Genomic DNA, 72,089 nt, shown 5'->3' on the forward strand with positions numbered 1-72,089 from the left:
CATTTACAAAGATCTTGCCAGAGGTTTTTATAAAACCCATGAATACTTGGTTAAATGTTTCCCCAAGTATTAAAAAATCATTCTCTGAACATTGGATTGATGAAAAGACTTTATGTCTATACTTCATGGAATTTGGAATTCCTTGGATCTGGAAATGGCAACCAGAATTTGGATACAATGATGAAGGAATCCCTTGCATATGGCGTGTAAGTTCCACTAAATTTTGGGACAAATTATTACGAGATGATCCAGAAACTGGTAAACCCTATGGTTATGACACTCTGCATCAAATGGAGAAGAAAATTTCATTATATCAGAAAGGATGTGAGGCTCATTTACTCTAATGACAATTAATGATCAAACAATAATGGTTTGACTTAAAACTGCAGCGGAAAAAGGTTTAAAATATTTTAAAACGGACCTCAGGGCCTAGAAAAATTTCGGCATGACCTCCCCGTAAATAGGACATCCCGAAAAACTCAAGCAGCAATTTATATCAAAATATACTCTCACTAGAGTCATTAAAACAAAACCAAATTTAAACAACCTATAGCCGCACTGGCCAGGACTAAACAGTAAATTAAAACTTACCAAATACTCATCAGATCATAAACATCACAGAGTCGACTAAGAACATCACAAAACAACCAAATACTACTATAGATACACGGGGCATCTCCCCGGCAAATAAACTACAATACAAGACTGAAACAAACCCAAGACATACATATAGACTATCGTGCCAAGAGCAACCACAGCAGCCCCCCAGTAAACAACTGAAGTTAGGATTCTGGTATGAAACAGTCCAACATTAACAACAATAACATAAATCATGCATAATCATAAATGAAATGTGATATGCAATGCATGAAAGGCTCAACAATAACCGGGATAACAGGAGCCAACAAACGGTACGATAACAACTGGAATAATGCTCAAGCAACAACACAGGGGAGCTATATCGTCATGCAGCTAAACCGCCCTGCCAAGTATGCGAGGTATGCCAAGCTGCGCTGAATAACACCCCTGACTCGGCCTCCATACAGCTGATATGCTATAACAGGATGGCACAACAGAACGAACTAGATGACACAATCACATCGCTCACCTCAAAAGGCGCACTAACCACGGGATTGTTCAATCACATCTACGGTCTCATGTGTATAGGCTTATCAGCCACACTATGATCCCGAGATAAACAACAGTGCCAGATAACAACGAATATCAACAATGGGCTAACAAGAACGATAGGCTCAACATGAATGTCATAACTGTATGCCCGATGCTAAATGCCAATATTATGACATAATAATAAACATAGATCACAACGAAGGCATTTAACAATTTACAAAAATCAACAAGTCATAAACACGATCCATGTAACACAGAATGACAATTAAACATAATTTATGTTTTACCGTCGTATGTTACCGATACCAACTTGAAACTCGAATATCAACTTATCTTCAAGACTCTCGGCCTAAACAAAAGCACAATAAGCCGATCATGAAAAATACATTCCATACCAATGTCCGATTTGACACAAAAGAGCATATAATTCGTATCTCACTCAATATTAACTCAAATCAATATCCACTAATTGGAAATGAAAGATAACTCAATTATCTAAGTTTCTTTACTTGAAACCATCTTCAGAATCTCAGTAGATTATTCTCATAATTTTCAAGAACACACTGCCACTCAACAGATTTTCGGACAGAATCTCGTACTGAGCAGTTTCGGCAAAATGAGTATAACTTGCTCAATTCTTAATGGAATTTAACGAATCTTATATCATTACGAAGACAACACATAGCTCTACAACTCTTATTTGAATCACAAGTCAAGATTCAGAGCACATAATTGACAAAAACTCGAGTTACAGTAGGTGTCCTGCACAACACACTTGCAGAATTCGATTTGACACATTTTGGTAGATAAATCATATCAAATCCGTTTCTAATCGAAAACCCATTCTTCTAGTGGCTATGAACAGCTAAGATAAAGCAATACAAAGTTTATTGAGGTCATTTCTACAAATTCAAGTTGTAAAAATCGCAGCAACACAAAACTCTCACCCTAAAACCGGAAGAATTCGCGCAGAAACAGAGCACTGGAACAGCAGCTTTGATCTACCCGAGTCCTTGCTCAAACATCGCAATTTCTGTCATGAAATCAAAGCCTAGGATGTTAGGAAGACACCCCTTCAGACCGATTGAGATTTCGACGCCGAATGGAGGAGATATCGCGATTTTCCAGCAGCTGCTCCAAGGGTTGCGAAAATTTGGGTTCGGGAAAGTTTCTTTCTTCTCTTCCCTTTCTCGATTCTTCCTCTTATTTGGTAAGTTGTGTGTGTATGTATATGTATATATATATTGTGTATTTGGTTATTAAAATAATAACTCAAGCCCATCTGTCCCGATCTGTATTTATTTTGATCTAGTATGTTATTTAACCTCTATATGTATTTTATATCGTTAAATTCTCCTATATTCTAAAATACATATTTCGAACACACCTCTCGAATTTATTTGGCATAAATAATTATTTTAATTTACAACTCACTAATTATTCTAATTATGCCAAATTACCGGATTATTAATTACTGGGCCTTACACTTTCCCACCCCTTAAAACAAATTTCGTCCTCGAAATTTCTGTTTATACACATACATCTTACACACGATACGAAACCAACAATACATTACTAGGAATCAACCAGATATGGATAAGATGATCTCATCTTCTCTTCTGTTTTCCACGTTGATTCTTCTACACCATGCCTCGACCACTGAACACGTACGAGTGGAATAACTTTATTGCGTAAAAATTTATCTTTACGATCCAATATACAAACCGGATACTCAGTATACGATAGAGACGGATCAAGTTCAACCTCATCAGGCTGAATCACATGAGACGGATCGGGCTCATACTTATGCAACATAGAAACATGGAAAACATCATAGATGCCAGAAAAAGACTGGGGCAAATCCAAACGATAAGCGCAAGTCTCAATACGCTCAACAATCTCATAGGGACCAACGAAACGAGGAGATAACTTACCCCTCATGCCAAAACGAACAACACCTCTAAACGGAGAGATCCTCAGAAATACAAAATCTCCAACTTGAAATTCTAAAGGTCGACGATGTCTGTTAGCATAACTAGCTTGACGATCTTGGGCAGCTTTTATTCTTTGACAAATCAACTGGACTCTATCATGCATTTCCTGAACAATCTCAGGTCCAGTCAACTGCTTCTCACCAAATTCATCCCAACAAAGAGGTGATCGACATCGTTTGTCGTACAAAGCTTCAAAAGGAGCCATACCAATAGTCACCTGGAAACTGTTGTTATATGAAAATTCTACTAGTGGTAAAGCTTCCTGCCAACTGTCTTTAAATTCCATGACGACAGCTCGAAGCAGATCCTCGAGTGTCTGGATTGTACGCTCTGTCTGACCATCTGTCTGAGCATGGTACACAGTACTCATCGAAAGTCGTGTACCCATTTCTTTTTGGAAACTAGTCCAAAACTATGATGTGAATCTAGGGTCACGATCTGAGACTATTGCAACTGGAACTCCATGAAGTCTCACAACATTTTCAATATACAGACAAGCCATTTTCTTGTACGAATACGTCCTCTCATACGGAATAAAGTGTGCCGACTTAGATAATCTATCGACAATTACCCAAATGGCATCGAAATGACGAGAAAAACGTGGAAAATGCGTGAAAAAATCCATAGCCACGTGCTCCCAGTTCCACTGAGGAACCTCGAGACTATGCAGTAATCCTCCCGGTCTCATTCGTTCCGCTTTGACTTGCTGACAGATCAGACAATGAGACACAAACTCAGCCACATCCTTTTTCATATTCTTCCACAAAAACTGAGGCCGTAGAATATGATACATTTTCCTTCCTCCTGGGTGGATACTATATCGAGTTCAATGAGCTTCTTTAAGGATGGCTGTACGCAATTCAGGAATATCTGGGACAACCAATCTACCATTCAACCGAAGAGAATCATCTGAGTGAATTGAGAAACCAGATTGGTGTCCTTGAGATACTGACTCATAAGATTTCAGAACTCGATCATCAGTTTTCTGAGCTGATTTTACAATCTGAATCAACTCTGGCTCAATAGAAATCTGAGACACACAAACAGCATTACCTTGGATTTGAAAATCCAACCCAGAAGTGCAAATATCTTCTCTTAACTTAGAAACATGAATCGAGAATAAATTAACATCAACAACCTTACGACTCAATGCATCGGCAATTACATTCACTTTTCCCGGATGATACTGGATCTCACAATCATAATCTTTCAAAAGATCCATCCAACGTCTCTGTCTCATATTCAGGTCTGACTGAGAGAACAGATACTTCAAGCTTTTGTGATCAGAATAAATTACAAATTGCTCCCCAAACAAATAATGCCTCCAAATTTTTGGAGCAAAAACAATAGCAGCCAATTCTAAGTCATGAACAGGATACTTAGACTCATGCGGTTTCAACTGACGAGAATCATAGGCCACAACTTTGCCATGATGCATCAGAACACAGCCTAGACCTCGATTAGACGCGTCGGTACAAACAACAAATCCTCCAGAACCACTCGGAATGGTAAGAACTGGTGCAGAAGTCAATCTCTTCTTCAACTCGACAAAACTTGACTCACATTCATCAGACCAAATGAATCTCTAATTTTTCTGAGTTAGTTGAGTGATAGGTCTAGCAATCTTTGAGAAATTTTTGATAAATATCCGGTAATAACCAGCTAAACCCATGAAACTACGAATCTCTGGCACATTGGTCGGTCGTGTCCAATTCAGAACTGCTTCCACTTTACTTGGATCGACAGAAATACCATGTTGAGATATGACATGGCCCAGAAACACAACTCTATCTAACCAAAACTCACACTTGGATAGCTTTGCGTAAAACTGCTTCTTTTGAAGAATTCGAAAAACTATGCTCAAGTGTTTAACAAGTTCTTCCTCGGACTTGGAATAAACAAGAATATCATCGATGAATACAATCACAAAACAATCAAGATATTTACGAAATACTCGATTCATCAAGTCCATAAACACAGCAGGAGCATTGGTCAAACCAAAAGGCATAACCAAAAATTCAAAGTGTCCGTATCTCGTGCGAAAAGCTGTTTTTGGCACATCTTCTTGTCTAACTCGCCCTTGATGGTACCCAGAACGAAGATCAATCTTAGAATACACCGAAGTACCTTGCAACTGATCAAATAAGTCATCAATCCTAGGGATTGGATATTTATTCTTGACAGTAAACTTATTCAGTTGCACATAATCAATAAACATCCGCATCGTTCCATCTTTCTTCTTGACAAATAGAATCGGTGCACCCCACGGTGAAGAACTCGGACGAATATAACCTTTACTCAATAAATCTTGTAATTGCTCTTTCAGTTCTTTTAGCTCAACAGGAGCTAAACGATATGGTGCTCGAGATATGGGTTCCGTTCCTGACATTAATTTGATACTGAACTCAACTTCTCGTTCTGGTGGAAAACCAGGAATCTCTTTTGGAAACACATCAGGAAACTCACGGACTACAGGAATATCATAAATCCGTCGCTCATCTTGCGATAGATCAACAGCATAAACAAGAAAACCTTCATGATCAGAATCTAACAATTGATTCATCTCAATGGCAGAAACTAGAGGAATCTTGGCTTGAGAACCACGGCCATAGAAATTCCATTTAGGAGAAAAGCTAGGCCTGAAACGAACTATTCCTCGATAACAATCAACAGTGGCACGATTTGCAGTCAAAACATCCATACCAACGATACAATCAAAGTCATGCATAGGTAGGACTATGAGATTCAGATATAGAACATTTTCCTCATGTAACAAAACCGCATTGAACAACACATTATCAGTGATAATCATTTTGCCCATCGGAGTAGCAACAGATAGATTGGAATTCATACTAGTGGCATGAAGATCATGCGAAACAACGAATGCATGAGAAACAAAAGAATGAGATGCTCAGGTATCAAATAACACTCGTGCTATAAAACCACGTAGAGTACAGTTACTAGAAATGATACTACCTGGAGCTTCCAGAGCCTCATCCTCAATCAAGGCAAATACATGAACAGATTAATGATTTTGTCGACCACCTTGCCCTCTGCTCTGATACGAAGGGCGACTAGGCTGATGGGAAGAATGGGACGCAGCTGGAATTCTATTACTTTGAGCTCCACTACCTGCATGGGCTGATTTCCCCGTCTTACTAGGACAAACTCTAGAAAAAAGACCCGGCCGACCACAATTATTACAAACCCCTCTAACTCCAACACACTTATTACTGGAATGCTTGCCTCCACAGTAATCACAATAAGGTCCACTATAACGGTATCCCCCACGGTTCCCTGAACTCCCTGGACTCGAAGAACTAGAACCAGGCTTCTTAAATTGTTTCCCACGTGGACGAAGAGATGCAGAACCATATTGATTGAACTGTTGTCTTCCCGAATGATGATGTTGGGTAGGAGCTCGATTGCCACTCCTCTTAAGACTAGCTTCAGCCCTTTTTGCTATTTCCACCACTTCAAGGTAATTCAGTGGCTTACCGGTAGAAACAAAAGGGTGCAGATGATCGTTCAATCTTTCAATGAAACTTTCGACTACAGCAACCTGACTCGCAGCAACATGAGGAGCATATCTCAGCATAGCATAAAAAGAATCTGCATACTCCGCAACTGACATATCGCCTTGTTTCAGGTTATGAAACTCAGAACTGTAGAATGATGGAGGACAATAACTCTCCTTAAACTTCAGCTTGAATATATCCCACGATGGAACATCCCTCTGAGCATCTAAAGTCATCAATGTAGTAGACCACCAAATTTTTGCACAATCTTTCAACTGAATGCACAGCTAATCTCAATCGACACTCTAGAGGATACTCAATCAAATCAAACAATTCCTCAATCTAAGAAATCCACAATTCTGCTTTCTCATCTCCCGTCAGAACCACTGAATCGAGGTGGATGCATAGAATTGAAACGCGCAACTAATTCATCCATCCTAAGCTGGTCTAGATGATCAGCAGCTTGTTCAACAAAAGTATCATCAACAACATGGACACGGGGTCTACCACGTCCACAACCTCGACCTCGAGCTAAAGGAATCTCATCAACAGGAATTTCTCCACCTCCCTCCATTCTATATGATAAAACACCAAAACAATTAGAATGGAAGCAAACAAATCATATAATTACATAAACATGCTGTCAAGTAGCATACACAGACGCAACAACCATTTAAGTGCCAAGACTCGAGTGTCCTAGACTATAGTTCGAGCATATCCCAGTTTACGCTCTGATACCAAGATGTGAGGCCCATTTACTCTAATGACAAGTAATGATCAAACAATAATGGTTAGACTTAAAACTGCAGCGGAAAAATGTTTAAAATACTTTAAAACGGACCTCAGGGCCTAGAAAAATTTCGGCATGACCTCCCCGTAAATAGGACATCCCGAAAAACTCAAGCAGCAATTTATATCAAAATATACTCCCACTAGAGTCATTAAAACAAAACCAAAATTAAACAACCTATAGCCGCAGTGGCCAGGACTAAATAGAAATTAAAACTTACCAAATACTCATCAGATCATAAACATCACAGAGTCGACTAAGAACATCACAAAACAACCAAATACTACTACAGATACACGGGGCATCTTCCCGGCAAATAACTACAATACAAGACTGAAACAAACCCAAGACATACATATAAACTAACTGGGAGACTCCACTGAACAAAAACAAACAATCCAACCTCAATCCCGAGCTCCACTGGCGGAACCACGGCCTGATGCTGCAAAACGACTCGGGAGATCTACCATGGTGCCCAAAAGCAACCACAGCAGCCCCCCCAGTAAACAACTGAGGTTAGGATTCTGGTATGAAACAGTCCAACAATAACAACAATAACATAAATCATGCATAATCATATAATGAAATGTGATATGCAATGCATGAAAGGCTCAAGAATAACCGGGATAACAGGAGCCAACAAAAGTACGATAGCAACTGGAATAATGCTCGAGCAACAGCACAGGGGAGCTACATCGTCATGCAGCTAAACCGCCCTGCCAAGTATGCGAGGTATGTCAAGCTGCGTTGAATAACACCCCTGACTCGGCCTCCATACAGCTGATATGCTATAACAGGATGGCACAACTAAACGAACTAGATGACACAATCACATCGCTCACCTCAAAAGGCGCACTAACCACGGGATTGTTCAATCACATCTACGGTCTCATGTGTATAGGTCTATCAGCCACACTATGATCCCGGGATAAACAAGAGTGCCAGATAACAACGGATATCAACAATGAGCTAACAAGAACGATAGGCTCAACATGAATGTGATAACTGTATGCCCGATGCTAGATGCCAATAATATGACATAATAATAAACATAGATCACAACGAAGGCATTTAACAATTTACAAAAATCAACAAGTCATAAACACGATCCATGTAACACAGATTGACAATTAAACATAATTTATGTTTTACCGTCGTATGTTACCGAGCTGTAACATACCTATACCAACTTGAAACTCAAATATCAACTTCTCTTCAAGATTCTCGGCCTAAACAAAACCACAATAAGCCGATCTTGAAAACTACATTCCATACTAATGTCCGATTTGGCACAAAAGAACATAAAATTCGTATCTCGCTCAATATTAACTCAAATCAATATCCACCAATTGGAAATGAAAGATAACTCAATTATCTAAGTTTCTTTAGTTGAAACCATCTTCAGAATCTCAGTATATTATTCTCAGAGTTTTCAAGAACACACTACCACTCAACAGATTTTCGGACAGAATCTCGTACTGAGCAGTTTCGGAAAAATGAGTATAACTTGCTCAATTCTTAATGAAATTTAACGAATCTTATATCATTATGAAGACAACACATAGCTCTACAACTCTTATTGGAATCACAAGTCAAGAATCCGAGCACATAATTGACAAAAACTTGAATTACAGTATGTGTCCCGCACAGCACCCTTGCAGAATTTGATTTGAAATATTTTGTTAGAAAAATCATATCAAATCCGTTTCTAAACGAAAACCCATTCTTCTAGTGGCTATGAACAGCTAACATAAAGCACTACAAAGTTTATTCAGGTCATTTCTACAAATTCAAGTTGTAAAACTCGAAGCAACACAAAACTCTCACCCTAAAACCGGAAGAATTCGCGACAGAAACAGAGCACCGGAACAGCAGCTTTGATCTACCCAAATCCTTGCTCAAACTTCGCGATTTCTTTCTTGAAATCAAAGCCTAGGATGTTAGGAAGACACCCCTTCAGACCGATTGAGATTTCGACGCCGGACGGAGGAGATATCGCGATTTTCCCGCAGCTGCTCCAAGGGTTGCGAAAATTTGGGTTTGGGGAAGTTTCTTTCTTCTCTTCCCTTTTTCGATTCTTCCTCTTATTTGGTAAGTTGTGTGTGTATGTATATGTATATATATATTGTGTATTTGGTTATTAAAATAATAACTCAAACCCATCTATCCCGGTCGTATTTATTTTGATCTATTGTGTTATTTAAACTCTATATGTATTTTATATCGTTAAATTCTCCTATATTCTAAAATACATATTTCGAACACACCTCTCGAATTTATTTGGCATAAATAATTATTTTAATTTACAACTCAATAATTATTCTAATTATGCCAAATTACCGGATAATTAATTACTGTACCTTACATTTCTCCACCCCTTAAAACAAATTTCATCCTCGAAATTTCTGTTTATACACAAACATCTTACACACGATACGAAACCAACAATACATTGCTAGGAATTAACCAGATATGGATAAGATGATCTCATCTTCTCTTCTGTTTTCCACGTTGATTCTTCTACACCATGCCTCGACCACTGAACACGTACGAGTGGAATAACTTTATTGCGTAAAACTTTATCTTTACGATCCAATATACAAACAGGATACTCAGTATACGATAGAGACGGATCAAGTTCAACCTCATCAGGCTGAATCACATGAGACGGATCGGGCTCATACTTATGCAACATAGAAACATGGAAAACATCATAGATGCCAGAAAAAGACTGGGGCAAATCCAAACGATAAGCGCAAGTCCCAATACGCTCAACAATCTCATAGGGACCAACGAAACGAGGTGACAACTTACCCCTCATGCCAAAACGAACAACACCTCTAAACGGACAGATCCTCAGAAATACAAAATCTCCAACTTGAAATTCTAAAGGTCGACGACGTCTGTTAGCATAACTAGCTTGACAATTTTTGGCAGCTTTTATTCTCTGACGAATCAACTGGACTCTATCATGCATTTCCTGAACAATCTCAGGTCCAGTCAACTGTTTCTCACCAAATTCATCCCAACAAAGAGGTGATCGACATCGTCTGCCGTACAAAGCTTCAAAAGGAGCCATACCAATAGTCACTTGGAAAGTGTTGTTATATGAAAATTCTACTAGTGGTAAAGCTTCCTGCCAACTGTCTTTAAATTCCATGACGACAGCTCTAAGCAGATCCTCGAGTGTCTGGATTGTACGCTCTGTCTGACCATCTGTCTGAGCATAGTACGCAGTACTCATCGAAAGTCGTGTACCCATTTCTTTTTGGAAACTAGTCCAAAACTTTGATGTGAATCTAGGGTCACGATCTGAGACTATTGCAACTGGAACTCCTTGAAGTCTCACAACATTTTCAATATACAGACGAGCCATTTTCTTGTACGAATACGTCCTCTCATACGGAATAAAGTGTGCCGACTTAGATAATCTATCGACAATCACCCAAATGGCATCGAAATGACGAGAAGTACGTGGAAAATGCGTGACAAAATCCATAGCCACGTGCTCCCAGTTCCACTGAGGAACCTCGAGACTATGCAGTAATCCTCCCGGTCTCATTCGTTCCGGTTTGACTTGCTGACAGATCAGACAACGAGACACAAACTCAGCCACATCCTTTTTCATATTCTTCCACAAAAACTGAGGCCGTAGAATATGATACATTTTCCTTCCTCCTGGGTGGATATTATATCGAGTTCAATGAGCTTCTTTAAGGATGGCTGTACGCAATTCAGGAATATCTGGGACAACCAATCTACCATTCAACCGAAGAGAATCATCTGAGTGAATTGAGAAACCAGATTGGTGTCCTTGAGATACTGTCTCATAAGATTTCAGAACTCGATCATCAGTTTTCTGAGCTGATTTTACAATCTGAATCAACTCTGGCTCAATAGAAATCTAAGACACACAAACAGCATTACCTTGGATTTGAAAATCCAACCCAGAAGTGCAAATATCTTCTCTTAACTTAGAAACATGAATCGAGAATAAATTAACATCAACAACCTTACGACTCAAAGCATCAGCAATTACATTCACTTTTCCCGGATGATACTGGATCTCACAATCATAATCTTTCAAAAGATCCATCCAACGTCTCTGTCTCATATTCAGGTCTGATTGAGAGAACAGATACTTCAAGCTTTTGTGATCAGAATAAATTACAAATTGCTCCCCAAACAAATAATTCCTCAAGTTGTAAATCCTTGCTTAAGATGCTCCCCAATCAAATAATTACTTATTGAGGTCATTTCTACAAATTCAAGTTGTAAAAATCGCAGCAACACAAAACTCTCACCCTAAAACCAGAAGAATTCGCGCAGAAACAGAGCACCAGAACAGCAGCTTCGATCTACCTAAATCCTTGCTCAAACTTCGCGATTTCTATCTTGAATCGAAGCCTAGGATGTTAGAAAGACACCCATTTAGACCGATCGAGATTTCGACGCCCGACGGAGGAGATATCGCGATTTTCCCGCAGCTGCTCCAAGGGTTGCGAAAATTTGGGTTTGGAGAAGTTTCTTTCTTCTCTTCCCTTTCTCGATTCTTCCTCTCTTATTTGGTAAGTTGTGTGTGTATGTATATGTATATATATATTTTGTATTTGGTTACTAAAATAGTAACTCACGCCCATCTATCCCGGTCTGTATTTATTTTGATCTAGTGTGTTATTTCAACTCTATATGTATTTTATATAGTTAAATTCTCCGATATTCTAAAATACATATTTCTAATACACTTCTCGAATTTATTTGGCATAAATAATTATTTTAATTTACAACTCAATAATTATTCTAATTATGCCAAATTACCGGATAATTAATTACATGGCCTTACAAAAATTTCATAATCAACAAGAAAAAGAAAAGGCCTCTATAATTCCATTCAAGATTCCCACTCAGAAATATTCTGAGATTTATTCAAAAGAAAAAATGATTGAAGTTTATATTGAAGAGATGAAAAAAGATCTTTTTCAGAATATTGGATGTTCCGATTCAAAATCTGATCAATCTATGGCATCCGAAACCAGTGATAATCAATTTATTCATTTAATGAAGATGCATGATGCATAGGATCAAGAGGATGATAATCCTCAATTATCTCAAATAGATGACATTTTGAAAATTTGAAGAAATCCCTAAAAGATAATATCAAAGATGATTAAAGTCGTTAGAAGTGGAATCTCACTATTCAGAGTTGGTGGAATACCACATCATGGTATATGATGACAAAAAGTGGGTGGTATATCACTATAGACATTTTGAATTTTGTAATCATGTTACTGTTTGCTTTAATAAAGCATTTTACTATATTTTGAGATTGAATCCGGGGTTTGATTTTCGGCTCTTCTATCTATTTATAGGTTATTTCTGTGTTCTTAGAAGAACACGGTTGAGTTTGCTCCCCTCTATTCTCTCTTGTGAAAAACCCTTATGAAGTTTATCAATAAAAGCTTGAAGTTCTGATAACAACTTTGTAAGTTCTTATTGTTTTTATTTTCTGTTTCTTTTATACTGTTTTAAATTTTTATATTTCATAAGATTAGCCTGAATAACAGGCTAAAATATTCGTGCTAAATTATTACCTAACTATGACATGATCTATATTTATTTGTAACTTGGAATCAGATTGAGATAATAAAAGATTTATTTAAATTTTTTGAATTTAATGTAATATAAGAGTCTTTGGTTAGAACAAAAAGTAAAAAGATGAACCAGATAATAGTAAACACAAGGTTCGAGTTTAACCAGGAAAAATAAATTCATGTTGTAGCCCGTCAGCCTGCTTAGCAAAGAAATGGCGTTTGAGGCGTTTATGGGTGATTTTTTATGAATTTATGATTCTATGGGATCTCGGTAAAATCCTTTGCTGTTTAATTTCTTTGGAATATCTTTTATAAATCCTTCTATATTTTGTAAAAGTTCAAAATAAGAATCTTATATTCATTATTATTCGGGAATTTAAATTCTTCATTTTCTTAGCTCGGTATGAGTTGAAGATAGTATATAGGCTGGAAACCAATAATCTCCATATGTGCGAAAGCCACTAAGGAAAAATTTGGTAAAACAACGCCACGTATGATGATTCCAAGCCTCAGATGGTATCTGCTACTGCTTAAATAATAATTCACCCAAGTGTAGGTTGTCTGCAAGTAATATATATTTCGTAAGTACGAGATCGATCCTCAGAGAGGTTATTTTGAGTTTAAATTTATTAATTTATAGATTACCAAATGCAAGACTGAAGTTTACAAATTATAAATTTTTTCAAGGCTTGAGGATTTATTCTCGATTTATGTAATATTGTTTAACTAAAAGTAAAACAAAAGAAACCACCATAAATAATGGTTCCAAGAAAATTAAACACACACATAATATAATATAGTTCCCACTATAGAAAATACCGAATTAACCGATATTTTATATATGGTACCTATGATTATAATTATAACTATATAAATAAATAATTGCATAAAGTAAATGTTAAATTAAATCATTATATTTCATTTAGAACAACCGGCAGAGCCACGCTATTGCCTAAATGAAATATATTGATTTAATAAGTTAGTTGCGGTAAAGTAAAAGTTAGTTGCGATAAAGTAAATGTTAGTTGCGGAAAAGTAAAAGTTAGTTGCGAGAAAGTAAAAGTTAGATGCGAAAAATAAAAGTTAGTTGCGATAAAGTAAATGTTAGATTGTTAGATGTTAGTATTAAATCATAATATTTCATTTAGAACAACCGGCAGAGCCACGCTATCGTCTAAATGAAATATTATGATATTATTATATAAATATATATATCTATATATATATAATAATAAGTGATGAAAATATTTATTGCATCAAAATTAAACAACAAATCAAGATAACCACTTTAATGGTATAAAGGATATGATGTAAATTGATAACAACAAATAATTCATTTTTATACCTACAATAAAAATAAGTTAGCTAAATGAAAAGAAATAAAAAAGAATATACAAAATATAAACAATCTTACTTCACCAAGAATGCATACTCTTCACCCTGACATAATAGATTTAGCTTGCCATAAGCTTACTTTTGATCAACACTAAAATATCACTCATAGTTGAGAACATGAAAGAAAATATATTGGAACTTAGAACTTTGATACACACTCACACTTTATTTTACAATGAGATAGAATGATTCTCAAGCTAGCACAAGGCCTCTATTTATAGGCCAAATGAGAGAAAGGGTCAAAATTTTTATTAATGCCATGTAGTTGCAATAATATTCTTTGTCTCCTCCAAGTTCAATTCCATGTCCCTTCTTTCAATGCTTTGTTTAACAACTTTAATCACCGAATTTGACTCTGCTCAAAACGTCAAACATGTGGGGAATTGTCTGTAGATGAATTTGGCCACTTGGTTCACCTCATTTGGTTAAATATTGTAATAGTTATAATTTTTTTACTATATGCTTGTCATAGTAAAAGTAAATTTGTCCTCCTTTTGATATTTGCAAAATTTGATCATCTTAATGAACTTTTTATGCAACCATGTCTTCTGCAAAGTTGTAGATAATTTCTCAAGGATTCCAAATATGTTTGAGTCACCTCCATTTGAATTTTATAGCTTGAGTTATCATTATTTTACCAACATGTAGAAAACCTGAAAATAAAACATATTTAGTAAGACAATTAAATATAAACAAACAATATAAAATAACATAATTTTATAATTTTAATGAAACTTAAATTTTAAAATACAAGTTTTAACATATAATAAATTATTAATTTTAAGTTTCATCACACCCCACACTATTTATTACTAGTCCCTTAGTAATAAACTTTATCGGAAAATCACAACCTAGATTCTTTATTTCTTTTATATATTCAAATACAAACATATTTATTAAAAACAAAATCATATACCGATTTATATATATATATATATATATATATATTCGTTCAATATAATAATATATAATTAAATGTGTTTTTATTATTATTCTTATTTTCACATAATATATAAAGTAACAATATATATACAAGATGGAGCCAACCCTTGAGGAGTTGGTGAATATGCTTGTTACGTTTGAATCAACCATCAAGAACGAGAAGTTGGTTCTTTATGTGGGTTCTTCATCTGGTACGAAGATTGATCCACATGGGAAGGGAAAGAAGCGTTCTTTCCAACGTCCCAAGAAGAACGTGCCCTTGATGAGGCAATCTCCGAATCCCGTTGAGGCAACCACACCAGTTAAGGCTGACAAGACTGCTGATGTATGTAATCACTGCAAGAAGCCTGGACATTGGAGGCGTAACTGCAGGGAATATCTTGCCCAGAAAAGTTCTGGAAACGGTATGTTCTAAATTGAAGTAAACATTTCAATTAACTCTACTTCTTTGGTATTAGATACCGGTTGTGGCTCACATCTCTGTAATGATTTACAGGTGATGGGAAGAAGTAGAAAGCTTAGGGAAGGTGTGACCTTCTTGAGGATGCGCAATGGAGCAAGAGTTGCTGCCAAGGCTGTTGAAGATGTTTACTTATTGTTGAACAATAGTTTTAAGTTAATTTTATGAGATGTTTTGTTTGTACCTAATTTTGTGAAAAACATTGTTTCCATTTTTATGTTGATAAAGATGGATATTCTTGTTTATTTAGCAAAGGTGTTTGCAACATTTACAAGAATGAATGTTTAATTGGTACTGGAGAACTTGAAAACGATCTCTACAACTTAAAATTGAAAGATATTCCACTAAATGTCCATTCAAAGGCAGACACCATATGAGATATGGATGGGTAAGCCTCCCAAATATTCTTGTCTTAGAATATGGGGGTGCCCTACTTATGTGAAGCAGATAGTGGGAGATAAATTGGATAGTCGATCCATTTTATTCTACTTTGTGGGATATCCAAAGAATTCGGTTGGATACTACTTCTATCATTCCAAAGAAACAAAGGTGTTTGTTTCAAGGAATGCAACCTTTTTGGAAAAGAAATTTCTATTGGATAGAAAATGGTGAGATGATAGAACTCGAAGAGGTTCGAGAGACACCCACAATTATAGAACCCACACTAGAGGAGCCAAGAGAGGAGATACAAGCTCCTAGAAGATCCGAGAGAGTCTCGAGACCACCTATGAGGTATGGTCTGCTTCTTGAAGAGGGCCATGATGAGCCTAACCTTGAATGTGATCCAAGGACCTTCAAGGAAGCGTTATCTGATGCCGATTCATCCAAATGGCTTGAAGCTATGGAATCTGAGATGAATTCAATGCATTCGAACCAAGTGTGGAATCTCGTGGATCCACCATGAGGGAATTGTTCCCATAGGGTGTAAATGGATTTACAAGATGAAACTTGGGGCGGATGGGAAGGTATTGACCTTCAAGGCGCGATAGGTGGCAAAAGGAAAAACTCAAAGACAAGGAGTTGACTTTGAGGAAACCTTTTCTCAAGTTGCAATGTTCAAGTCCATAAGGATTTTGCTAGCCATAGCTGCATGGTATGACTATGAGATATGGCAGATGGATGTTAAGACAGCCTTTCTTAATGGGGATATTAAGGAAGAGATTTACATGTCTCAACCCGAAGGGTTCACATCTATCGGAAGTGAGCATATGGTATGCAAACTTCAAAGATCTATTTATGGTCTAAAGCAGGCGTCTAGGAGTTGGAACCTCAGATTCGATAGTACAATCAAAGAGTTTGGTTTTGCTAAGAATCCTGAGGAACCCTGTGTGTATAAGAAGGTCAGTGGGAGTGTTGTGACATTCCTGGTGTTTTATGTTTTTGACAATCTAATAATTGGGAATGATGTAGGAATGTTGCAATCAACTAAAATATGGTTAGCAAGTAAGTCCTCGATACAGGACTTGGGTGAAGCATCTTTTGTATTGGGAATACAGATCTATAGAGATAGATCAAGAAGATTGCTTGGTCTCACCCAGTCCACATACATTGATACCATCGTGAAGCGGTTCTCGATGGATGAGTCCAAGAGAGGACATCTACCAATGTGTCATGGTTTGTCCCTATCCAAGTCTGTCTCCCTAGCCTAATTCAGAAATAGCGGCGATGACAAGCATTCCTTATGCATCTATGATTGGTAGCATCATGTATGGGATGATATCTGCACGTCCTGACGTGGCTTTTGCACTATGTGTAGTGAGTAGATATCAATCGAACCCTGGTCTTCCACACTTGAAAGCTGTGAAAGGCATCCTCAAGTATTTGAGAAGGACCAATAAATTGTTCTTGGTCTATGGGGTGGAGAACTGAAATTGGAAGGCTATACCGACTCTAGCTTCCAAAGCGATATCGATGACTCGAAGTCAACCTCTGGGTTCGTATTCATGCTCAATGGTGTTGCTGTCTCTTGGAAGAGTTCTAAGCAAGACAGTACTGCGGATTCAACCACTGAGGCCGAATACATTGCTGCATCAGATGCAGCAAAGGAGGCTGTTTGGATAAGGAATTTCGTCCAAGAGTTGGACGTCATTCCTAATAGAGTTGCTCCTGTCCTGGTGTTGTGTGACAACACGGGAGCTATAGCTCAAGCAAAGGAGCCAATGTCTCATCAGAAATCCAAACATGTATTGAGAAAGTACCACATCCTTCGAGAGATTGTGGAAAGATGAGAAGTGTCGATCGACAAAGTCGGCTCCGCAGATAATGTTGCTGATCCACTAGCTAAGCCTTTACCTGGACCATTATTCATGAAGCATCGCGAATCGATGGGTTTGAAGCATATGGGTAGTTGGCTCTAGTGCAAGTGGGAGATTGTTAGAGTAGGTGCCCGTCGAGCCAAGTGTTGGCCGAGTGTTCACAATAAAACTCTATGTATAAACAGTATTTATTTTAATAATATTTGAATTTATCAATTTTGGCACTTCTTTATCTGTATACCCATGCTACTTGCATAGATAAAGCCATTGAATATACAAAAAGTAGAAAGAATATGAGATGCTCATATGATGAGTATCATGAAACTCATATTTGTAATATTGTATATTCTAAACGGTTCCTAGTCGATTCAGCCGCCACTAAGAAGGATATAGGCCGCTCGAGTTCGAGACTAATATCTGCGATGTGAGTACCATGTTTCATTGGTAGGGGACATTGTGATGTCCGATCATGCAGATAGGTGCTCCTTGTAGAGTGCACTGAACAACCCTCCATAAAAGGACTTTCCAAGTGGTTCTCACTTATCGAGTGGAAAAGTCCTAGTTTATGGTTGTACACCATTAGTCCTTATGACCCGAGACAACATTGAGACTCTATGTGCTAGCATTACATTTGACTTGTTTACCGACTCTCAAGGGATCATCAGGTGGCAAGGTTGGGTGTTTTGTCGAAACATATAGGAGTCGATGCATTGTTGTCGGGGATTCACCGCTTACCTTCGGGTATGGATATCCTATGTGCATGTAGTATGAAATCTCTGATCAGAGTATGGTGGTAATTATGAAAGGGGTTTCATAGATTACACCATCGATGCAACTACAACATGACACATAGTATCGCTTCATTGACAACTCTCGATATACCAATGGTTGTCGAATCGGTCGGTATATATGAGTTGAAGGGACCGTACTGTACGCTAACCATAATTGAATGGTTCTTGCAGACACTATCATTTGATACCTAGGGAATCATGTAAGCGATGCTGCTAGACGTTTAACATGATTGGTTGGGTAATATCAGACTTGAGTTCTGACATTCTTGTTATCAAGGAGTTGATAAGTAAGAATGGAGCAATTGAGGTATGCTCGTATAAGGACATGTTTAGTCCGAATCACATGGAGAAGTGAACCCACGGCTAGTTGTATCAATGAACCATTGAGGGCCACACAAGTGCTAGCTTTCTAGATCCCGTTGAGAAGTTATATTAGTTCAATGTGTTGAACGGCTTATAAAGGAGTTTATAAGCGTAAATAAAATAGAAGTATGACTTCTACAAGGAGAATGTAACTTTTAATTTGAGGAAGTGTTCCTAAATTAAAAGTTGGCCAAACGAGTAATGTATTTGAAAATTGTGATTTTCGTGAACATTATTATGGACTAAATTAAATTAATTCAAGTGTTGAATTAATTAAACACTAGTGGACCTAGTAGAGTCCAAATAATTAAATTGATTTAAGTGTTGGATTAATTAAACAACATTGGACCTTGTAGAGCCCAATTAAAAATAATTTTTAAATTAGTGGGCTTGAGTAAAATCAAGTAAAGTTTTAAATGGACTCAAATGTGTTTGAGACATTAAATAAAGTCTATGGGCTTTGTAATTGTTACAAGCATAAATAGAATGTGCATGGGGAGGTGAAGAGTTGGGAGACAACATTTTCAATATCCAAGGCATGGCATGCAACTTTTTGACTCAACTTTTTTCACAACCAAGAAAAATACTCCTCCTTCTCTCCTAACCTCACCATGAACGAAATTTGCATGATATTCTCTCCCTTTTTTGCTTCTTCAATTGTTGAGGAAACAATACACTTCTCAAAGAAAAATGCTCTAATTTTTCTAGTGCAAAATTAGAGTGGTTCTAGCTAGTTGGTGGTGGGCTTAATATTTGAGCAAGGTGGGCTCAAAGGGAAGCTTGAAGATTATCTTGCCATTCAAGAGCTAAGGTGTTTACACCTTATTTGGAGCCATCATCAATCTTTTAAGATTGATAGGTACATTTCTATAAACACCCTATGTATGATATTTTGGTGTTTTTGTATATGCTACATGCTAGTACTAGTGGTGCTCGAATTTTCTTGTAAAAATCGAAAATTTTGAGCTTCCGTTGCGCATTCGGGCACCCTAAAATCGATCCCTTTCATAGTGAACAGAATAGAACTTCGGTTACAGAAATATAATGTGCAGACAGATTTGTTAGTGCTACCATTGCTGGATTTTGACATTATTCTGGGTATGGACTGGCTTTTGTTGAACCAAGTTGTCATAGACTTTCGACATAGGTCAGTGTCTTTTCGACAGCCCAGTGGGGAGCCGTTTGTTTTTTAGGCAGGAAGACATCAGTAGATGCCTCACATCATTTCCTGCAAGTATGCGAGGAAGCTTATGAAGAGAGGCTGTAGGCGTTTTTGGCCAGTATCGTATCAGTGATTGAACCAGCCAATCAGAGGGCAGAGGACGATGTTGTGATCAGATAGTTCTCCAGTTTTTTTTCGAAGATGTTTCAGGCATTCCACCAGACAGGGAGATGGACTTTTCTATTGAGCTCATGCCTGGTACAATGCTAATTTCTAAGGCACCCTAATGTCTTGCACCAGCCGAGATGAAAGAACTGAAAGATCAGATACATGATTTGCTAGATAAGGGATTCATTCGCCCTATATTTTCTTCATGGGGCGTGCTGGTATTATTTTTTAAAAAGAAGGATGGTAGCATGAGGCTTTGCATTGACTATTGAGAGCATAACAGGATCACAGTCAAGAACAAGTATCCGATGCCAAGGATCGAGGATTTGTTTGATCAGCATCAGGGAGCATTGATGTTCTCAAAGATAGATCTTCGATCTAAATACCATCAGCTGAAGGTGAGAGAGTCTAACGTGCATAAGACAGCCTTCCGGATGCGTTATAGGCACTATGAATTTTTGGTAATGCCCTTCGTTTGATGAATGCGCCAACGATATTCATGGATCTCATGAATCGCGTGTTTCAGCCTTATTTATATCAGCTCGTCATAGTTTTCATTGACGATATATTGATCTATTCGAATAGTAGGGAGGAGTACAGTCAGCATCTGAGAAACGTACAGAAGACTCTAAGGGACAGATGGCTGTATCCCAAGTTCAGCAAGTGCGAGTTCTGGCTTGACAGAGTATCATTCTTGGGTCACATTGTATCACGTGATGGTATTGAGGTCGACCCCAGTAAGGTCGAGGCATTTAGAGATTGGCCAATGCCGAAGATTGTGACAGAGATCCGTAGCTTCTTGGGATTGGCTGGTTATTACAGGAAGTTTATTCAAGGCTTCTCTTCCATTGCGGTGCATTTGACCGCCTTGACTAAGAAGAATGCCAATTTTATTTGTGTATCTGAGTGCCAGGAGAGCTTTGGCAGATTGAAGCTGTAGCGTTTCGCTCATTTTAAAAGTGCGGAAATATTTTTTTTAAAAAAAGCTCGCATTTTAAAAATATCATTTAAACGCTTCGCATGCATGCGCTGCACAGAAAAATAAAACATTTAAAAAAATGATCTTAAATATTTGTCAATAAAAATAGCAAATTTTAAAATAACCAAACATGTCTAAAATCATACGTAAACATAAACGAGTAAAAATCTTAAATTCATCATCGCAAGAAAATGTTCATCTCCTCTCAATTTCATAAATCATAATGCGGAAAACATGTGTTCCTCGGGTCATGTCACCACACCAGATTTGCCTACTCAGAGTTCGGCACCTCAAGTCTCCTCATCATGAAGCTCACCTGCATCACACACGGCTAGTGAGTCTAAAGACTCAACACACCTGCACCGTTAATAGCAAATACATATACATAGCACACAGAAGTGAAAAATAGCATACTCAACATACATTTCATGAACTTTAAAAATGTAACATAAATATGTCGTGTAAAATCATGACGTGTCAAAATAGCTCATCGTTAATCATCATTCATCATTCATCGTTCATCATTTATCGTTCATCGTTCATCATTCATCATTCATTTATCATTCATCATTCATCTTTCATCATTTATCATTGGTGAATTCAGTTCATTAGAGGTGACTATCGTACAGCATTTACGATGGATCCATCATACATAGAACCACGGTACCCAGCGGCTGTCGGACATCAGTGACAGGATCACCCATCCACTGTGCCTAGGCCTCATCATCAGTATTTACATATATGTCTTAAGCATTTACATATACTTCGATAGCCACAACTAATTCCCATCATTCAAAACATTATCATTTTCATCACTTATAAAAATTTTGAATAAATGCAATTTTTCTTAAATCCAAGCATGCGACATATATCTTCATAAAATCTTAAAATCGTGATCATGATACATGAATATTTAAAATATCATAAATTTGTGCTTAGGGCGCTGCCAGGACCAACATCTAACCCCAGATGCAAAATGATCATTTTGCCCCTGGAAATCCAAAAATTTCCATTTTGCCCATAGACGTAAAATTTCATTTCTTTGACATTTTCTCAATTCCATTGATTCTAACATGTCCCAAATAATTATTTAAGCCTACAAAAATTTTCTCATATTTTTATTTGGCCTAAATCGATGAATTTTAAATTAATCTTTAAACATAACATATTGACGCGCTTTAATCCCGAATTAAACCAAACCTTATGATAAAATTCCCAAATTAAAAACTTAGACTTCTAATAATTATTTGAGCTTAAATATAATTTTCCATAATTTTATTAAGCTTAAATCTAAGCGTTTCAATTAATTCTTTAATTAATCTTTCGTGAGGCGATTAAATCCCGGATAAATCCAAAACTCATTATTTTGATCCGAAACTTACCAAACTCCTTAAAATGTCTCAAAACATTTTTAAAAGCATTCCTAACGTAAACTCGAGCCAAATTCAAAACTTAACCAATTCGTATTAAAACTTGGACCGGAGTCCCGGTTTTAATTCGAATCGACTCGATAAATAACCGAAATTTTCCCAAATATTTACCACGCCTTATCAACACTTTAAAGGCCCTAAAAACCTCAAAACTAATCCCCCAAACCCCTCGGCAGGACCTGCAAGTTGCTGGACTCAACTTCCTACCCACACCCGTAATCCCCATGCAGCATCCAAGTCACGTTTTTTCCTTCCTACCCCAAAACCATTCGGTCCAGCCCTTGCTCAGCTTATCATAGACCACCCTATAACTCCTCTGAACTCAAAGAAAACATGACTCCAGGCCCCAAGCAGCCTACGCACTAAGCAATCTCGCTAGGACCCGAAGCACTCCACTCGCGACTCCTTTGCACTCGATTCGTGTGAGCTGCTCGAGGGTTCACCAGCAATGTTAGGCCCCTCCCAGGCCATGGTTTGGACACTACAGAAGCAGGTTCACAGCTTGGAAGTATCCGAACGCCGATGGGTTTTCTCCCTCCCTTTTTACTCTCGATCACCCTAAAGCCGAGCTCCACTACGAAACCCTCTCGATCTACAACCTAGCAATGTCCTCCATCAGTTCCAGCTTAGTGACAACATCCCTCACAGCCCTCACACATTACAGTAACACCTCATGTCAGCCCCTTTGCAAACACAACAAGAAAATCGTGAGTAGGGGACAAATGATGCATGTATTTGAACAAAAACCGAAAAGCTTCCTTGTACATAGCTGGATCGGAATTTACACACACATAAAACAAACAACAGCATGTATATAACGTAAATGATGCAGAAATAAGCGAACGGGCGTGCCTTAGATGTTATAGAAGTGAAGAGATCGAAGAACGAGTGCTGGAGACTATTTTTCCTTCAAGAAGTGAGCTTGGCCGAGATTTTCTTTGCAAGAATGGAGGTGACCGAAGCTTTCTAATGGTTGGCTGCTGGGAAACCCACGGAAATGATGAATGGAAAGAGGGGTTGTCGGTTGATTCTATTATTGGTGTAGGGTAGGTTTAGTTTAAATGATGTTTAGGTGTTTAATTAAATAGTAAACAAATACGTAATGGTCCTTAAATTGTTAATTAAGAGTTTAAAAATAATTTTAAGTCCAATAAGCTTAAATATAGGCCCATTAAATCCGAACATACTCCTGAAAAATATTTCGTATTGGAAAGATTTTGAAAATATTAGCTGAACCCTCAAAAAGTCCTCCGATTCCATAAAATTTACGTATCGTTAAAAATTAAAATCTTGCGATTAAAAATACACAATAAATCCCAATTCTTGAAAAATACCTTTAAAACATCTTAAATTAATATTTAAAAACAAATCATGTAATTAAAATAATTTTCCTGAAGATTCTCCGGTCTCCGATCCCCGTTCGAGCGTGAAATGAAACTTAAAAATCTTTAATGCATATACTTTTAAAATTTCGTGAAATAAATTCTATCATGCAATAGTAATGCATAAAATGCATAAAAATAATTAAACACAAATTAATAAAATAAATATGCATTTTATGCTTTAAAAGAATTTAATAAAATATCAAAGAAATTTAATAACTTCCATGCATGTGGTTTACGTGACCCTTCAAATTTTCGGGATGTTACAGAAGCAATCATTGACCACTGCACCAGTTCTTGCTATGCCATCAGGGTAGGGAGAGTTCGTGGTTTACAAAGATGCTTCGAATTTGGGTTTGGGTGCGGTTCTAATACAGCATGATAGAGTTATAGCCTACGCGTCCAGACATCCGAAGGTCCATAAGAAGAATTATTCGACTCATGAGCTCGAGTTAGCGGCAGTGGCATTTGCCCCGAAGATTTGGAGACTGTATCTGTATAGGGAAAGGTCCAGGATTTTCGCTGATCACAAGAGCCTGAAGTACTTCCTCACACAGAAAGTGCTGAACATGAGGCAGAGGAGATGGCTAGAGCTAGTGAAGGACTATGACTGTGACATTAGCTACCATCCGGGTAAGGCTAATGTGGTTACGGACGTTTGAGCAAGAAGCACGCAGTGATCGCTCATTTTTCAGTGCAGAGACCGTTACAGGCAGAGACTCAGAGGTTCCTGATAGTGATTCCCCTAGAGCAGATATCTTGATTGAGGCCAACAGCTCCCCATACTCTATCCATCCAGGGAGTACGAAGATGTATAAAGACCTTAAGACTCTTTATTGGTTGTCGGGCATGAAGTGGGATATTGTGCATTTCGTCTCCGAGTGTTTGACATGTCAGTAGGTCCAAGACGAGTATCAGAGAGCTGCAGGGAAGCTGAGACTCCTCCCTATTCCCGAGTTGAAATGGGAGAACATCATTATGGACTTCGTGACAGGGCTTACAAGGACTGCTGGAGGATTTAATTTCATCTGGATGATAGTTGATCGACTCAATAAATAAGCTCATTTCGTACCGATCAAGAAGACTTTCACCATTATTCAATACCCAGATCTGTACATCAGAGAGATAGTCAGATTGCATAGGATCCTAGTGTTCATCGTATCATATAGGGATCCGAGGTTCACGTCTGTGTTCTGGAAGAGTCTACACCAGTAATTGTGTACTAAAACTGCTATTCAGCACTGCCTTCCATCCTCAGGCAGACGGACAGTCAAAGAGAGTGATTCAGATTTTGGAGGACCTACTTCAAGCTTGCATTATCAACTTCCAGGACAGCTGAGAGCCAAAGTTACCTCTTCTGGAGTTCTCATACAACAACAGTTATCAAGCATCGATCGGTATGGGTCCATATGAGGCACTGTACAGTGGGAAGTGTAGGTCGCCAGTGGATTGGGATGAGGTATGAGAGAGAGCAGAGTTGGGTCCAGAAATTCTCAGGCAGACAGCAGAGTTAGTGGTCAGAATTTGAGACAGGATGAGGACCGCTCAGAGCCGTCGAAAAAGTTATGCAAATAAAAGGCGCAAGGATCTCGAGTTTGCAGTATGGGATTGTGTTTGTGAAGGTTGCACCGTTGAAGGGGGTGATGAGGTTCGGGAAGAAGGGCAAGCTTAGCCCTAGATTCATCGGATCATTCGAGATCCTATAGAGAGTCGGGACACTTGCTTACAGAGTTGCATTACCGTCGATTCTGGCGGGAGTTCATAATGTGTTCCACGTCTCTATGCTGCTGAAGTACGAGACGAATCCTTCGCATTTGCTGAACTATAATCCACTTCAGATGACACCGCACCTGTCATTCGAGTTCAGATTTACTCAAATTATAGACAAAAAGGAGAGGAGTCTCCGGAAGAAAGTGATCCACATGGTCAAATTCAAGTGGCTAGATCATTCCGAGGAGGAGGCTACTTGGGAGAATGAGGTCGAGATGAGGAGTCGCTACTCGGAGTTATTCGGTATGTTCTAAATTTCAAGGACGAAATTTAGAACAAGGGGGGAGAGTTGTAATGTCCATGAAATTTAATTTACGTAACCTGAATGCATGCAATCTAGAGTTTTATTTAAATTATTTGTTTATTTATTTTTACGCATTTAATGCATAATTATTGCATGAATATGATTTATTTCATGATTATTTTAAAAGTTCACGCATTGGTTTCTAGATGCAATTCGCGCTCGATCGAGGAATTGAGACCGGGAAATTATCAGGAATATTATTTTTATTAGAGTTTTAATTTTTATTAAATAATATGAGGTGTTTTAAATGTATTTTCTAATAAATGGGCTTGGTTGGATATTTTTACCCACCATAGAATATTTTTAATCGGTACGCAAATTTTATCGAACGGAGGACTTTTGAGGGCACAATGCAACTTTTTTAAAAACTTACCAAAACTGAAATATTTTTTAGGAGCGTGTTTGGGCTTCATGGGTTTATTTTATTGCTAAATTGGCTCAAAATCATTCTTACCCTTTAAAATTAATTAAGGGCCCTTCATAAAATTGTTATATTACCTTAACCTAGTGTTATCTACCCTAATCCCATCCAAAAGTGTTCAGCCGTCCCTCCCCTCAACCAGCAGCCTCATTCACGTGAGAAACTAGCAGCCGCTCTCGGCCATTGCTGGGTGTTTTAAAGAAATCATTTCCCCCGCTCCTCTGGCGCCTCCCCGAAGTGAAATCCTTCTAGTTTTTCGTTCTTATATGTGGGGACCTGAACCTTATTCGTCTTTTTAATCATCATTAGGATCAATTAATTATTCCGGGTTTAATTTTTTTTTAAATACATAAGTGCGGAACATAATGAAATCAATCTGATCTACATATCAAGAATAAAGTACAAGTCATGTACAACATAAGTTTATCTCAAACTAAAGTTCAGTCACTACATCAAGTACTGAAAATCAATCTACTCTAAGTCCGGATCTCCACGCTAATCTTGAATCTCTTATCATCTTCGTGACCCTGATCATGTCCCACCTGTTGTCATGCACACATACAAACACAACAACAGTCGGATAACTCCGGTGAGAATATAATCCAAGTATAAACAATGTATACATGCAATCATATAAACAGATTTAAAAGCATGAACCAAATATCAATAACATGTATCATAATCTGAAAGATATGAATCGATATAAAGCTGTAAATAAACTTTGAACTCGTCATCTCAGACTCGACTCATCTCTAATTAGGGATCACGGTTCCTGGACATTGACACAATATACCGAATCTCCACAATAGAAGCCTATTCGCTCCTACGCAACATCGATATAAACCAAACATCCAGTATCTTGGCCTATCCGCCAAAGAATTGGCACCTCCGCCAATGACTAGGCACCTCCGCCCATGATTCGACACATGCTTTGCTATAAACCAATAGACTAAGCATATCAATCTCATAAATTGCAAATATCAATGCAATAAAGTAAATTATGTGATTTTGGGAAAACTCAAGTAAAATCAAACTTGAGTTGTATCCTCCCGGTTTGACATTGATTTATACCTTTCTTTTCATAGTACAAAATCTTGGCAACTCTAATCTATCTTCTATCGATTCTGAAGCTGTCAATATCAAATCTGAAATGACATTCCAATAGGCACAATATCAATATACAAGCTCAAATCAATACCGAATCTGATCAATATCAATCTACTGATGTTTCGACAGCATAACAGCACAATATAGATATCCCCGTCAACTCAACAACACGAGATATCAACAAATACCAATCTCAATAACTCATAATAGATAACAAACTCAATCTGATATCAAATCTGTATAATCTCAATCAAATTCAATCTGAAAATAATAACAAATTCATACGGTATCCGTTCTTCAATACGGTTTCGATTATACAATTACAATAATCTCAGGAACAGATAATAACAGTCATATCATGATTCCTCTGATATCAGCTTTTTAATTCATATCAAAACATAATAAAACTTACGTCAGTCGAAGCTCTTGTCGATAAGAACACGGTACCAAAGTCGGATTGAAAATCGGACAGATGGATTTCACAAAATCACAATTCTAGTATCAAGAATTGAAACTTTTCCCTTGGGCCTGGATTTCTTTTCCCTTGTTTCCTCTGAAGGAATATGAAGAATATGATATATATATCATGCATGTACGGGGCAAGTGGCTTATTATCTCTTGTGCAACAAGTCTCGCGCATATGCGCGACTCTCCTCGGCGCATATGCGCGTGACATTCTGTCTCGGCGTTTGTCTTCTTGGCAACTCGCGCATATGCGCGCCCTCTCCCCCATACTCGCGCATATGCGCGGAACCTGTCGTGCATATGCACGAGGTTCTCTGCCTACCTCGTGCATATGCGCCCGGCTGGGTCGCGCATATGCGCGAGGCTCATTCCTCGCACATACTTCAATTCTTCTTTCGACTTTCCCAGTCCGATCCGTTCCGTCTATAATCACATCAATTATCAACATATCATTTCCGATTACAATAATCAAAATCTCAGGCATTACATTTCTCCCCCCCTAAAATCTGTATTTCGTCCCAAAAATTACAGGCAATCAAATCAGATATCAAATTAGATACAATAAGGAATGGAGAGTAGAAGCTAAATAAAGAGACTCACATCAGTGAAATAACTCTGGAAATTTCTGTCTCATATCTGATTCAGTCTCCCAAGTAGCTTCTTCAATGCCATGACGACGCCACTGAACTTTTACAAGCAGAATAGTCTTCGTTCTGAGTAGCTTTTCTTTAGGATCGAGAATCTGGATCGGCTTTTAAAAATAACTCAGTGTCTCATAAGTTCGGCCTCGTTTGGCTGAATAATATGAGATGCTTTAGATAGATATTTTTGCAATAAAGATACATAAAAGACATCATGTATTCCAGATAAAGAAGGCGGTAAGGCGAGTCGATAGGCACGATCTCTTATTTTCTCGAGAATCTCATACGGCCCAATATATTGTGGAGACAACTTCTCTTTCTTGCCAAATCTGACAACACCTCTGAGAGGAGAAATCTTCAAAAATATTCGGTCTCCTGCCTCAAATACCAACGGTCTGCGTCGAACATTGGCATATTTGGCCTGTCTGTCTTGCGCTGTCCTCATTCTCTGACGAATCAGCTTAACTTTCTCAGTCATATCTCTAATCATGTCAAGCGCAATCTCAGGTACCTCAGAGATATCATCCCAATATGGAGGGGATCTGCACTTCTTTCCGTACAATGCTTCAAACTGTGTCATCTCTATACTCGTCTAATAGCTGTTGTTGTACGAAAACTCACAAAGTGGCAAAGAATCTTGCCAACTAATGCTAAAATCTATCACTACAGCTCTAAGCATATCTTCCAGTGTCTGGATAGTCCGCTCTGGCTGTCCGTCTGTATGTGGATGATATGCGGTACACAGATGTAACTTCGTACCTAGAGCTTGCTGCAAACTGTGCCAAAAGCGTGAAGTAAACCGATGATCACAGTCTGATACAATCAACTTCGGAACTCCATGCAATCTGACCACCTCTCTGACATAGATTTCTGCCATCTGGTCATGTCTGTACATCATCTTGTACGGAATAAAACATGCTGATTTGGTCAATCTGTCAATTACAACCCAAATCGCATTACAACCTCGGGAGGAACGTGGTAGCTTTGTCACAAAATCCATAGAGATGTGATTTCATTTCCATTCAGGAATAGACAAGCTCTGTAACAAACCTCCTGGTTTCTTTCTTTCTGCTTTTCACTTGTTGGCAATTCAGACAATTGGATACAAATTCAGCAATATCTGCCTTCATCTGTTTCCACCAAAATTGTCTTTTCAAATCATTATACATTTTTCTGCCACCAGGATGAATACTGAATCGACTGCTATGCGCTTCTGACAATATCTGTCGTTTCAACTCTGAAACATCTGGCACAACAAGACGATTTTTCACATACAGTACACTGTTATGTACCTGATACTCGGATCGATGCCCTGCTCTGACCATCGATATCGAATTCTGAACATTCTGATCAACTTTCTGAGCTGATTTAATTCTCAACATCAGCTCTGGTTTGACTTGAATAGCATACAATCTCAACGGTCTACAATCTGTTTCTAATGCGAATCCAGACAAATAACAGTCTTCAATAAAATTCGAAACACCAATCGTCGATAAGGATAAAGAACATATTTTTTGACTCAGTGCATCAGCTGCTGCATTAGATTTCCCCGGATAGTATTTGATTTCACAATCAAAATTATTCAATAAATCAAGCCATCTTCTTTGTCTCATATTCAATTCTAACTGTGAAAACAGATATTTCAGACTCTTGTGATCAGAATAAATTTCAAACTTCTCACTATATAGGTAATGTTGCCATATCTTTAGTGCAAACACAATGGCTGCCAATTCAAGATCATGAATTGGGTAGCGAGACTCATGTGGCTTCAGTTGTCTCGAGACATAAGCAATAACATGTCCTCGCTGCATGAAAACACAACCCAATCATTTGTGAGAAGCATCACAATAAACAACAAAATCACCAGTACCTGACGCGATAGTCAACACCGGAGCACTGGTCAATCTCATCTTCAATTCAAGGAAACTGGACTCACACTCCTCTGACCAAACAAATGGAGCATTCTTCTGAGTCAGCTGCGTAATAGGTTTAGCAATAATGGAAAAATCTTTAATGAATCGTCGGTAATATCCTGCTAAACCCATAAAACTGCGTATCTTTGGCACTGATGTCGGTCTCGGCCAACTGATGACGGCCTCAACTTTGCTAGGATCAACAGAAATCCCTCTCCAGATATAATGTGACCCAGAAATACAACATGTCTCAGCCAAAACTCGCATTTCGACAGCTTTGTATACAATTTCTCTGCCCTCAGAATTCCCAACACAGTTCTTAAATGCTCAGCATGATCAATCACATTCTTCGAATAAATCAAGATATCATCGATAAAAATAATCACAAAATCATTGAGATATTTATGAAATATGCGGTTCATCAATTCCATAAATACAGCTGGAGCATTGGTTAAACCAAACGGCATGACAATAAACTCATAATGGCCATACCTGGTTCTAAAAACTGTCTTCGAGATGTCGGAATCTCTGACCCTCAGCTAATGATATTTTTATCTCAGATCGATCTTGGAATAAACAGAAGAACCCTACAACTGATCAAATATATCATCGATACGAGGCAAAGGATATTTGTTCTTTACTGTAGCCTTTTTCAGTTGCCGGTAGTCAATGCAAAGTCTCATTGAACCGTCCTTCTTTCTGACAAACAATACTGGAGCACCCCGAGGAGAAACATTCGGTCTGATATATCCCTTGGCCAGTAAATCTTCCAATTGATCTTTCAATTCTATCAACTCAATCGGTGCCATTCTGTACGGAGCTCTAGAAATCGAAACTGTACCTGGTATCACTTCAATGCTGAAGTCAATCTCTCGAATTAGAGGCAAACCCGGAATCTCGTCAGGGAAGACATCAGCAAACTCACAGACCACTGGCAAATCAGCCAATGATGGACTCGATTTTAGTACGTCAACTGAATACACAAGGAAACCCTCTGCTCCTTTCTGTAATAATCAAGTCATAGACATAGCAAATATCAAAGGAATTCTCGATCTAGAACCCTTACCGTAAAATTTCCATTCTTCAGCCATCTCAGGTCTGAATCTCACAATCTTATGGAAACAATCAAAGGTAGCTCTGTACTTGGTCAGCATATCAATACCGATAATACAGTCAAAATCAGACAACCCAAGTACGATATAATCTAACTCAATCTCATGCACGTCATACTGTAGCATACAATGTTTAACAGAATTCACTTATATCAAACCTTTCCCCAAAGGTGAAGAGACAGATACTACAGCTGATAAAGACTCAACAGGCAATGCCTGACTATATGCAAATCGCTCAGAAATAAATGTATGCGACGCACCCGTATCAATCAATACGTAAGCAGGATAACCACATAAAGAACAGTTACCTGCAACAACATCATCTGGTGCTTCCTGGGCCTATTCTTCAGTCAAAACAAATACTCTGTCTGCTGTCTCGGAGGCTAGCTAACAGTCTGGCTTCCTCCTGGCCTCTACTGTGACTGAAGAGTAGTCGGTGGTGGCTGGAAAGAATGAACAGTTGATGATCGTCTATCAGTCTGAGCCACTGATCCAGCTGATTCTGCTCCCTGGGATCCCTGGGAACCTCTCTGTGGACATACTCTACCAAAATTTCCACTACTGTCTGCAAATACGGCAACTACCAAGTACTCATTGGCATTGCTCTGTGGGATGTCTCCATCTACAAGTCTTGCAAAAAATCCCTTTACTACTCTGGCTCTGTCGAGAACCACCGGAGCTAGATGAACTGCTCCCTGATTTCTTGAATTGCTTTCCTTGGGCTTTCAAGAAATCTTTCTTTCCACCACTTCTACTGCCACTCTCAAATCTTTTAGGAGGTTGGTGAGACGAAGTCGAGGGTTGTTGCTGTGCTCTCGGTGCTGGTGCGACATATGAAGCTCCTTTCTGTCTAATCAGACCCGCTTCTGCTCCTTTGGATCTGTTCAGGGCATCATCAAAATTATTTGGTCGTCCGGTATTCACCAATGTAAAAATCTCGGGATTCAACCCATTGATGAATTGATCAGCAACAGCTTCGTCATTCTCAGCCACGTGTGGAGCAAATCATAACAAAGTAGAGAACTTGGCCACATATTCTTCAATGTTCAAATGAACCTTGTCTGAAATTTGAAAACTCTGCACCCTTGTCTTTCCTGTACAATACTGGAAAAAATCTTTGATAGAATTAAGTCTTAAAGATGTTCTAGGTAATAGTAGTACCTCGATGCTCCAACGCTCTCTTAGTTGTGAGCCACCAATTCTTCGCAACATCATGCAACTGGTCCCAATCAGTCGGACTCTACGCTCATCAGTATAGTCCAGTGAATTAAAAATCATTTCAATGTCGTCTAGCCAACTTTTGCACTCAACAAAATTCTCTGTACCCTTCAAAGTCGGCGATTTAAACGACTTGAATCTCTTCAGTAAGGTTTCCATCGGAGTTGCTGTAACATCCATCGGATTAGTCAAGATACTACCATGTTCCGGGATTCTTCGAGGAGGCATATCAGATTATCAAAAAGATTAGTAACCAAGTACAAAAAACTTGTTTCAGTCATCCTCTGATCATCTTACTCCTGATCAAGAATCGGTTCTGATTCATTCTCAATAACACATGTTTTCAATCAAATCAGATAATCAGGTAAACATGCATTTCAAAGCAGTAAACATGCTTGCACAGCAAAAGCAGGAAAGAAAACTCGATCTACCCCGCTCACTAGTCTCTATCTCAGTCTAAAGAACCTACTGCTCTGATACCACGTGCTGTAGGGACCCGAACCTAATTCGTCTTTTTAATCATCATTATGATCAATTAATTATTCCAGGTCTAAATTTTTTTTAATACATAAGTGCGGAACATAATGAAATCAATCTGATCTACATATCAACAATAAAGTACAAGTCTTGTACAACATATGTTTATCTCAAACTAAAGTTCAATCACTACATCAAGTACTGAAAATCAATCTACTCTAAGTCCGGATTGTTAGAGTAGGTGCCCGTCGAGCCAAGTGTTGGCCGAGTGTTCACAATGAAACTCTATGTATAAACAATCTTTATTTTAATAATATTTGAAATTATTGTTTTGGCACATCTTTATCTGTATACCCATGCTAGTTGCATAGATAAAGCCCTTGAATATACAAATAGAAGAAAGAATATGAGATGCTCATATGATGAGTATCATGAAACTCATATTTGGAATACTGTATATTCTAAACAGTTCCTAGTCGATTGAGCCGCCGCTAAGAAGGATATAGGCCGCACGAGTTCGAGACTAGTATCTGCGATGTGAGTACCATGTTTCATTAGGTAGGGGTACATTGTGATGTCCGAGCATGCAGATAGGTGCTCCTTGTAGAGTGCACTGAACAACCCTCCATAAAGGACTTTCCAAGTGGTTCTCACTTATCCGAGTGGAAACGTCCTAGTTTATGGTTGTACACCATTAGTCCTTATGACCTGGGACAACATTGAGACTCTATGTGCTAGAATTACACTTTGACTTGTTTACCGACACTCATGGGGTCATCAGGTGGCAAGGTTGGGTGTTCTGTCGAAACATATAGGAGTCGCTGCATTGTAGCCGGGAATTCATCGCTTACCTTCGGGTATGGATATCCTATGTGTTCTCATGTATGTGTAGGTATGAAATCTCTGATCAGAGTATGGTGGTAATTATGAAAGGGGTTTCATAGATTACACCATCGATGCAACTACGACATGACACATAGTATCGATTCATTGATAACTCTCGATATACCAATGGTTGTCGAATCGGTCGGGATATATGAGTTGAAGGGACTGTACTGTACGCTAACCATAATTGAATGGTTCTTGCAGGCACTATCATTTGATGCCTAGGGAATCATGTAAGCGATGCTGCTAGGTGTTTAACATGATTGGTTGGGTACTATCAGACTTGAGTTCTGACATTCTTGTTATCAAGGAGTTTATAAGTAAGAATGGAGCATTTGGGGTATGCTCGTATAAGGACATGTTTAGTTCGAATCACATGGAGATGTGAACCCACGGCTAGTTGTATCAATGAACCATTGAGGGCCACACAAGTACTAGCTTTCTAGATCCCGTTGAGAAGTTAAAATAGTTCAATGTGTTGAACGGCTTATAAATGAGTTTATAAGCGTAAGAAAAAATAGAAGTATGACATCTATGAGAGAAATGTAACTTTTAATTTATGGAAGTGTTCCTAAATTAAAAGTTGTCCAAATAAATAATGTATTTGAAAATTGAAATTTTCATAAATATTATTATGGACTAAATTAAATTAATTCAAATGTTGAATTAATTAAATACTAGTGGGCCTAGTAGAGTCTAAATAATTAAATTAATTCAAGTGTTGAATTAATTAAACTACATTGGGCCTTGTAGAGCCCAATTAAAAATAATTATTAAACTAGTGGGCTTGAGTAAAATCAAGTAACTTTAAATGGACTCAAATGTGTTTGAGACATTTAAAATAAAAGTCCATGGTCCTTGTAATAGTTAGAAGCCCAAGTCAAATTGCATGCTTGGGAGGTGAAAGGTTGTGGATTACTTTTGATTAAAAAATTGCATGGCATGCTAAAGGTTGGTCTCTACTTTTTCACATACCAAGACAAATCATTCACTCTCTTTCCCTCCCTCGCTTGGCCGAAATTTGCGTATCCTTTTCTCTCTAAATTTTGTTATTCAATTGTTGAGGAATTCTTGCACTTCTCTTTGAAAAATCTTCTTACTTTTTTAGTGCAAAGTAAGAATGGTTCTAGTTAGCAAGTGGTGGGCTTAATATTTGAGCAAGGAGTGCTCAAAGGAGGAGAGATTGTAGATTTGTCTTCCCTTGGAAGAGCCTAAGTTGTTTACAACTTAGTTGGAGCCGTTACATTAATCTTTGAGATTGATAGGTATATCTTCTAAACACACTATGAATGTAACATTTTGTGTTTTGTATTTGCTACACATCCTAGTACATGAGGTGTTCGGTTTTCTTGCTACAAAATAAATTTTGAACTTCCGTTGCGCTTTTGAAAACCTAAAATCGATCATCTTTCAAGTGGTATGAGAGCTAAGGGTACTAGTTTTTGTAGCATATACATAATATTATATTGAGGTCGATTTTTAACCGCATGAGATGATTTTTTGCAACAAAATACAAAGCCTTGTGAGGGGTTATTTTGGGCAGCTCGGGCTGCCCGAGGGGCTGCCCATTTTTGGCGGCAAGGGCAGCCCCTCGGGCTGCCCGAACCCCCCCATTTAAAATAAAAAAAAATATTCTGGCATGTTGGCCGGAATCCGGCGACGGAGCTCCGGCGACGGCGATGACGACTAGGGTTTTCAAAAGGTGTTTTGAAATATCAAAGTATCATGGGCCTTGAGTTGTTGGACCATTGGATGACTAACATATTTGTGAAATTTAAATGGGCCAAAATGTTTTTGGTGAAAAATGATTTTTTGGGCCCTTAAGTTTAAATTTACAAAAGTTGCAAATATTTTCTCATTAAATAAATAATTGAAGTTGGACTTTAATTATTTATAGTAAATTGTGATTTGCAAGAAATTCGGTTATAAATAAATTAATTAGAAAGTAGACAAAGGTGTTTGTATACTTTGTTAATTCAGTTTATAATCGTTGTGGTTAGTGATTGGATCAAGATATATAATATTGGATCAATTAATTATTGTGATAATTAATTGATGGTGTATGATATATGATATTATGCATGAAGGATAATCAAAAGCCCAAGCCCAATTTGGTAGGTGTATGCTAGGATATTTTGTGTTGAATGATTGTAATAATTATCAATTTATAAAGTGGGCTTGGTTTATGGCCCGTTCTCACCCCATAAGATGTATCCCTATTTGCCATTTATATTTATTTGTAAATATTAGTATAGTGGAAGATCAAGATTGGAAGATGGTAGCCTTGATGATTATGAAGATCGAAGACATGTAAATATTGGAAGCTTATGTAATAGTTGCATTTGCATCCCTTGCATTTGCCTAGGATTGGACCTAGGCTCGTGCTTAGCTCACACGGGCCATTAGTTTTGGGGCGATTGATCATCCTTGTTTTGTTTACTGTTTATAATATATGCATGATATGTTATAAATAATGAGTATGTGCGTTATTATTATGATAATAACAAAGTTGCATGAATCCGGCAAACATACGATCAAACATGGCGAGCTTTTAAATAAAATTAATGATGAGACCTTTCAAAATTAAAAACCCTCATTTTGAATAAGATTCAAAATTAATATCAATCCCGAAAAGGGGAATTATAAAATTGTTTATAATTTTCAGGTCTTCCATCGACAATGGGTGCATGATGAACGCTACCCGTGCTTGGGGCTCGGCTCATATTATAATGGGGGTAGTGAAAATGTCAAAACAGTGGGAGCGAAAATTTATAAAGTAAAAGTCCATACTTTATATCTTACTAAATATTTTAAAATAGTCATTAACATTTATCAGTTTTACTTTTCAGTACAAATTTGACAATGTCTTCGATTTGCAATCCGATGTCGGTTATTCTTGAAAAACACGTATTAACCAGACCTAATTACCTCACTTGGCTAAGAAACTTGAAAATCGTCTTGAACTTGGCAAGTATTGCATATACACTGACTGAGTCGCCCCCTGTTGAGGCTCCGACTAGATGCACTCCTGAGGAATTGCAGACTTACAAGGAATGGTGTGATCATGACTTGAAGGCCAGGTGTTATATGCTGGCTTCTATGAATGATGAGCTGCAGAGGCGTTTTGAGGATGCAAAGAATGCTGCTGACATTCATTTGCACCTCGAGAAGCTCTTTGGTGAGTAGACTCGGCCTCTTAGGCATGCTACAGTCAAGGAGCTGATCACTTTACGCATGCGAGATGGGACTTCGGTCCATGAGCATGGCCTAAAGATGATCGGGCTCGTGGACAAGCTCGCTGGCATGGATTTTATGTTGCCTTCGGAGCTGACCACCGACGTGTTGCTGTTGTCATTGCCTAGCTCATTTGATCCTTTTGTGGTGAACTTCAACATGAACAAGATGGATCCGACCCTTGAGGAGTTGGTGAATATGCTTGTGACTTTTGAGTCCACTATCAAGAAAGAGAAGCCGGTTCTTTATGTGGGTTCTTCATCTGGTATGAAAACCGATCCACGTGGGAAGGGAAAGAAGCGTTCTTTCCAACGTCCCAAGAAGAACGTGCCCTTGAAGAGGCAGACTCCGGGTCCCGTTGTGGCAGCCACACCAATGAAGGCTGACAAGACTGTTGACATCTGTCATCACTGCAAGAAGCCTGTACATTGGAGGCGTAACTGTAGGGAATATCTTGCCCAGAAGAGTTCTGGAAACGATATGTTCTATATTGAAATAAATATTTCAATTAACTCTACTTCTTGGGTATTGGATACCGGCTGTGGCTCACATCTCTGTAATGATTTGCAGACGATGGGAAGAAGTAGGAGGCTCAGGGAAGGTGAGACCTTCTTGAGGATGGGCAATGGAGCAAGGGTTGCTGCTAAGGCCGTAGGAGATGTTTGCTTGTATTTGAACAATGATTTTAAGTTAATGTTAAGAGATGTTTTGTTTGTACCTGAATTGGTGAAAAACATTATTTCCATTTCTATGCTTGATAAAGATGGATTTTCTTGTTTATTTAGCAAAGGTGATTGCAATATTTACAAGAACGAATGTTTAATTGGTACCGGAGAACTTGAAAACGATCTCTACACCTTAAAATTGAAAGATATTCCACTAAACAATGTCCAAGCTATAATAACAACAAACAAGCGCAAACAAGATACTCTAAATTCGGCACAGTTATGGCATGCTCGATTAGGACATATTTCTATAAAAAGGATGAACTAGCTAGTGGGAGTAGGCATGTTTGATATGTCTGATATTAATGCTCTCACGACTTGTGAATTCTGTCTAAAAGGAAAGATGACCAAAATTCCCTTTAAGGGCGATGTGGAGCGAACCAAAGGATTATTGGATTTGATCCATACCGATGTGTGCGGTCCGCTTAGCATCACCACTAAGCATGGACATGCCTACTTCATCAACTTTACCGATGACTTTTCGAGGTATGGGTATGTGTATTTGATGAAATACAAGTCTGAAGCCTTTGAAAGGTTCAAAGAATTCAGAAGTGAAGTAGAGAATCAGTTGGGACGAAGCATCAAGACACTTTATCGGATCGAGGTGGTGAGTACTTGAGTGCCGAGTTCCAAGAGTATCTTAGGGAGAATGGGATTCTCTCGCAGTGGACTCCACCCGCTACACCACAGTTGAATGGTGTTTTGGAGTGTCGTAAACGGACTTTGATGGACATGGTTCGGTCTATGACGGGGTTCACGGAGTTGCCGCCATCCTTTTGGGGATATGCGCTTGAGACAGCGGCACTGTTGTTGAACAATGTCCATACAAAGGCAGTTGATAAGACACCATATGAGATATGGATGGGTAAGCCACCCAAATATTCTTATCTTAGAATATGGGGGTGCCCTGCTTATGTGAAGCAGGTAGTGAGAGATAAATTAAATAGTCGATCCATTTTATGTTACTTTGTGGGATATCCAAAGAATTCGGTTGGATACTACTTCTATCATCCCTAAGAAACAAAAGTGTTTGTTTCTAGGAATGCAACCTTTTTGGAAAAGGAATTTTTATTGGATAGAAAAGGGAAGATGATAGAACTCGAAGAGGTTCGAGAGACACCCACAATTATAGAACCCACACTTGAAGAGCCAAGAGAGGAGATACAAGCTCCTAGAAGATCCGAGAGAGTCTCGAGACCACCTATGAGGTATGGTCTGCTTCTTGAAGAAGGCCATGATGAGCTTAACCATGGATGTGATCCAAGGACCTTCAAAGAAGCATTATCTGATGCCGATTCATCCAAGTGGCTTGAAGGAATTGAATCTGAGATGAATTCCATGCATTCGAACCAAGTGTGGAATCTCGAGGATCCACCTGAGGGAATTGTTCCCATAGGGTGTAAATGGATTTACAAGAGGAAACTTGGGGCGGATGAGAAGGTATTGACTTTCAAAGCGCGATTGGTGGCAAAAGGATATACTCAAAGACAAGGAGTTGACTTTGAGGAAACCTTTTCTCCAGTTGCAATGTTCAAGTCCACAAGGATATTGCTAGCCATAGCTGCATGGTATGACTATGAGATATGGTAGATGGATGTCAAGACAACCTTTCTTAATGGGGATATTAAGGAAGAGATTTACATGTCTCAACCCGAAGGGTTTACATCTGTCGAAAGTGAGCATACTTCAGAGATTTATTTATGGTCTAAAGCAGGCATCTAGGAGTTGGAACCTCATATTCGATAGTACAATCAAAGAGTTTGGTTATGCTAAGAATCCTGAGGAGCCCTCTGTGTATAAGAAGGACAGTGGGAGTGCTGTGACATTCCTGGTGTTGTATGTTGATGACATTATACTCATTGGGAATGATGTAGGAATGTTGCAATCAACTAAGATATGGTTAGCAAGTAAGTTCTTGATGTAGGACTTGGGTGAAGCATCTTTTGTATTGGGAATAAAGATCTATAGAGATAGATCGAAAAGATTACTTTGTCTCACCCAGTCCACATACATTGATACCATCGTGAAGCGGTTCTCGGTGGATGAGTCCAAGAGAGGACATCTACCAATGTGTCATGGCGTGTCCCTATCCAAGTCTATGTCTCCCAAGACTGATGCAGAGATAGCGGCGATGACATGCATTCCGTATACATCTGCGATTGGTAGCATCATGTATGGGATGATATCTACACGTCCTGCCGTGGCTTTCGCACTAAGTGTAGTGAGTAGATATCAATCGAACCCTGGTCTTCCACATTGAAAAGCTGTGAAAGACATCCTCAAGTATTTGAGAAGGACCAATAAATTGTTCTTGGTCTATGGGGGTGGAGAAATGAAATTGGAAGGCTATACCGACTCTAGCTTCCAAAGCGATATCGATGACTCGAAGTCAACCTCTGGATTCATATTCATGCTCAATGGTGCTGCTGTCTCTTAAAAGAGTTCAAAGCAAGACAGTACAGCGGATTCCACCACTGAGGCAGAATATATTGCTGCATCAGCTGCAGCAAAGGAGGCTGTTTGGATAAGGAATTTCGTCCAAGAGTTGGGCGTCATTCCTAATGGAGTTGCTCCAGTCCCGGTGTTTTGTTACAACACGGGAGCCACTGCTCAAGCAAAGGAGCCGAGGTCTCATCAGAAGTCCAAACATGTATTGACAAAGTACCACATCCTCCGAGAGATTGTGGAGAGAGGCAAAGTCTCGATTGACAAATTCGGCTGCGCAGATAATGTTGCTGATCCACTAACTAAGCCTTTACCTGGACCATTATTCAAGAAGCATCGCGGAATCAATGGGTTTAAAGCATATGGGTAGTTGGCTCTAGTGCAAGTGGGAGATTGTTAGAGTAGGTGCCCGGAGAGCCAAGTGTTGGCCGAGTGTTCACAATGAAACTCTATGTATAAACAATTTTTATTTTAATAATATTTGAAATTATTGTTTTGGCACATCTTTATCTGTATACCCATGCTAGTTGCATAGATAAAGCCTTGAATATACAAATAGTAGAAAGAATATGAGATGCTCATATGATGAGTATCATGAAACTCATATTTGGAATACTTTATATTCTAAACAGTTCCTAGTCGATTGAGCCGCCGCTAAGAAGGATATAGGCCGCTCGAGTTCGAGACTAGTATCTGCGATGTGAGTACCATGTTTCATTGGTAGGGAACATTGTGATGTCCGAGCATGCAGATAGGTGCTCCTTGTAGAGTGCACTGAACAACCATCCATAAAGGACTTTGCAAGTGGTTCTCACTTATCGAGTGGAAACGTCCTAGTTTATGGTTGTACACCATTAGTCAGTCCTTATGACCCGGGACAACATTGAGACTCTATGTGCTAGAATTACACTTTGACTTGTTTACCGACTCTCATGGGGTCATCAGGTGACAAGGTTGGGTGTTCTGTCGAAACATATAGGAGTCGATGCACTGTAGTCGGGGATTCACCGCATACCTTCGGTTATGGATATCCTATGTGTTCTCATGTATGTGTAGTATGAAATCTCTGATCAGAGTATGGTGATAATTATGAAAGAGGTTTCATAGATTACACCATCGATGCAACTACGACATGACACATATTGTCGATTCATTGACAACTCTCGATATACCAATGGTTGTCGAATCGGTCGGGATATATGAGTTCAAGGGACCGTACTGTACGCTAACTATAATTGAATGGTTCTTGCAGGCACTATCATTTGATATCTAGGGAATCATGTAAGCCATGCTGCTAGGCATTTAACATGATTAGTTGGGTACTATCAGACTTGAGTTCTGACATTCTTGTTATCAAGGAGTTGATAAGTAAGAATGGAGCATTTGGGGTATGCTCGTATAAGGACATGTTTAGTCCGAATCACATGGAGATGTGAACCCACGGCTAGTTGTATCAATGAACCATTGAGGGCCACACAAGTACTAGCTTTCTAGATCCCGTTGAGAAGTTAAAATAGTTCAATGTGTTGAACGGCTTATAAATGAGTTTATAAGCATAAGAAAAAATAGAAGTATGACTGCTATGAGGGAAATGTAACTTTTAATTTATGGAAGTGTTCCTAAATTAAAAGTTGGCCAAATAAATAATTTATTTGAAAATTGTGATTTTCATAAACATTATTATGGACTAAATTAAATTAATTCAATTGTTGAATTAATTAAATACTAGTGGGCCTAGTAGAGTCCAATAATTAAGTTAATTCAAGTGTTGAATTAATTAAACTACATTGGTTCTTTTCGAGCTCAATTAGAAATAATTATTAAACTAGTGGGCTTGAATAAAATTAAGTAAACTTTAAATAGACTCAAATGTGTTTGAGACATTTAAAATAAAAGTCCATGGGCCTTGTAATAGTTACAAGCCCAAGTCAAATTGCATGCTTGGGAGGTGAAATGTTGTGGATTACCTTTGATTAAAAAATTGCATGACATGCTAAATTTGGTCTCTACTTTTTCACACACCAAGACAACTCATTCACTCTCTTTCCCTCCCTCACTTGGCCGAAATTTGCATTTCATTTTCTCTCTCAATTTTGTTCTTCAATTGTTGAGAAATTCTTGCACTTCTCTTTGAAAAATCTTCTAACTTTTCTAGTGCAAAGTAAGAATGGTTATAGTTAGCAAGTGGTGGGCTTAATATTTGAGCAAGGAGTGCTCAAAGGAGGAGAGCTTGTAGAATTGTCTTGCCTTTGAAGAGCCAAGTTGTTAACAACTTGGTTGGAGCCATTACATCAATCTTTGAGATTAATAGGTATATCTTCTAAACACACTATGAATGTCATATTTTGTGTTTTGTATTTGCTACACATCCTAGTACATGAGGTGTTCGGTTTTCTTGCTACAAAATAAATTTTGAACTTCCGTTGCACTTTTGAACACTTAAAATCGATCCTCTTTCACGGATCTCCACGCTAATCTTGAATCTCTTATCCTCTTCGTGACCCTGATCATGTCCCTCCTGTTGTCATGCACACATACAAACACAACAACAGCCGGATAACTTTGGTGAGAATAAAATCCCAATATAAACAATATATACATGTAATCATATAAACAGATATAAAAGCATGAACCAAATATCAATAACATGTATCATAATCTGAAAGATATGAATCGATATAAAGCTGTAAATAAACACTGGACTCGTCATCTCAAACTCGACTCATCTCTAATCTAGGGATCCCGGTTCCTGGACATTGGCACAATATACCGAATCTCCACAATAGAAGCCTATTCGCTCCTACGAAACATCGATATAAACCAAACATCCAGTATCTTGGCCTATCCGCCAAAGAATTGGCACCTCCGCCAATGACTAGGCACCTCCGCCCATGATTCGACACATGCTTTGCTATAAACCAATAGACTAAGCATATCAATCTCATAAATTGCAAATATCAATGCAATAAAGTAAAGTATGTGATTTTGGGAAAACTCAAGTCAAATCAAACTTGAGTCGTATCCTCCCGGTTTGACATTGATTTATACATTTCTTTTCGTAGTACAAAAGCTTGGCAACTCTGATCTATCTGTTATCGATTATGAAGCTGTCAATATCAAATCTGGAATGACATTCCAATAGGCACAATATCAATATACAAGCTCAAATCAATACCGAATCTGATCAATATCAATCTACTGATGTTTTGACGGCATAACTGCACAATATTAATATCCCCGCCAACTCCACAACACGAGATATCAACAAATAACAATCTCAATAACTCTTAATCGATAACAAACTCAATGTGATATCAAATCTGTATAATCTCAATCAAATTCAATCTGAAAATGATAACAAATTCATACGCTATCCGTTCTTCAATCCGGTTTCGATTATACAATGACAATAATCTCAGGAATAGATAATAACATTCATATCATGATTCCTCTCATGCGGGTCCTGTCGCGCATATGCGCGAGGTTCTCTGCCTACCTCGCGCATATGCGCCCGGCTGGGTCGCGCATATGTGCGAGGCTCACTCCTCGCACATACTTCAATTCTTCTTTCGTCTTTCCCGGTCCGATCCGTTCCGTCTATAATCACCACAATTATCAACAAATCATTTCCGATTACAATAATCAAAATCTCGGGCATTATATTTCTCCCCCCCCCCCTAAAATCTGATTTCGTCCCCGAAATTACAGGCAATCAAATTAGATATCAAATCATATAAAATAAGGAATGGAGAATAGAAGCTAAATAAAGAAACTCACATCAGTGAAATAACTCTGGGATTTTCTGTCATATAACTGATTCAGTCTCCCAAGTAACTTCTTCAATGTCATGACGACTCCACTTAAATTTTACAAGCGGAATAGTCTTCGTTATGAGTTGCTTTTCTTTATGATCGAGAATTTGGATCGGCTTTTCAAAATAACTCAGTGTCTCATCAAGTTTGACCTCGTCTGGTTGAATAATATGAGATGCATCAGGAAGATATTTCCGCAATAAAGATAAATGAAATACATCATGTATTCCAGAAAAAGAAGGCGGTAAGGAGAGTCGATAGGCACGATCTCCTATCTTCTCGAGAATCTCATACGGTCCAATATAGCGTGTAGACAACTTCCCTTTCTTGCCAAATCTGACAATACCTATGAAAGGAGAAATCTTCAAAAATACTCGGTCTCCTGCCTCAAATACCAACGGTCTACGTCGAACATTGGCATATTTGGCCTATCTATCTTGCGCTGTTCTCATTATCTGACGAATCAGCTTCACATTCTCACTCATATCTCTAATCATGTCAGGCCAAATCTCAGGTACCTCAGAGATATCATCCCAATACAGAGGGGATCTGCACTTCTTGCCGTACAACGCTTCAAACAGTTCCAAATCTAGCACCACAGCTCTAAGCATATCTTCTAGTGTCTGGATAGACCGCTCTGACTGTCCGTCTGTCTGTGGATGATATGCGGTACTCATACGTAACTTCGTGCCTAAAGCTTGCTGCAAACTGTGCCAAAAGTGTGAAGTAAACCGAGGATCACGGTCTCATAAAATCAACTTCGGCACTCCATGCAATCTGACAACCTCTCTGACATAGATTTCTGCCATCTGGTCTTGTCTGTTCGTCATCTTGTATGGAATTAAACATGCTGATTTGGTCAATCTGTCAAATACAACCAAAATCGCATCACAACTTCGGGTGGAACATGGTAGCTTTGTCAAAAAATCCATAGAGATGTGATCCAATTTCCATTCAGGAATAGACAAGCTCTGTAACAAACCTCCTGGTTTCTTTCTTTCTGCTTTCACTTGTTGGCAATTCAGACACTTGGATACAAATTCAGCAATATCTGCCTTCATCTGTTTCCACCAAAACTGTCTTTTCAAATCATTATACATTTTTCTGCCCCCAGAATGATTACTGAATCTACTGCAATGCGCTTCTGACAATATCTGTTGTTTCAGCTCTGAAACATCTGACACAACAAGGCGATTTTTCACATACAGTACATTGTCATGTACCTGATACTCGGATCAATGCCCTGCTCTGACCATCGATATCGAATTCTGAACATTCTGATCAACTTTCTGAGCTGCTTTAATTCTCAAAATCAGCTTTGGTTTGACTTGAATAGCATACAATCTCAACGGTCTACAATCTGTTTCTAATGCAAATCCAGACAAACTACAGTCTTCAATAAAATTCGAAACACCAATCGTCGATAAGGATAAAGAACATATCTTTCGACTCAGTGCATCAGCTGCTGCATTAGATTTCCCCGGATAGTATTTGATTTTACAATCAAAATCTTTCAATAAATCAAGCCATCTTCTTTGTCTCATATTCAATTCTAACTGTGAAAACAGATATTTCAGACTCTTGTGGTCAGAATAAATCTCAAACTTCTCACTATATAGGTAATGTTGCCATATCTTTAGTGCAAACACGATGGCTGCCAATTCAAGATCATGAATTGGGTAGCGAGACTCATGTGGCTTCAGTTGTCTCGAGGCATAAGCAATAACATGTCCTTGCTGCATGAAAACAAAACCCAATCCTCTGTGAGAAGCATCACAATAAACAACAAAATCACCAGTACCTAACGGGATAGTCAACACCGGAGCACTGGTCAATCTATTCTTCAATTCAAGGAAACTGGACTCACACTCCTCTGACCAAACAAATGGAGCATTCTTCTGAGTCAGCTGCGTAATAGGTTTAGCAATAATGGAAAAATCTTTAATGAATCGTCGGTAATATCCTGCTAAACCCATAAAACTGCGTATCTTTGGCACTGATGTCGGTCTTGGCCAACTGATGACGGCCTCAACTTTGCTAGGATCAACAGAAATCCCTCTCCAGATATAATGTGACCCAGAAATACAACATGTCTCAGCCAAAGCTCGCATTTCGACAGCTTTGCATACAATTTCTCTGCCCTCAGAATTCTCAACATAGTTCTTAAATGCTCAGCATGATCAATCATATTCTTCCAATAAATCAAGATATCATAGGTAAAAATAATTACAAAATCATCGAGATATTTCTGAAATATGTGGTTCATCAATCCCATAAATACAGCTGGAGCATTGGTTAAACCAAACGGCATGACAATAAACTCATAATGGCCATACCTGGTTCTAAAAACTGTCTTCGAGATGTCGGAATCTCTGACCCTCAGCTGATAATATCCAGATCTCATATCGATCTTGGAATAAAAAGAAGAACCCTGCAACTGATCAAATAAATCATCGATACGAGGCAAAGGATATTTGTTCTTTATTGTAGCCTTGTTCAGTTGCCGGTAGTCAATGGAAAGTCTCATTGAACCGTCCTTCTTTCTGACAAACAATACTGGAGCAGTAAATCTTACAACTGATCTTTCAATTCTTTCAACTCAATTGGTGTTATTCTGTATGGAGCTCTAGAAATCGAAACTGTACCTGGTACCAATTCAATGCTGAAGTCTCTCTCTCGAATTGGAGGCAAACCAAGAATCTCGTCTGGGAACACATCAGCAAACTCACAGACCACTGGAAAATCGGCCAATGATGGACTCGGTTTCAGTACGTCAACTGAATACAAAAGGAAACCCTCTGCTCCTTTCTGTAATAATCGAGTCATAGACATAGTAGATATCAAAAGAATTCTCGATCTAGAACCCTTACCGTAAAATTTCCATTCTTCAGCCATCTCAGTTCTGAATCTCACAATCTTATGGAAACAATCAAAGGTAGCTATGTACTTGGTCAGCATATCAATACCGATAATACAGTCAAAATCAGACAACCCAAGTACGATACAATCTAACTCAATCTCATGCTCGTCACACTGTACCATACAATATTTAACAGAATTCACTGATATCAAACCTTTCGCCAAAGGTGAAGAGACAGATACTACAGCTTATAAAGACTCAACAGGCAATGCATGACTCAATGCAAATTGCTCAGAAATAAATGTATGAGAAGCACCCGTATCAATCAATACGTAAGCAGGATAATCACATAAAGAACAGTTACCTGCAACAACATCATCTGGTGCTTCCTAGGGCCTGTTCTTTAGTCAAAGCAAATACTCTGGCCTGCTTTCTCGGAGGCTGGCTAATAGTCTGGCTTTCTCCTGGCCTCTGCTATGACTGAGGAGTAGTCGGTGGTGGGTGGAAAGAATGAACAGCTGATGATCATCTATCAGTTTGAGCCGCTGATCCAGCTGATTCTGCTCCCTGGGAATCCCTGGGGACCTCTCTGCGGACATACTCTAGCAAAATGTCCATTCTATCTACATATACGGCAACTACCAAGTACTCCTTGGCATTGCTCTGTGGGATGTCTCCCTCCACAAGTCCTGCAAAAGATCTCTGTACTACTCTGGCTCTGTCGAGAAGCACCGGAGCTAGATGAACTGCTCCCTGATTTCTTGAATTGCTTTTCTCGGGCTTTCAATAAATCTTTCTTTCCACCAATTCTACTGCCACTCTCAAATCTAGGAGGAGGTTTGTGAGACGGAGTCGAGGGTTGTTGTTGTGGTCTCGGTGCTGGTGCGACATATGAAGCTCCCTTCTGTCTAATCAGACCCGCTTATGCTCCATTGGCTCTGTTCAGGGCATCAGCAAAATTATTTGGACGCCCGGTATTCACCAATGTAAAAATCTCGGGATTCAACACATTGATGAATTGATCAGCAACAGCTTCGTCATTCTCAGCCACGTGTGGAACAAATCGTAACAAAGTAGAGAACTTGGCCACATATTCTTCAATGTTCAACCTGACCCTGTCTAAAATTTGCAAACTCTGCACCCTTGTCTTTCCTGTATGATACAGGGAAATTTTTTTGATAGAATTCAGTCTTAAAGATGTTCCAAGTAATAATCGTACCTCGATGCTACAACGCTCTCTTAGTCGTGAGTCACCAATTCTTCACAACATCATGCAACTGGTGCCCAATCAGTCGGACTCTACGCTCATCAGTATAGTCAAGTGAATCAAACAGCATTTCAATGTCGTCTAGCCAACTCTCGCACTCAACAGAATTCTCTGTACCCTTTAAAGTTGGTGGTTTAAAGGACTGAAATATCTTCAGTAAGGTTTCCATCGGAGTTGCTGTAACATCCATCGGATTAGTCGAGGTACTACCCTGTTTTGGGATTCTTCGAAGAGGCATATCTGATAATCAAAAATATTAGTAACCAAATACAACAAACCTGTTTCAGTCCTCCCCTGATCATCTTACTGCTGATTAAGAATCGTGTTGGAAACTAAATTCCGGCATTTGACAAAATATGAACCAACTGAAAATACGAACCAACTGATCGAGTAAACTGAACTCAGCAACTAGACTTAACAACTGAAATCAGCTGATCTAATAAAGAAGACTGATCAGTTGGAAACTGATCAGTTGATATATTCAGCCGTATGCTAAGCACCCTTCAACTGAACATGTCTCGGGAAAGAACATTCAACCGTCAAGAGACATAGAAGATTGCAACGCCGCACTTCAATCAATACAGCTTAGAAAAATGCATTTCGGCGAAAGCAATTAAGACGCCGCATCACAATAAATGAAGCAAACAATGTCCAAGGAATAATCAAGTAGAAATCAACGGATACAAAGATTCAAATTCATCTCAAGTTACTGTTGGAGAAAAGAAGCTTATAAATATGACAGAAGAATAGCTGAAGGTAAAAAGGAGTCAACACTATTCAAAAGCTTGCTGTCACTTTGTCAAAATCTTGGCTCACTCTTACTTGATATATTCGTAGCAGTTAAGGCTACAATTTGAGCTCACTAGAAAGTTGTAATAATCGTTGAAATTCGATAGTGCTAAGATCAGTTACACACTGAGAACATTCTAATAAACTAAGAGTTTCAGTTTTTGGCAGTGTTAAGTCCAAATTAAGTGGGTTAGTACAATTTTTGTATTTGATCAAAGTCTTTCAGTGGATATCCTATCCTTGAGATAGAAGGGGTGACGTTGGAGTAATTAAATTCTCCGAACATCCGAAAACAACCCTTGCCTATTTTATTTCAGTTTCGTATTCTATCTTTCAGTCAGTTATTTTCTGCAACTACTTTAGTTTAACTGATTGTCATTGACCAACAAGATTACGAGAATCAGTTTGTCACCAAACTTAACTCAAAATTAGGAAAGATCAATTTTAATTGTGAGTGTTTATTCAACCCCCCCCCCTTCTAAACAGTCTTGATACGTTAATCGATCCTATCAAGTGGTATCAGAGCGGTTGAATCTTGTTCTTGAATACTTTTGATCTAAAAACTTGCCAGCAAGACTTCATTCAACAAAATTCCCATGTTCTCCAGAGAAGAATTTGATGATTGGAAAATCAGAATGCAGGCTCATTTGGCTGCACAAGATGATGACATGTGGTATGTCATAACTGATGGACCCATGAAGATTCTAAAAACAAATACAGCAGTTGCCATTACAGAAGGAGCACCAAAAATAATAGAAAAGCCCAGAGATGAATGGACAACTGAAGATAAAAGAAAAGCAAATCTTGATAATGTGGCTAAAGACATTCTGTACAAAACGCTGGACAAAGTAACCTTCAGCAAAATAAAAATGTGTAAGACATCCAAAGAAATTTGGGAAAAGCTGATCCAGCTGTGTGAAGGAAATGATCAAACTAAAGAAAATAAAGTTTCTGTTGCAGTGCAAAAGTTTGATAACATCAAAATGAAAGCAGGAGAATCGATGCACGAGTATGATGAAAGAGTAAGCAGTATCATCAATGAGCTAAATGCACTTGGAAAAGTGTATACCAATAAAGAGATTGCACTGAAGGTAATAAGAGGTCTTCCCAAGGAATGGGATGTCAAGACCATGGCAATGAGGGAGTCCAAAGATCTGAACCAAATCGAACTTCATGATCTGTTTGCTGATTTAAAGGCCTATGAATTTGAGCTGCAGACCAGAGAAGGAGAACCATCTAATTCTGCAGCCACAACTGCTCTAGCTGTTGTCAGAACTGAACCAATCAGTTCAGTCGAAAAATCTGCTGATCAGTCGAGTAATGATGCTATGTCATTGTTCATCAAAAAATTTGGAAGGTTCATGAGAAAGAATCAAGGAAACTTCCAGAAGCCATAACAAAGGAACAATTACAAAGATGAACTAAATGCCTGCTATAACTGTGGCAAATCAGGTCACTTCATTCCTGAATGTCCTAAACCCAAGAAGGACAATCAAGGCTCAACTGATAGAAGAAAGAAATCATATGAACGCAAAAAAAGACCCAAGGAAGATAAGAAGGTCTTCAGAAAGAAACATGAGGTTGTAGCACCCGTAAATCAGTAGACGTTTAAGCCATGCATAATTCTAGATTTCTAAATTTAATTGACTTCATTGCATAATTATTTTAAATGCATTTATTTGAAGTTAATTATTCATTATTTCAGTTCAGTAGTTTGATTTTTAGCATTTCAGTTATTTCAGTGAGGCCGGACTGGAGTTGGAGTTTTGAGATAGAATTTAAGATTTGAGAAATATTTCCAGAAGTTAATTTAGCTAGCAAGTAAGTTCATTTAAGTTAGTAAGGGAGGTTTGAGGATTTAATTTAATTATTTGAGGTGATTAAGAAATGAGCTCATTTAAGTTATTTAATTAAGATGTTAGCTCACTAAATTATTTAAAGGATTAGTAAGGCTTTCAAGGATTATTAGTTGACTAGATAACCAACACTTCCCACTCATTTTATTAGCATGATTTCGGCCCCTTGGATTTATTAAGCAATTCATTCCAACTCATCAACTTTGACCAATTCTTTGCATGTAATTAGTAGGATAATTCTAGGATTTTTGGGAGCACAATTTAATTAATTAATGGACATATCCTAGACTAGAAAACAAGCTAAAAATCGGCCACTACCTCCTAGAAGCATCCACCAACTCATTTGATATCAAACCATAATTCAAAATTCAAATTTGGGAAGACTTGGTCTTGATATGATCCTATTATTGTGCACCGTTCTCCTCACCTTCATAACCATCACTTCTCCTCCCTCACCACCAAAATACCTCATCATTCAGATCCATTTTCAGTGTATAAAAATCGTGAGTCTTATCTAGAGGGAAGGCAAGAAAAATCGAGAGCAAGAAAGGTAGACAAGAAGCGCTCCATCTCCTCCGTGCCGCGTCGTCGTCGTTTCGTTCGTTTTCTTTCGAAACGAAACCAGGCATGTCTAGATTTCTTTCAAACCTCAATCAAGTCATATTATAAATTATTTTTCAGTATATGATCATGTTTATTCAAGTAAAAATCGAGATCCATGTCAAAACATTTTGAAAAAAACACATGCAGAATTTTCGACTTTCCTTGGCAAGCTTCACGGTTTCTTTTGGTTTGTGAGTTTCAGGTATTGGATCGACTCCAGGCTCCCAAGGCGGCTTATATACATGTAGTAGGATGCATTGGGACCATGTTGGTCCATTCAAACCAACCCCATGCTTGCTGGAAATTCAGAATGACAGCAAGTTCCCATAGGCGCAGATTTGTGTTTCGAAATTTCAGTTTTGTGTCAAGGGTTGTGGATCTGATCTTGGCTGCCCCAAGGGCCTATAGCCATGGTTGGATCACTCCTCTAACATGTCTAAGACGTGACTAAGTCGCCCTTTTGGTGGCTTGGTCCATGGTTCATCGGTTTTTAATAAAAACATCACAACAGCCCCTATACCCCTTCGGCTACTTCGGTTGGAAAGCTTTCGGTTCGTTTCTTTTGGTTGCTTGGTATTGATCTTGGTAGGCCTATGGCCCTTAGCCACGGTTAATATCATGCTCCTAGATGTCTAGATTGTGCCATGGTCAATCAAATGGCCATTGGAATGACACGAGACATCGATCATAGCATAAACACTACACACGCACGCACGTTGCTCTCGGTTGGACCCTTCGGTTGAGTTTTGGTGTGATGCAGATTGTGGCTGGCCTAGGGCCCTTAGCCATGGTTCAAATCATTCCTTGGGATGTTGGTAAGAGTCTCTGGTTGGTGGTTCACGCCCCTAATGGCCGATAGTCTCGAAACCAACGCAAGTCTTGTAGTTGCGCAGCTGCTGGAAACTACAGCATGTTGCTGTGTCGTTTAGAAGGCTCGTTTGAGTTCTTGGTTGGCTTTTAGCCCATGGCCTTGGACTGTACAGTGCCTCATTGAGTTGGGAAGGTCATGATTTTGACCGTTTGTCATTCGGATCATTTTCGAGGTCGTACGAGAATTTACGGTGCAATGTGCCAAATTGACTCTCGAAAGAGCGTTTCGTGTTTTGGCCTCCATTCCACCTAGATTTCGACCCTATCATTTTAGGAGCATTATTTTATGATTTTTCAGCGTATTTTAATCATGACTATACGTCGGTTCGGTGTCGGTTCAGGTTGGCTCGGAGTCATGATTTAAATGCGAAGTCAATAGGCGTCATAGTCGCATCTTTTGAACGTAAATTGCGTAGTTGGTCATGTTTAAGCTATTGCATATCTTTCATGGCACAGTTAGGTTGCAGTGAGCCTGTGGACGATCCAATCCAATCCAGTTGGTAAAATTACAGGAACTTTCATTACGCCAGTTAATTATTTTACGTTCATTAAATAGAAAATGTTTATTTTTGAGATTTATGTGATATGGCTTGTGGTTCATTCATTATGTGGGAGTGTTATTTTATACGGTCGTCAGTGACCGATCAGTTCAGTATGGTACCACCCGGTCGCCAGTGACCGGCCAGCTCAGTTCAGTTTCAGCCTCCCCGGTAGCCAGTTACCGATCAGTTCAGCTTAGTGCAGTGGCCACAGGCGTAAAACATAATCTCAACAGAAAATTTTATCAGTTATTTCAGTACAGGCTCCAAGGAGCAAACATTTTTACTGTGATGATCAGTTCAGTTATGCACGTATTATAATTGCTCAGTACAGATTATTTTCAGTATGGCTTAGGACATGATATTTTATCCCATGCATATTTTAAATTCAGATTTTTACTCGTTACCTGCGATATATGCATGCTGAGTCTTTAGGCTCACTAGACTTGATTGTTGTAGGTACTGATGAGGCCAGGGCCGAGGGCGGGGACCAGTGAGCCAGCTTGGGTCGGCAGTAGTGGCACCCGAGGACCTCAGTGCAGCAGTTGTTATTTTATTCCGCAAACAATTTTTTATCAGTCGGTGGATAATTTTTAAATTGTTATTGTTGGCAAAACTTTATTTTTCTTCCGCTGCTATTATTTTAAACATTGAACTTGATTCCCCATTGATTTTATGAATGAGGCCATTTAAGTTCTTTTAAAAAGAAATTTTTTAATTTTACGCAAATTTCAAGAAAGGAGTTTTAGGCCCCTTTACAGTTGGTATCAGAGCGGAGGTTATGTATAGGGTTTCACTACTACTGACCGCGAGAAGCTCCCGAAGCCACGTCTTCGGTCTGTAAGTTTTTCAGTTCAGCATTTTGTTCAGCATTTTAGTTAAAGCATGAATTAGTTTGTCAGCATGCTTCCAGATTTTCAGTATTTCAGGGTTCATTTAAAATAAATTATGGAATTATACATGTTAGTTACGTATGGGTTATGTTGGAACAGTATGCCCCCTAGATGCATTTTAGAGCGCAACAGAGAGGAGGAGCCTCGCCGAGAAGACAGGGAGGAGCGTAGACCGGAGGGAGACCTACCACCCCCACCGGACATGAGTGCCCAGATGTTAGCTGGGATGGACACAGTTCTTCGCACAGTTTGCGGGGGGCAATGTCGCAGCCGTAGCCACAGCCGCAGCCAGGCCGACAGGGCCCGAGGCTGTTTATGAGCGATTCATGAAGATGCGTCCGAAGGAATTCTCTGGGACATCTGACCCCATGGTTGCCGAGGGATGGATCAAATCCCTCGAGGTTATCTTCGAGTTCATGGAGCTGGGAGACGCAGACCGAGTCCGGTGTGCCACCTACCTGTTCACTGGAGACGCCCGCTTATGGTGGGAAGGAGCTTCGGTAGCCCTGACCTTGGCTACACTTTCTTGGACCCGCTTTACAGAGGTTTTCTACTCCAAGTATTTTGCTGAGGAGGTTCGCACCAGGCTGACCACCGAGTTCATGAGCCTGAGACAGGGGGATATGACGGTTACGGAGTTCATCCGTAAGTTCGAGAGGGGCTGTCACTTTGTGCCCCTGATCGCGAATGATGCCAGAGCCAAGCTGATGCACTTCCTGGTGGGTTTACGACCGATCTTGCGCCGGGATGTTAGGGTATCTGACCCTGCTACTTATGAGATTGCCGTCTCCAAGGCCTTAGCCGCAGAGCAGGATCTGCGGGATATCGAGAGGGATCGCCAGGGCAAGCGCCTAGTCCAGGCACCGCACCGCCCTCCTCCTCATCAGCATTAGCAGCAGAATAAGAGGCCTTTTCATGGACCGCCCAGGAACCGAGGCCAGCAGCAGCAGCAGCAGCGGGGACGCCCAGCCCCGAGGACTCAGGAGCACCCAGTTTGTCCCAGGTGCTCACGTCGCCATCCTGGAGCATGTATGGCTGGCTCAGGAAAGTGTTTTAAGTGTGGCAGTCCAGACCACATGTTGCTGCAGTGCCCTCAGAGGAATCTGCCTACCCAAGGCAGAGTTTTTGCTCTCCATGCCGCGGAAACCAACCCGGAGACCATGTTGTTGACAGGTACCTTTAAACTTTAAGTTATTCTTCGAATTTCAGCATTTTGGGAATCGGGATTTAGATTTTTGAACTTAGAACTGTTATAGGATTGCATGCTCTACTCAGATTTATTTCAGAGGAATTAAGCTAGAGGAACCTTGACCTTTGCATGTCTATAAGTTTAGATCTTGTAGTGGGATTCAACTTAGAGCTCCGCTCTTTCATGGAGAATTTTTATATCTGGTTCCGCTACCAAGGCCTTGATAGATTCAGGGGCCACTCACTCGTTTATTTCGGATATCTTTGCAAACTTTCTCAAGATCCAGACCATTGGGCTAGATACAGCCTTTTCAGTAGTGTTGCCGTCAGGCGAGGAGATGGCAGCCACCAATGTTATCCGAGATATAGACCTTGAGCTGCACGGTAATCTTGTTTATGCTGATCTGATTGTGCTACCGATGCCGGAATTTGACATCATCCTAGGGATGGACTGGCTATTGAGGAACAGAGTGTTGATAGACTTCCAGAGGAGATCTGTTCTTGTCCGACCGCCTGGAATGGAGCAGTTCTTATTTGAGCCGGACAGGTACTTTCCTTTACCGCGCATTATTCCTTATGTTCAGGCTAGGAAGCTCATGCATAGAGGGTGTCGGGCATTTCTAGCGACTTTCTTATCTGTCCCCGAGGAACCCAGCCAGTTAGCCTCAGATGTTCCGATTGTCAGAGATTTCTTAGACGTTTTTCCCGAAGACGTCTCTGGTATGCCACCCGAGAGAGAGGTGGAGTTTTCCATTGAGCTTATGCCAGGTACGGCTCCGATATCCAAAGCGCCATACCGACTAGCACCGACAGAGATGGCAGAGCTTAAGAAGCAGATTCAGGAACTTCTCGACAAGGAGTTCATTCGCCCGAGCTTTTCTCCATGGGGCGCGCCGGTCTTATTTGTGAAAAAGAAGGATGGCTCGATGAGGCTTTGCATTGACTACAGGGAGTTGAACAGGGTTACAGTGAAGAATAAATACCCACTGCCGAGGATTGAGGATCTGTTTGACCAGTTGCAGGGAGCTTCGATTTTGTCCAAGATAGATCTGCGTTCTGGTTACCACCAGTTGAGGGTGAGAGATGCTGATGTCTCGAAGACAGCTTTCAGGACTCGTTATGGCCACTACGAGTTCCTAGTGATGCCGTTCGGTCTGACGAATGCGCCAGCGATATTCATGGATCTAATGAATCGCGTATTTCAGCCGTACCTCGACCAGTTTGTGATAGTGGTCATAGATGACATTCTCGTCTACTCCAAGAGTCGGGAGGAGCACAGCAGGCATCTGACCACAGTGTTGCAGACATTGCAGAAACATAAACTATTCGCAAAGTTCAGTAAGTGCGAATTCTGGTTAGAGAAGGTGGCGTTCTTGGGCCACATTGTTTCTAGCAGTGGCATTGAGGTAGACCCGGCGAAAGTTGCAGCAGTCAGAGATTGGGTTGTGCCTCAGAATGCATCAGAGATCCGCAGTTTTCTTGGGCTAGCAGGATATTACAGGAAGTTCATTCAGGGATTCTCATCCATTGCCGTTCCACTCACAGCACTGACCAAGAAAAATGTGAAGTTTGTGTTGAGCGAGGAGTGTCACAAGAGCTTCGATACTTTGAAGCAAGCTCTTATCTCAGCACCCGTTTTGGCTGTACCGTCAGGATCAGGCGAGTTTGTCCTTTTTACCGATGCTTCGAAGCTTGGTTTAGGTGCAGTTTTGATGCAGCATGGGAGAGTGATAGCGTATGCTTCTCGACAGCTGAAAATTCATGAGAAGAATTACCCTACCCATGATCTTGAGTTAGCGGCCGTAGTTTTTGCTTTGAAGATTTGGAGGCACTATCTGTATGGAGAGAAGTGTCAGATCTTTACCGACCACAAGAGCCTCAAGTATTTCTTTACGCAGAAGGAGCTGAACATGCGTCAGAGGCGTTGGTTGGAGCTTGTGAAAGACTACGATTGTGACATTAGCTACCACCCGGGTAAAGCTAATGTAGTTGCGGATGCTTTGAGCAGGAAAGTCGCAGTGATGGCTCACTTGACGATTCAGAAACCTCTTCAGATTGAGATGCAGAAGTTCGATCTTGAGACTTATCCGCGAGGTAGAGTTCCTCGTTTATCTACCTTGACTATCCAGTCCTCTCTTATTGACCGTATTCGCAGTGGTCAGGCCACAGATGAGCAATTGGCACAGTGGAAGAAGAGAGATGAAGCCAAGGGCAGTGTCTTGTATACAGTCAGCAACGGTATTGTGAGATACCGAGATAGGATATGGGTTCCTAGCAGTGATTCTATCCGAGCAGACATCTTATCAGAGGCCCATACGTCCCCGTACTCCATTCACCCTGGGAGTACGAAGATGTACAAAGATCTGCAGCTATTGTATTGGTGGCCAAAGATGAAGTAGGACATCAGGCGTTTTGTATCCGAGTGCCTGACTTGCCAGTTAGTGAAGGCCGAGCATCAGAGACCAGCAGGTTTTCTCAAGCCTCTTCCTATTCCCGAGTGGAAGTGGGAGAACATTACCATGGACTTTGTGATCGGATTGCCGAGGTCAGCCAGAGGATCGAATGCCATCTGGGTGATTGTAGATCGTCTTACCAAATCAGCGCACTTCTTGCCTATTAAGACGACTTTCACCATGATTCAGTATGCAGAGCTGTATATCCGAGAGATAGCCCGACTCCATGGTATTCCGGTTTCTATCGTATCCGACAGAGATCCCAGATTCACTTCCTCATTTTGGAAGAGTTTGCATTCGACTTTGGGTACGAAGTTGCTGTTTAGCACAGCTTTCCATCCGCAGACGGATGGGCAGTCAGAGCGAGTTATTCAGATTTTGGAGGATCTTCTTCGCGCTTGCGTCATTGATTTCTCTGGGAGTTGGGAGTCGAACTTACCATTGGTAGAGTTCACCTATAACAACAGTTTCCAGTCGTCTATAGGTATGGCTCCGTATGAAGCACTGTATGGCCGCAAGTGTAGATCTCCTGTTCATTGGGATGAAGTAGGACAGAGAGCAGAGTTGGGTCCAGAGATTGTTCAGCAGGCAGCAGATGTAGTAGTCAAGATCCGTGATAGGATGAGGACTGCTCAGAGCCGACAGAAGAGTTATGCCGATCAGCGGAGGAGAGACTTAGAGTTTGCAGTGGGCGATCATGTTTTCGTGAAAGTGGCACCTATGAAGGGTGTCATGAGATTTGGGAAGAAAGGGAAGCTCAGTCCGAGATTCATTGGACCGTTTGAGATCCTCGACAGAGTTGAGACGCTAGCGTATCCTGTGGCTCTTCCGCCGAATCTGGCCGGAGTACACAATGTCTTTCATGTCTCCATGCTGAGGAAGTATATTGCAAATCCTTCGCATGTGCTGAATTTCGAGCCGTTGCAGCTTACTCCGAACTTATCTTATGAGGAGAGACCCGTGCAGATCCTAGACAGACAGGAGAAGAAACTTCGGAACAGGCTTGTTAAGCGAGTCAAAGTCAAATGGCTCAACCATTCTGAGGAGGAAGCTACGTGGGAGTCTGAGCCGGAGATGAGAAGTCGATACCCTTAGTTATTCGGTGAGTTCTAATTTCGAGGACGAAATTTATTTTAAGGGGGGGAGGATTGTAGCACCCGTAAATCAGTAGACGTTTAAGCCATGCATAATTCTAGATTTCTAAATTTAATTGACTTCATTGCATAATTATTTTAAATGCATTTATTTGAAGTTAATTATTCATTATTTCAGTTCAGTAGTTTGATTTTTAGCATTTCAGTTATTTCAGTGAGGCCGGACTGGAGTTGGAGTTTTGAGATAGAATTTAAGGTTTGAGAAATATTTCCAGAAGTTAATTTAGCTAGCAAGTAAGTTCATTTAAGTTAGTAAGGGAGGTTTGAGGATTTAATTTAATTATTTGAGGTGATTAAGAAATGAGCTCATTTAAGTTATTTAATTAAGAAGTTAGCTCACTAAATTATTTAAAGGATTAGTAAGGCTTTCAAGGATTATTAGTTGACTAGATAATCAACACTTCCCACTCATTTTATTAGCATGATTTTGGCCCCTTGGATTTATTAAGCAATTCATTCCAACTCATCAACTTTGACCAATTCTTTGCATGTAATTAGTAGGATAATTCTAGGATTTTTGGGAGCACAATTTAATTAATTAATGGACATATCCTAGAATAGAAAACAAGCTAAAAATCGGCCTTTACCTCCTAGAAGCATCCACCAACTCATTTGATATCAAACCATAATTCAAAATTCAAATTTGGGAAGACTTGGTCTTGATATGATCCTATTATTGTGCACCCTTCTCCTCACCTTCATAACCATCACTTCCCCTACCTCACCACCGAAATACCTCATCATTCAGATCCATTTTCAGTGTAGAAAAATCGTGAGTCTTAGCTAGAGGGAAGGCAAGAAAAATCGAGAGCAAGAAAGGTAGACAAGAAGCGCTCCATCTCCTCCGTGCCGCGTCGTCGTTGTTTCGTTCATTTTCTTTCGAAACGAAACCAGGCATGTCTAGATTTCTTTCAAACCTCAATCAAGTAATATTATAAATTATTTTTCAGTATATGATCATGTTTATTCAAGTAAAAATCGAGATCCATGTCAAAACATTTTGAAAAAAACACATGCAGAATTTTCGACTTTCCTTGGCAAGCTTCACGGTTTCTTTTGGTTTGTGAGTTTCAGGTATTGGATCGACTCCAGGCTCCCAAGGCAGCTTATATACATGTAGTAGGATGCATTAAGACCATGTTGGTCCATTCAAACCAACCCCATGCTTGCTGGAAATTCAGAATGACAGCAAGTTCCCATAGGCGCAGATTTGTGTTTCGAAATTTCAGTTTTGTGTCAAGGGTTGTGGATCTGATCTTGGCTGCCCCAAGGGCCTATATCCATGGTTGGATCACTCCCCTAACATGTCTAAGACGTGACTAAGCCGCCCTTTTGGTGGCTTTGTCCATGGTACATTGGTTTTTAATAAAAACATCACAACAGCCCCTATACCCCTTCGGCTACTTCGGTTGGACAGCTTTCGGTTCGTTTCTTTTGGTTGCTTGGTATGGATCTTGGTAGGCCTATGGCCCTTAGCCACGGTTCATATCATGCTCCTAGATGTCTAGATCGTGCCATGGTCAATCAAATGGCCATTGGAATGACACGAGACATCGATCATAGCATAAACACTACACACGCACGCACGTTGCTCTCGGTTGGACCCTTCGGTTGAGTTTTGGTGTGATGCAGATTGTGGCTGGCCTAGGGCCCTTAGCCATGGTTCAAATCATTCCTTGGGATGTTGGTAAGAGTCTCTGGTCGGTGGTTCACGCCCCTAATGGCCGATAGTCTCGAAACCAACGCAAGTCTTGTAGTTGCGCAGCTGCTGGAAACTACAGCATGTTGCTGTGTCGTTTAGAAGGCTCGTTTGAGTTCTTGGTTGGCTTTTAGCCCATGGCCTTGGACTGGACAGTGCCTCATTGAGTTGGGAAGGTCATGTTTTTTACCGTTTGTCATTCGGATCATTTTCGAGGTCGTACGAGAATTTACGGTGCAATGTGCCAAATTGACTCTCGAAAGAGCGTTTCGTGTTTTGGCCTCCGTTCCACCTAGATTTCGACCCTATCATTTTAGGAGTATTATTTTATGATTTTTCAGCGTATTTTAATCATGACTATACGTCGGTTCGGTGTCGGTTCAGGTTGGCTCGGAGTCATGATTTAAATGCGAAGTCAATAGGCGTCATAGTCGCATCTTTTGAACGTAAATTGCGTAGTTGGTCATGTTTAAGCTATTGCATATCTTTCATGGCACAGTTAGGTTGCAGCGAGCCTGGGGACGATCCAATCCAATCCAATCCAGTTGGTAAAATTACAGGAATTTTCATTACGCCAGTTAATTATTTTACGTGCATTAAATAGAAAATGATTATTTTTGAGATTTATGTGATATGGCTTGTGGTTCATTCACTATGTGGGAGTGTTATTTTATACGGTCTCCAGTGACCGATCAGTTCAGTATGGTACCACCCGGTCGCCAGTGACCGGCCAGCTCAGTTCAGTTTCAGCCTCCCCGGTAGCCAGTTACCGATCAGTTCAGCTTAGTGCAGTGGCCACAGGCGTAAAACATAATCTTAACAGAAAATTTTATCAGTTATTTCAGTACAGGCTCCAAGGAGCAAACATTTTTACTGTGATGATCAGTTCAGTTATCCACGTATTATAATTGCTCCGTACAGATTATTTTCAGTATGCCTCAGGACATGATATTTTATCCCATGCATATTTTAAATTCAGATTTTTACTCGTTACCTGCGATATATGCATGCTGAGTCTTTAGGCTCACTAGACTTGATTGTTGTAGGTACTGATGAGGCCAGGGCCGAGGGCGGGGACCAGTGAGCCAGCTTGGGTCGGCAGTAGTGGCACCCGAGGACCTCAGTGCAGCAGTTGTTATTTTATTCCGCAAACAATTTTTTATCAGTCGTTGGATAATTTTTAAATTGTTATTGTTGGCAAAACTTTATTTTTCTTCCGCTGCTATTATTTTAAACATTGAACTTGATTCCCCAGTGATTTTATGAATGAGGCCATTTAAGTTCTTTTAAAAAGAAAATTTTTTAATTTTCCGCAAATTTCAAGAAAGGAGTTTTAGGCCCCTTTACAGAGGTACTCTTAGCTGAAGAAAACAAATCTAAATGGGCAGAAACTGACAGTGAAGAGTCGGAACCAGAAAGCTCATGCAGTTCTAGTGATGATGAAGAAGTAAAGTGCTTGGTGGCTAATGATGCAGCAGAAAAATCATCTATCCAACAGGTATTTGATTTCAGCTCAACTGATTTCACACGAGAAGAACTCATTCTAACATTACATGACATGGTAAATGAGTATCAAAAGCTTGCATCATCATTTGAAGAAATCTAAGCAAAGCAAACTGATCCCACATACAATAAAACCAAAACTGATGAATCAGTCGATGGGTTGAGTCTAAAAAGGGAAATTGCTGAGTTAAAAGCAGAAAGAAAAAAAAATCAGTCATTAATACAGGATTTGATGCTTGAAAACTCAAAACAAACTGAGCTTATTCAGTCTTGGAACAAATCATCTACTGCACTAAATGAGATGCAGATTTCACAAAAATCAGTTTCTGATAAAACTGGTTTAGGGTTCAACACTCAAGGAGAAATGTATACAAATGATACTCAACCAAAGCTAACAATAGACAAAGGGAAATACATTCACTTTGTCAAATCAGCAGTGGTACAAGAACAAATTGAGCCCAGTAAACTGATTGAGCAACCTAATGAGAATATGAAAAGGACAGAAGATATGGGATTGGTTATAGTAAAAAATTCTCAACTGATTTACAAAGTCAGTCATCAAAGAGATTTTACAAAAACTATTCGAATGACTATTCCAATTACTATAACTACAAGCCAGTTCAGAAGAAATATAGACTGAACAATCAGTTGAATAAAGCTAAAACACATATTGTATCATCCGTACACTACACAAGCACACAAAAGCCGAGAAAAACCATTTGGATTACAGCTACTGGAAAGTATGTTAGACTAATCCAAGTATGGGTTCCCAAAGGACTAATCAGTTCAGGACCCAAATAGATATGGGTACCAAATTATATTATGTGTGTGACTGCAGGTAACAGGTACAAACAAGAACTCAATATGGTATTTGGACAGTGGATGTTCGCGACATATGACAGGAGATGCAAGTGTGCTATCTCAACTGATCAAATACAGTGGTCTAGATATCAGTTTTGGGGACAATTCCAAAGGTAGAACAGTGGGTAAGGTTAAGCTTATCCATGGTAACTTTACTTTTAAAGATGTTCTATTAGTAGAAAACCTTAAGTATAACTTGATCAGCATCAGTCAGTTATGCGACAGTGGATTCTCAGTACATTTTGACAAAAACTCATGATCAGTCAAAACTTCAACTGATGAAATCATACTAACTCGCAAACATTGTGGAAACACATATAAAATCAGTTGGAATGATCAAACTTATGCACCTGTTTGTTTTATTGCTTCCAAATCATCTAAAAACTGGTTGTGGCATAAGAGACTAAACCATTTAAACTTTAAAACCATTGCCTATCTGAGTAAACATGAACTTGTAACTGGTTTGCCCAAAATATACTTTTCAAAAGAAAAACTTTGCTCAGCATGTCAGTAGGGTAAACAAGTACGATCTTCTTTTAAAAACAAGGGTTGTTAATCTTCATCCTGATGCTTAGAACTGTTGCACATGGATCTCTTTGGTTCTATATCAGTCATAAGCATAGGGGGAATGAAATACACCTTGATAGTCGTAAATGATTTTTCAAGATTTACTTGGGTTATTTTTCTCAAATCTAAAGACTATACTGCTTCACAACTGATAAAGCTCTTCAAAAGACTTTTAAATGAAAAATCAGTTGGAATTGATCGAATCAGATCAGATCGAGGAACTGAATTCATCAATCAAACTCTTTCAAATTTTCTAGAGAATGCTGGAATTAAGCATGAGCTCTCAGAAGTCAGAACTCCTCAGCAAAATGGTGTAGCTGAGAGAATAAATCGGACCCTTAAAGAAGCTGCTAGAACAATGCTTGCTGATTCTGGTATTTCTCAAAGGTTTTGGGCAGAGGCAGTAAACACTGTGTTATACTCAGAACAGATCAATGATTAATAAGAATCATATGAAAACACCATATGAGATCTGGCATGGAAGAAACAGTATAATTACTTATTTCAAAATATTCGGCTGCAGATGTTTTATCCTTAATAATGGTAAAAATTATTTAAAAGCGTTTGATGCTAAATTTGCAGAGGGAATATTTCTTGGATACTCATCAGTTAGTATAGCTTATAGATTCTTCAACAAGAAAACCCTAAATGTTGAAGAATCAGCTCATGTTTATTTCGATGAAACTGAACTAACTGATAAGCCAACTGATCAAGTTGATCTAGTTGATCGATTTACATATATCAGTTTGGAAGATGATGACAAAAATGAATGTCATAATAATCAAAACATATTTCAAACACCTGAACCAGAAGTACTGGATAAATCAGATGCACAGGAAATCGTTGCTAATGATCAGTTGATAGAGCATAATGATAACATTCAAATACCAGTTGACGAAGCACCAACTGAGACTGAAAATTGTATTCAGTTACCAACTGAAGAAATTGCTAATACAACAAATACTGAGTACAGATGGAGAAAATCACATCCACCTGAGCTGGTAATAGGAAATCCATCTGATCCAGTAAGAACTCGCAATTAAATCCTAAATTTATTTATCTATTCAGCTTTTATCTCAGAACTAGAACCAAAGAAAACTGATGAAGCTCTTGCTGATCCTAACTGGGTAAATGCAATGCAAGAAGAGCTAAATCAGTTCACTTATAACAAAGTCTGGAACTTAGTTCCAAGACCAATTTCAAAAACTATTATAGGGACAAAATGGGTATACAGAAATAAACTGAACGAGGATGGTTCAGTTGTGCGCAATAAAGCGAGACTGGTAGCACAAGGATATAGGAAGAGGAAGGAATTGATTACGATGAAACATATGCACCAGTTGCAAGACTGGAGGCATTCAGAATATTCCTTGCCTATGCTTCATTCAAGAACTTCAAAGTCTATCAAATGGATGTAAAAAGTGCATTCCTAAATGGCCAGCTACAAGAAGAAGTATATGTTGAAAAACCCCAGGTTTTGTAAATCACAACTTTCCTGATCATGTATATCATTTGAACAAAGCATTATATGGTCTTAAACAAGCTCCCAAAGCTTGGTACGAAACTCTCTCAAAATTTCTAACTGATCATGATTTTTCTATTGGATCAGTTGATAAAACCTTGTTCAAATTTACTAAGAATAATCACATTTTATTAGTTCAAATTTTTGTTGATGATATCATATTTGGGTCAACAAACCCCAAATTATGCGAAAAGTTTGCTAATCTGATGCAGGATAAGTTTGAAATGAGCATGATGGGTGAACTGACATTCTTTTTTGGACTGCAAGTGAAGCAACTGGAGACTGGCATATTCATCAGTCAGACTAAATATAGAGCTGCTGAAGAAATTTGGCATGGAATCATGTTCAGCTGCAAATACTCCCATGAGCTCATCAGTAAAATTGGACACTGATCAAGGGGGAATATCAGTTGAGGCGACATTATATCGAGGTTTAATAGGGTCATTGTTATACCTAACTGCCAGTCGCCCTAATATTGTATTTGCTGTGTGTATGTGTGCTAGATTTCAAGCAAATCCTAGGCAATCACATTTCTCAGCTGCTAAAAGAACTTTGAAATATCTTAAGGGTACACAAAATGTTGGGTTATGGTATTCTAAAGACTATACTTTCAATTTAGTTGGATATTCAGATGCAGATTATGCAGGATGTAAGCTTTATCGTAAAAGTACAAGCGGATCTTGTCAGTTTCTAGGAGACAGGCTGATCTCTTAGTTCAGCAAGAAGCAGACATCTATAGCTACCTCAACAACTGAAGCAGAATACCTTGCTCCTGGTAGTTGCTGTGCACAACTGATCTGGATCCAGCAACAACCGAGAGATTATGGAGTAATTACAAATAATTCGCTTATATTTTGTGACAATACGAGTACAATTGCCATCACCTATAATCCAACTCTTCACTCAAGGACAAAGCATATAGATGTCAGACACCACTTCATTAGAGATCATGCTTTGAAGAAGGACATTAGACTGGAGTATATATAAATTGAGCAACAAGAAGCTGACATCTTCACCAAACCATTACCCGAGACTAAGTTTTCTTACTTTCGCAATATTCTTGGTTTAATTGATCTGTCTTAAAAATTATTACTAATGTTGCTTTACTAATAGAATTATCTGCAGAAAATAAGAACACAACAAATTGAAAATAATACTTTATTAAGAATACCATCGATCCCAGTTTACAGAAGATATCATATAACCGATTAATCCTGCCATTCTCTAATCCAATTATTCAACTCATAAATTTGGATTCTAGAAAATTACCTAGTTGTAGAAATCTTCTCAACCACATGCCATTCCTTCCATAACATTGCTTCTAACAGACATTTGTCATCAATCAGATCTGTAACATGCCTAACTTCAAAACGATCAATGTATTTTCTTGCTGTTGCTGCTTGAGCACGAGTAGGAACAGCACCACTACTACTTACCCTCTGCAAGTCATGAATCTTGAACCATGTTGACATCACTTTCATCAAGACATATTCTTCCATTGTCTTCTTCAATTCTTCTAAATAAGGACTTAATTGCTCATTAACTTGAATATGCGAACTACTGCATGCATCAGAGTTACTTGAATCCGATATATTGAACTGTTATTGTCTCACATTCTATCATCTTATTTATAGACAAATGAAATTTAAATATTGAAGAAACTGAAGAGACTCAAATCAACCAAAGCGTCTTTCTCATTTACCGAGGCTTCTTAACTATCAGTTGTTCATTATCAACTGATATCAGTTTGACATTTATTACTTAACGCTTAACCAGTCATCAGTTCATCTGTTTATGATCGTAATTCATATATAATAACTAATGAAACTTATTATTTGCAGGAAAAAGAAAAACAAAGTTAAGCCAAAATAAATGTTTCATTCAACCATAAATATTTGCTTGGATTACATCATTATATTTCTCTTCTACAACAATTATCCACATCTTCAACCAAGCAGATAAAGGTCCAGTAGATGTCTTGGAAAAGCTGTGAGAACCAGCTATGCGCCTAAGGATCTTCAGCTCCTTTCGAAGCATCAGCTGATAGATATGATCATCTGTGAAAATATCCACCCACACAGCTATGTGCAAGTGCTCCCGCACTTTTCTCAACTCTGCCATCAGCTCGGGAGTGGTAGCCTCGCCAGTATTATACAGGAACTCAAGCTTCTGAAGCTTCTCCCAGTAGTGAAGACTCTCATAGAAGACTTCATCTTCTATCACAGCCTTTCTATTCTCCAAAGAAAATGGCGACGCACTCGAGCTACTAGCATCTGCCATTCTTTTTACTTTGAATATGTTTTTCAATATGACTGAAACTAACCATGTCACTTTTACTTATAGCCAAGAGTCATGGAAGATGAAGGGTCGTCAACGTTTCAGAAAACGATAATCTTTCTGACCTTTAAATTTATTTTATATCGTCGCTTTAATTATTTTATGCATCGATTAAGGGGGAATATCATTTTTGAAGAGGTTAACTGAGAAGACAATTGTTTGTGAACTCTCAACTGAAATGAATCAGTTTCCCAACTGATCGTTCAGCTGGATATTTTACAAATCTTCTCACATAAGTTAACAAATTTAAAACTTATTATATTCCAAATCATTTGATGTGACTGCAGATTCATAACGTGGCCTATTTTAAACCGTTCATATTTTTCACAAACGCCCACAGCACACGTACACATAGTTTTACTCAAAATTTTTAATGGACTGACACGTGTCCCGAATTTGAACAGTCACGAACAACTGTACTAAGCCCGCTTCAATTCAGTTTTCTTCTTACGCATACAATCAGTTGCTAATAGCATTCTAATTCCAGAGCTTATCGTTTACGAATTTCAGATCATTTTATCTGTCAAAATGGCGAATCAAATCCCAGCTTACATGTTGAAAGCTATGGCCATTGATTTTGACTCAGTTTTATCAGTTCAAGAAACTGATGTTAAGAACGTTTTTCTGAAGATTGAATCTGCTGATCTCAGAATGTTTTTGGGACAATCTTCGCAGGAAATACACCCCAAGGAAGTAAATGAATTCTATATGAAGGGGTTTGTCACTGCTAATGGAAGCATCTCTGTAACTGTCAATAATCAGCTGTTGATCCTATCCGAAGAAACCTTCGGAGAAATTTTCTCTTTGCCAATTGATGGGTACGTCAACGTCTCTGAAATTAAAACATCTGATATTGAGGAAATGCAATCTTTGCTATCTGCTGATGGACGGAAAATCAAAGTTTCCAATCCAAAGAAAGAGCTGAAACGAGAAATATAGTTATTAGCCGACATTGTGGCGAAGGGCATATTGGCTAAGGCCGGATCTTATGCTGCCCTTACACTTGAGAAATTCCAGGTGTTGACCATCATCATGGGAGAAAAGAAAGCCAACTGGAGACATATTATTTTCAATACTCTGAAGAATATGCTTCAATCAACCAAACAGTCAAGAGGCTTTGCCATCCCAATCAGTTATCTTTTGAGACTAAAGGGATTGGTAGCTGACAATGCTGGAACATCATCAAAGTTCAAAGTCTTCACTGCTAAAAACATCTTGCCGCCAAAAACCAAACAGGAGATTGGATCGCAATCACCTGCTCCAAAATTAGCTAAGAAGGCCAAAACTTTGGCCCAACTGAAAACTGCAAAACGAAAACTGATTCTCAGTGAATCAGATTCGGAGAAAACTCCTTCTCCTAAGCTTGTCAAGAGATCGAGGACGCAAAGAACTAAACCAATAACAGCGGTGGAAGTCATTCCAACTGAGAAAATTACTCAATCAGCTGCCCAACAGCCTATTCAAGCTATCCCTTTGCAGGTAGTCCCACCTGATGATTCAGTTACTAAAGAAAAGGCACCCGCTAAGGTAAGAGCTCCTTTGACTCATGTAAATCGACCTACCATTTTGCCTCGGGCCAGACCTAAAGGTGTTATATTGAGGGAACCAGTGAAAACCACTCACTCTGGTTTGGATATTCCTCACATTCTCACAACTGAAAAAGAAAAGGGCAAGCTAGTTGAAGAATCAAGGCCATCTAATATCATCCAAACTCACATTGACCTGGTTTGGGAACAGGTCAACGCATTTGCCACTTCGAAATTAAAATCTTTTGATAATTGGAAAAGTTTTAGGACTGATATTTTTGCCAAAGAGTTGAAGCACAAATCCCAACTGAAAAAGTTTATTAAACTTGAAGAAATTGTGCTGAAAATAGTCAAAGCTGCTACTATTGTCCAGGCATTGGAAAGGCAAAAATATTTCTTTGATCAAATTCGAGCCAAAAAGCTGACTAGAATGGTTGCAAAGCTGAAATCCAACTACAATCCCATAGGTCCAACTGCATATAATGATAGAGCTGTGATCACCCAACTGGACACAGATCTCAGTGGTCTACAAAGTGAAATCAGATTTTGGGAACAGGATCAGGAATTGGTTTTTCCTGACAAATCCTCCAATTCAAATGCAGAAAAAGATTCATCCTCCTCCCAACAGAACGAGCCATCTCCACAACCGGCTGCTGAAGAGCCAGTTCAGGATATGCCTCAATCTTCTCAGGTTGAACATCAGTTGTATTCTGAAACTGAACTATCTTTTGCAAACATTGATGAAATCATTCAGGCTGTAGCTCTGGAAGCTCAGCTAGAAGAAATACATTCTGAATCAGTTGCTCCTTCAACTGAACAACCAGAACAAGAAGTTCAGATACCATCTGAAGAACTAGTTGAACCACTTGCTGCTGAAGAGCCAGTCCCAGATTCAATGCAAGAACAACAAGAAGCACCAGTTCAGCCAGAAATCTCTGCTGAACAAGTCACTCAAACTGATGAACTAGAAAAATCTCCAGGTCAAGCAGTTTTTGAAAATGTGGTGAGTCGATTGCTCATTCAAACATAGGAGCCAGAACCAAGTTCAGTAAACTCTCAAAAAGAGGCACCAGTGGAAACTGACCAAGCGTTATCTGTTGATCAAAATCCACTTTCACCACCTCAAATTCACGAAGAAATTGCTGTAACAGACATTCTAGCACAGATTGTTTCTGAAACGATATTATCTGATAGGACCATGGTGGTCTTTGATCAAGTCTCACATGAACCAAGAACATCTAATCAGTCACCTCCTCTTCAATCCACAGAAATGGATCTTGTTCTTGAAGAAATCCAGAATATGCAGCACAATATGTAGCAGATGATTATTGAAACCAAGAAAATTCAATCCACACAATTGTCTCATACTGTCAAATTGGATTATTCAATTGAATCCGATTCAGCAAAACTGAAAGACATTCAAGCAAACATGGATTCTCTTACCCGAACTGTACTTGAGATGAAGAATAACAGAGGTCTAGCTCAAAGTCTCTATACAAATCAGGATATAATCAGTCTACGAGTTGAGCGATTGGAAACTTCTGTTTCTAATAAAATTTAATTGCTGCAGACTTGTTTACAAACTGCTGTCTCATGTATCTCCGCAGATATAAAAATTCTTTCCACTGACGTTCGAAAATTATCTGAGAAGATGGATTTGTTTGACAAAAAGGGGAAAGAAATCAAAGATCAAAGAGCATCTTGAGAAACAGCAGAAGCAGTTAATCAGATTATTAGATTCAGCTGTTATTAAATCAAGATCCCTTTCAGTTCAAGAAATTCAATCTCTTATTTTATCTACAATGAGCTTAGATGTTCAGTTATTATTTACTTAGTTTTGTCAAACACCATAAAGGGGGAAATTGTTGGAAACTAAATTCCGGCATTTGACAAAATATGAACCAACTGAAAATACGAACCAACTGATCGAGTAAACTGAACTCAGCAACTGGACTTAACAACTGAAATCAGCTGATCTAATAAAGAAGACTGATCAGTTGGAAACTGATCAGTTGATATATTCTGCCGTATGCTAAGCACCCTTCAACTCAACATGTATCGGGAAAGAACATTTAACCATCAAGAGACATAAAAGATTGCAACGCCGCACTTCAATCAATACAGCTTAGAAAAACGCATTTCGGTGAAAGCAATTAAGACGACGCATCACAATAAATGAAGCAAACAATGTCCAAGGAATAATCAAGTAGAAATCAATGGATACAAAGATTCAAATTCATTTTAAGTTACCGTTGGAGAAAAGAAGCTTATAAATATGACAGAAGAATAGCTGAAGGTAAAAAGGAGTCAACACTATTCAAAAGCTTGCTGTCACTTTGTCAAAATCTTGGCTCACTCTTACTTGATATATTCGTAGCAGTTAAGGCTACAATTTGAGCTCACTAGCAAGTTGTAATAATCGTTGAAATTCGATAGTGCTAAGATCAGTTACACACTGAGAACATTCTAATAAACTAAGAGTTTCAGTTTTTGGTAGTGTTAAGTCCAAACTGAAGTGGGTCAGTACAATTTTTGTATTTGATCAAAGTCCTTCAGTGGATATCCTATCCTTGAGATAGAAGGGGTGACGTAGGAGTAATTAAATTCTCCGAACATCCAGAAACAACCCTTGCCTACTTTATTTCAGTTTCGTATTCTATCTTTCAGTCAGTTATTTTCTGCAACTACTTTAGTTTAACTTATTGTCATTGACCAACAAGAT

General features: G+C 39.0%; 1 protein-coding gene and 1 long non-coding RNA gene across 2 annotated transcripts; both read right to left on the bottom strand.

Moving 5' to 3' along the window:
* Positions 1-4,927: 4,927 nt before the first annotated feature.
* Positions 4,928-5,976, bottom strand: LOC142550118 (uncharacterized). Its single transcript, XM_075659354.1, has 2 exons — positions 5,418-5,976; positions 4,928-4,959 (listed from the first exon to the last, which is right to left on the bottom strand). Exons 1-2 carry the CDS (start codon positions 5,974-5,976, stop codon positions 4,928-4,930), a joined length of 591 nt encoding a protein of 196 aa, XP_075515469.1.
* A 1,153-nt stretch (positions 5,977-7,129) lies between these two features.
* LOC142548113 (uncharacterized) lies at positions 7,130-11,982 on the bottom strand. The gene is made up of 3 exons (XR_012820894.1): positions 11,738-11,982; positions 8,614-8,662; positions 7,130-7,896 (listed from the first exon to the last, which is right to left on the bottom strand). It is a non-coding gene; the product is annotated as an uncharacterized LOC142548113 (long non-coding RNA).
* Between the last annotated feature and the right edge of the window lie 60,107 nt (positions 11,983-72,089).

The sequence above is a fragment of the Primulina tabacum genome, chromosome 6 (assembly GCF_025594145.1).
Source record: "Primulina tabacum isolate GXHZ01 chromosome 6, ASM2559414v2, whole genome shotgun sequence".
Lineage (NCBI taxonomy): Eukaryota > Viridiplantae > Streptophyta > Magnoliopsida > Lamiales > Gesneriaceae > Primulina > Primulina tabacum.

What these genes read in the sequence shown, in the direction of transcription:
- LOC142550118 (XM_075659354.1), bottom strand. Translation starts at nt 5,976, where the DNA reads ATGAATTCCAATCTATCTGTTGCTACTCCGATGGGCAAAATGATTATC. An exon ending in ACAAGATTTATTGAGTAAAG is followed by an intron (nt 4,960 to 5,417) that starts GTTATATTCGTC and finishes ATTCTTCAAAAG; the next exon opens with AAGCAGTTTTACGCAAAGCT.